Genomic DNA, 72,089 nt, shown 5'->3' with positions numbered 1-72,089 from the left:
CTGTTCTGAGACAGTGCAGCTGCAGAAACGACTTCAGGTGGGGCCTCTGCTTCAAGCCATGATCTCTTGCCTGCTCTTGCTTCAACCAACAGACATCGCAACACATTGTACCATTATTTTTTAATCATAACCGAATGTGTGAGAAATAATGATTCACTAAATTATTTTGTTTGTCAAGATTATGTTTTAGCTCCACTTGTCATTTATGCTCTCACTTATCTTTCTATGTCTGATCGTGGTAGAGGACATGTAAGTCTCGTGTACTGCCTTCTTACAGAATAATAAATTGTGCGCTTAGGACCTACACACTGAGGGTTCTGTACAAACTTAATTATGTATACAGACAGTCAATCCATTCTTGGAGTAGAGGATCTCAACGATTTTTGCTTGTTTTCAACATTGATACTGGCAAGATATTGCTTCAATGGATTCCAAGACCTTCATGAATGTTTTAATATCAAATTTGAAATCAAACAACCAAAGGCAAAAGAATTTTTTTCGGATGATATAACTACAAATTAACAATTTTCCAATTTTTTTCTTTACTTGTATTGTGAAACCTTTCTTCTTGCCGAATTTATTGGTTCTACATCAAGGGAAAGTACCCTGTAAGTTCTCATGAGCGAGTTTGTATCACAGTATCATAATGTTAATACGTGCACACAGGAACTAAAGTATCAATTTTTAATATTAATTATACAGGGTGGTCAATGAATCCTAAATAACTCGAAAGGTACTTTTCCATAAATGTGCACAAAAAAACATGTGAGGTAACCTTTGGGAAATTGATGCTTTCATATTCATAACTCTGATGACACCTTCTCTATCACACATTAAAAACTCCAACATTTGAAGAGCAATAGTTGAAGTGCTGCACCCTGTGTACCAATCAGGTTCTATAGTAAAAATGACACACAAAATAACAATGTCTTGTGAAATTGCATTCTAGGGACCTTCATGTTCATGTGGTTCATTTATAGTAACACAGGCATACCAGGCAGCTACAATGCGACCACTGCTAGGTTAATGACGCTAGCAGTGGAAATCAAAATATCACAGTAATGAAGACTAAATAACATTGTATATTGGCATTATCGTTTCACTTACTTTTCTGTAAGAGTAATTTTGTGGTCATTTGCTGATGTTACCAGATAGTCTGAATGAAGTTAGCAATTTTTAATTATTTAATTTTAAATAACTATGACTTCTGACTTCACTGCTTTACAGAAACTATATTTGTTTTAGGCTATGCCTAGAAGGCATTTTTCTATGCACTTTATCATGGATGCATGTCAAACGATCCAAGAATTCAAGAGAAATCAAAGAATTATTTCCATAATTCAGCATTTGCAGCATAATGCAGCATTTGCTATGGTCATTTCTGGAGCCAAAACTTCACACAGAGCTTTATAGGGATTATATCACTTTAATATTCATGATATTTTTATCATAGGTCAGTTCCAATGACTTCTATGTATGATCATTCACCATCTTATGCACAATTATATTTTTATGACATCGATGCTGCTCTTTGCTATAGACTGAATGGAGAATCATCAGTCACGCTATACTGATAACCATGTAATACTAAAATTCCTGTTTTGGATTATAACACACCAATCCTTTTGTGCATTCTTTCACTGTGATGAAAGATTTTTGCGCAAGAGTGGAGAATGAAAATAGAGACATTTGTATGGTTACTATAGTTACTAAAAAATTATACATCTTGCTTTACAATGAGACAATTCAAACAGATGTGACTGCTGGAAATATTTGAAGGAAATGCAGTGTGTTTTTCTTAAACACCGGTGCTGTCCAAAACACTCGGTTTTAGATTCCTCACTAGATCAATTATCTCCTAATGGAGACACTGAATGGTATGCTAATTTGCTCCATAAAACATCAAGTACATCTGCTACCTAGAAATAAAATGACTGTTGCAATTTACATGCTATTGCCTTTCAATTAGAGATGATTTAAGCCTTTTACATCATTCACAAAAATTATTTCTGCAGAGCATTGTTGAAATGTATGTACCTATTTAAGGTAGGAGGCTATTTTGTAAGAAAAATCAGTCTGTCCTAAGGTCAGATATTTATATCAACTTACATTATTGTTTACTACTAAACGTGAATGATATTGCAAATATTGCAAGAAGAGATATTTTACCTTCTTCATTTAATGTTTCTACAATAAATCTGTAGAATAGAACAGAATATTTTTTATTAGCCTTTCAGTATTTTTCATACAATTGGCTTCGTCAAAGTTTACAGAGGGTTTTAGTTTCAGTACGATATTGAAATAGTTACAGAGAGGGGAGAAAAGGAACTAAAGACCTTTTCTTCAGCATTCTGTGAAACAATGTTTTATACAATAATTAAATACACACATAAGAAAAGAATCACAATAATTAACTAGCTTATATAATATCAAAACATCTTCTCCATAACTTAGGTAAAACATATATTTTTATGATTAGTTTCTAAGAATTCTTCAGTTGTATAGAATTCGTTGTTTTACAGCCAGGTTTGCAATGTATTCTTATATTTATTTAGTGGTACTGTATGAGCTGAGCATGGTAACTTATTGAAAAATTTTATGCTTAAGTACTTATAGTTATTATGGACTACAGCAAGTCTTGTGGAAGGCAAGTCCAGCAGGTGACTTTTTATTGTACTGTGTGCATGCACATCACATCTCATGTTCAGTTTTTTCAGATTTTGTCTGGCATATATTAAACAGTTATATATGTACATGTTTGGCACTGTCATTGCGCCAAGAGATTTAAAATAATTTCTGCGGGACTCTTTGGGTGCTAACCCTTCCATACACCGCATTGCTCTCTTCTGACATCTGAAAATACATTCAGCCCCTGGGGAGTTACCCCAAAGCAATATTCCACATTGCAGTTGGGAATGAAAAAAGCATATCATGAGTGGAGTAGCAATTGCTTGCTCACACTGTGAGCTAGTTTACTACATAGATAATTGGTGTGTCCTCCCCATGAGAGATTTTGGTCTATGATTAGTCCAAGTAATTTCACTGTTTTGTTTTCATTTTTAGTTACTTTGAGATTACATATTATTTCTTCTGTTTTTGTTTGATTTATGCACAGCTGGTTAGCCTGACACCAGTAATTAGCCATTTGCATCATTTCTCTATTTTTGTCCAGTACACTCTAAGTTCTCTCCCGTACATATTAATGTCATATCGTCAGCATATAGTAGGTTCTTACACGATATGTAATTTGACAAGTCATTAACGAAGACAATGAACAGAAAAGTTCCAAGAACAGAGCCTTGGGGTATTCCTCTTTCTATAGGGAGTATTTCTGACCTCTGCTTATTTGCATATACAAGTTGTAACCTATTGCTTACATAAGATTTGAATAGACAGAGTGTATCATCTTCAATGCCATAGTATTATAATTTTTTAATGAGTATGTCATGTGACATCCAGTCAAATGCTTTACTTAGGTCAATAAGTGTTCCAGACATTGATACCCTTTTTTCATACCCTTCATAAACATTGATCACCAAAGCTTCTACTGCTTTTACAGTTGGTATGTGTGACCTGAAGCCAAACTGTTGTTCATTAAAAATTTTATTTGTTTCAAAATACCTGTATATCTGATTATGCACACAATTTTCTACTAACTTGGATATGATTGGTACTATGGAAATGGGTCTGTAGTTATTTGGGAGGTTTCTTTCACCTTTTTTATACACAGGCAATGTAACTGTGAGTTTAAGACAATCAGGGAATATTCCTTCATCAAGTGAGAGAAGTGGCATTTTAATTCCTTTCGCTATACATTTTATGATGAGATTACTGAGTCCATAATAGTCTTCCATTTTGGAATTACTTAATTTGTTTATTGACTTATGAATATCATTTAATGTGATTCGGGTCCAAGTGAACTTCTCACTTCTTGTCTGTTTTGCACAAGTGAGCAATGCCTCTGCATCAGAGGCGGAATTGATGGGTGGGGTGGTGACGCTATTTACAAAATATTCATTGAGATTATTGCAGTCAATAGGCCTACTCCTTTCTTATTGGTATTATTAATTTCTCTTTTAATGACAGTCCAGGCAGCTTTACATTTATTTTTAGAATTTAAAATATATTCATCGTTTGCACAGCACTTGGCATTTTTTATTTCTAATCTGTAAAGGTTTCACATTTTAGTGTAATTTTCCTTGTCCCTAACACTGTTATGAGATTTGTCTTTCATAATCATCAGTAGTATCCTGAGTTTGTTAAGTTGTGGGGTGTACCACTTGTTAGTATTTTGTTGCTTATGAGTAATATTACTCTGTACCAAGGGGCATGTCGTTTCTACTATATGATTGATCTCTGTCAGGAGAATGGAAAAACATTTATTAATCTTTTTCTTGTTATCCATTACACGAGACCAATCCATTTCTTTTAACCAGTTTATCATTTTGTTTACATTGGATTCACCTATAATTCTGTGTGTCACTTCTCTCCCTGTAAAACTTGAAGCTGACTTTTTGATTTGATTTGATTTATTGAGCACCCATTTTATCATGTACAATGACATGGGATATGTCATGTGTTACATACAGAAAAAATATGAACAACAATATATTATGTAAAAAAACATCAGTGAACAAATCTGAATTAAATATATAGCCAAAAACACTTATAGCTTACATGATATAAATTTGTAACAATATAGGACACAAGTAAGTTACATATATTCTGTGTAAAATGGACAGCAACAAGAAACAATGATTATAACACTCTATATTGACAACGTAATTTTTGTGGCTACATAAAAGAGTCTACCCCACATCCCAAGTTTGTACATGAGTGAATTATAAGATAGGTGAAGGCACGCTATCTTTCTGAAGAATTCATGTATTCACTAACACTGTAAAAACTATTACTAATTAACATTCTTTTGAGTTCACTTTTAAAACTGCTCAGCTTCTGAATCCTTTTAATTTTTAAGGGAAGAGCACTATAGAGAATTTTCGGGCGGTATATTGCACTCTTGTTGTACTGGGCTTTCTTATGCACTTCTCTGTGAAAATCATTACTCTGTCTTGTTGTATAGTCAAGGAACTCACTGTTTACAGAAGAAAACTGGGGGTGAGACTTCCAAAAGCATATACTTTCATAGATCTCTATTTGAAGCCATAGCCCTGCGTGATCTGATATTCCTAATTCTATTACATCACATTATATGGAGTCTCTTTGTACATTGCTAATTATGTTATCAAGGCATGTGTTCAGTCTAGTGGGTTTTTCATTGAGACAGCAATAGTTTAATGACTTCAGAGTGTTAATCGTATGAGTTACATTTTTTCTAGAAAGTTTGGAAGGTAGAGACGAGATACTGGCAGAAGTAAAGCTGTGAGTACCGGGCGTGAGTCGTGCTTCGGTAGCTCAGATGGTAGAGCACTTGCCCGCGAAAGGCAAAGGTCCCGAGTTCGAGTCTCGGTTGGGCACACAGTTTTAATCTGCCAGGAAGTTACATTTTTCTCTTTGCCCTTATATCTATGTTAATATCACCTACAATTACAATTCTATGCTGTTTATATTTTGACAACAGCAATATTAAAGTATTTGTGGCGACTATCGACTCTACGAGTGAGATATCTCTGCCATAGCAAGCTCTCTGGCCCATGTGGACTTCTTGTGTGCCGCCATATTGCTTCCCATTCTGTTGTGTGCTGCCGACTGTATAAGATGTTATAAATATTCTCGCATAATAAAGTGGTATTAATGCATGTTGGTGTGTTATTTAATGATCGCCGCCGCTCCGCACATCAGGAATAACCACATTGGTGAACCCAATCTGTTTTAGTTCAATTCGCAAGTGCTATTAACAGTGATTTGTATTGTGCTACGAACAATGTTTCAACAACCGTTCAGTCCCTGTGATGCTACTTCTGAGACGCAGTTTTTCAAAGCGTAAAATGAATCCATTCCGGAAATCACGCCGCAGTTTCAGTGCCAAAGTGAACTCCGCTGTCAACTAGATTTTTACCTACGTGGCCCCGAGATGAACTAAACGGTTCCCGCTTGGCCGCCGCAGCACGTTCCCGCGCCTACGGCTGCCTCACGACTGTCGGACTGCATTCTGCTTATCGACGCCCCAGCACTGCCAGCGCCTGCTGCTCCCGCTCATCTGCTGCACCCACACATGACGCCTGCTCCACAGCCACAGACTACGCAACTCTCCACGGACATCTTACAACCGCTTAGGTATGATGCAGCCGCGTCTCCCGCACCGCGCGCCATCCCGGCTCCTGTTCGTCTTCCGCACGTTTTCCCGACGCTTTCGTCCGTCTCTGCCGCGTCGGTTTCAACCGCACCTGCTACACTCCCGAACCCGTTGTTAACAGCTCCAGCATGCCTCCCGCCCGCGCCCGCGGCGGCGGCAGCACCGGCTGCCCCACCCTCGCCGGTCCACAACGTTTTATCGACTTCCGCGACGGGCTCTTTCGCTTGGCAAACACCGGCCGCGTGCTCACCTGTCCGAACTGCACCTCTTTCCATGGTACTGGAGAGTCTTCCGCACCCAACCGTGCCCCCACCAGCCGGGGCCCCAGCAACTGTACCTGCGTACACTATGCAATCGAACTCACATGTCAAGACTGAACTCTCTTCTTGCACGCCTGCCGCTTGTATATCGTGTGGTTTTGTCCGTAATAACCAGATTAGTACAGCTACTGTGTGCCAGTCTCCTGGTGCCTACAATCCCGATTTGGCACCACTCTACACTGCTACACCGTCTGCACCTCCAAGTAATGTATTCACTGCACCGACCGTTCCTCAGTACCTCGCGCCTAGCAGATTCCCAAGACTGCCAGCCCTACAAACGGAGAACCGTAAGACATGGTTTGCATTAGTTGATAAAATGTTGGACATTCACGGCATGCTAGACGACGGAGCCCGATTTGTGTGCCTTCTAATAGTCACCTGCATGATCACACAGATCTTATTAGTGACCTGCTGCTTTCGCCTCCCATGCAGAGTAAGTACGAATTTGCTAAAGCTTGTATCGTTGAACGCTTATCCCGTCCCCCTGCTGAGTCGATCCAATGCATCATCCATTAGGAACACATTGATGACCGTACCCCATCACAGCTGTGGCGCCATTTACGCGCCCTTGTGGACACAGACTTTCTACCAGACGTCGCACCTTGGACAATTTGGCTGCTTAAACTTCCTTCTGAGCTATAACTGCAGTTATTGTCCCATGTCTCTGAGCCCCTCGAAGCACGCCTGCGCATCGCCGACCGTGCCTATAGCATCATTCAACACCAGTACCTCCAGCGTTCGAGTCCGGCATCCACTGCCCCTACGCATTATGCAGTAACAGAAGCCAAGCCTGGCCGCGGCAGGACACGCGCCACGCTGTCAGCACAAGCAACGGCCCCGCCACCCCGTGGTCGCCCGACTGCACCACCTACTTTTACGTTGCCGCCCCAAAGGTCACTGGTGACGGCCGAGCGAGCACCTGAGTACACTCTGGCTGCCCAGCTGGCCGCCTCACCACCCAGCCATGCTCCTGCACCGCAAGCTGGCTCTCCTTATTGCTGATTCCATGCTAAATTTTTGCGCTTTCCCAAACACTTATGGCAGGCACGTCTAGGCGTCACGCCCCACCGCGCTGCCTCACGGCGCCTACCGGCATCTCGTCCGACGCCTGCTGCACTGTCATCCGCTTCGCGCCTCTTCGTCGAGGACACCAACACCTAACTTCGTTTTCTAGTGGACACTGGAGCTGACATTAGTGTTATCCCCCCCTCCCTCGCCCCTAACATAGATCCCTTATGTCCACCGCCACTGATAGCTGCTAACAATTCCCCGATTCCGGTGCTATGTTCCTCACATCTCCTGCTTAAATTTGCCCCAGATCAGGTTCTCCCCTGGACATTTTACGTTGCGGAAGTTGATGCACCTGTACTGGGCCTCTATTTTCTTCATCACTATGCCCTCTCCCCTAATCTGCAAGCCGGCTGTCTGATTCACGTCTCTGGTTCGAATGTTCCTGGTGCATCACAAAATTCCCCCCCTCAGCCCGAAGTTCCTATTGACTGTTCACACACTGCCCTTTCAGAGTGTATGTCACTTGTTACAAACCTTTCTTCTGCTCTCTCAGCTTTCTTGTGCGAGCGTTCAGATGTCGATGCATTGTGCACTCAGAATGTCGACCTGCGTGTTTGCATTGACAAAGTCCATGCACAACTGTTGCAGACACAAGAGCAGCTTCTACAACTCCGCACACCCACTCTTGCGATCGTGGACAAGCCTCCGCAGCCTGGTCATTGTGACGCAGCTGTGATTCCATTAACGGTCTGGCTAGCCTCTGCCCCTACCCCCCCCCCTGCCCCTACCCCCCTGCCGCTACCCCCCCCCCCCCCGCTTCTCCCACGTTTTTGCGTGCAATTGCCAATGGCACATGCCACAGAATAAACACAACTGAAGGACCATGTGTGCGGCATAAGGCCTAAACACGCAGAAACTTCGCCATGCTAAAGACATTGTTAAAGATCTTTTGGATTCCTAAACACGCAGAAACTTCGCCGTGCTAAAGACATTGTTAAAGATCTTTTGGATTCCAACATTCTCCATCAATCTGATAGTAACTGGTTGTCACCAACCCATCTCATGCTGAAGAAGGACGGTACTTTCCGCCACTGTGGTGACTACCGTGCTCTTAATGCACGCACTACCATCGATAACTACCCTATCCCCCACATTCAAGATTTCACCCAGATCTTGCATGGTTCCCAGATCTTCTACGTTCTCGATTGTAGCAAAGCATATCATCAGATTCCCATGTTCCCTGACGAAATCCCCAAGACAGCCATATTCACTCCATTTGGCCTCTTTGAGCACTGTTCCATGCCGCATGGTCTCAAAAACGCTGCACAGACATGGCAACGCTTCATCGACACACTGTTGTTTGACCTCCCTTTCGCTTATACCTACATAGACGATATTCTGATTTTCTCTCCCTCACCTGAGGAACACACTCTCCATGTTTCCAGAGTTCTTGCACTGCTCGCTGCTAATGGAGTGGAGATCAACCACGAGAAGTCTCAGCTTAGCAGTCCTGAGGTCACCTTCTTAGGTCACACAGTCACGGCCAAGGGTGTCTGCCCTACCTCCTCTCGGGTTGAACTCATACTTAGCCTCCCTTCCCCAGAGGACTTCGCTGAACTTCGCCATTTTCTAGGCATGGTGAACTTCTACAGGCGCCACCTTTCCCATGCTGCGTCTATCCAGATCCCTCTGACTGACGCTCTGGCGGGTAAGGATACTAAAGGCAAACGCATACTCGTTTGAACACTAGAGATGGCTGATTCATTCAAAAATCACAAAACCGCCCTCTTTAAAGCTGTCACACTCGCTCACCCTGCTCCCGATGCACCAATTTCTATTACAGCTGATGTGAGCGACACTGCAATTGGTGCAGTCCATCAGCAACATGTATTGGATACCCCCAACCCCTCCGTTTCTTCTCCAAGAAATTAACCACATCCCAGTCCAAATGGTCCGCTTTCGACCGTGAACTCCTCGCCTTGTACGAGGCGGTCAAATATTTCAGAGCCGATGTCGAGGGTCGCCCGTTCACGATTTATACAGATCACAGACCCTTGGCAGATGCAATCCGTAACCCCTCACACGATCTCCCCCCACGACGCTTCCGCCATATGGATTTCATATCCCAATATTCCACTGATGCACAATATATCCGAGGCGCTGACAATGTAGTCACTGACAATGCAGTTGCTGACTACCTGTCTCGCGTCAACATCATCACTACCCCACTTGACCTTACCGACATGGTCCACCGGCAAACCGAAGACCCCGATATTCGTGCCTTGCAACAAGACACAACCTCTTCCCTCAAACTGGAACAATGTGCATTCCCCGGCACCACAGAACCTGTCTGGTGCGATGTTTCCACTGGTAGCCCCCGCCCTCTCATACCCGCAGCTCTCCGCCACTCTGTTTTTGATGCACTCCACAACCTAACTCACCCAGGCATCAAAGCGTCCACCAGATTGGTCACAGAAAGGTACGTCTGGCCCGGTGTTAAACATGATTGTAGGATGTGGGCTCGCACCTGCATACCATGTCAGAGAGCTAAAGTGGGCCGCCATGCACTTCCTACGCCAGGCACTTGCGACATACCTAAAGGACGCCTGCGACATGCCCATATTGATATTGTAGGTCCCCTCCCTCCCTCCAAGGGCTTTTGATATATCCTGTCTGTTATTAATAGGGTCACTAGATGGGTCGAGGCAGTCCCTTTGGAAGATATTTCGGCTGAGTCTGTGGCTCGGGCCTTCATTGTCACTTGGATTTCCCAATTCGGAAGCCCTACCTCACTGACCACCGACGAAGGTAGGCAGTTTGAATCACAGCTGTTCGCCTCCCTCTGTTCGTACTGTGGCGTCGCAAAGTTTCACACAACCGCTTATCACCTCCAGGCCAATGGACTTGTGGAGCACTGGCACCGCATGCTTAAAGCCGCACTTATGTGCCATGGTGACCAGTGGTCTGAATCTCCCCTGGGTTTTGCTAGGCCTCCACACCGCATACAAAGAGGACTTGCAAGCCTCCCTCGCCGAGATCCTTTACGGGGAGCCTCTGGTTTTACCCATCTGAATTCGTCGAGGACACGCCGCTACCAAGCTCTTCTGAGCTCCCAGCACTCGTCGAGAGCATCCGAGGGCACATCGCACTCATCAAACCTCCCTTGCTATCTGCCCACTGTAGGCCTCGTGTGCTCATGCATTAGGAACTGGCCACATGTGAATTTATCATGTTACATGATGACACAGTACGGACAACCCTGCAGCCTCCCTACACTGGTCCGTTTGAAGTTCTGTCCCGAGGCCCTTCCACATTGTCGATACTTAACAACGGCAAACCAGTAACTGTTTCAGTCCACCGGGTGAAACCTGCGTGGACCCTGCAGGAGCACTCTGCAAGTGACCCCGACGTACATGACGCCTGCCCTCCTTCCCAGGAATCCCATCATGATTTGGACGGACCCACCACCCCTCCCCCCCTTCCTTCCCCCTTGCAGCCAACACATGGGCCAGATGACCCATGGTTCCACCCCGTTGGCACAGGGATTATGTCCTAGCTTCAGTCGAGCTTGCTACACCTACCCCCAAGTGTTTTGCGTGTGATTTCACCATGGACAAGTGCTTTTGTGACCATCAAGTGTCCCACCCCCACCGGGCTGGCACAGGACTTGGCGCAACACCGTGCTCCACACTGCAAGGGGGGGCTCTGTGGCGACTATCGACTCTACGAGCGTGGTATCTCCGCCATAGCCGTCTCTCTGACCCATGTGGACTTCTTGTGCGCCGCCATATTGCTTCCCATTCCGTTGTGTGCTGCCGACTGTATAAGATGTTATAAATATTCTCGCATAATAAAGTGGTATTAATGCATGTTGGTATGTTATTTAATGATCGCCGCCGCTCCGCAGATCAGGAATAACCACATATTAATTTTTTCTATAAATATTATCTCAACAGTGCCTGGGATTCGATAGATTGAGACAATTACAGTTTTCTCTTCGTGCGTTACCTCACCAGCTACTTCTATTGTAGCTTCAAGGCATATTCTACTAAGGTCTATAACTGAGTAATGCAACTCAAGGTTACTTTTGACATACATTAAGACCCCATCATGTGTAATACTTCTTCTGCAGTAGCTTGTAACCAACGAATATCCAAGAGGAACACACAAGTCGATTTCAGTGTCTTTCGTCCAGTGTTCATTGAGGGATAGAACACAGCAATTGATTTATCGAGCCAGTATTGTAATTCATCGATTTTACACCTAAGAGATTGTACATTTACATGAAGGAGGAGGAAACTGTCACTGCTACATAATGGTATTCAACTTTCACAGAACCTTCTGTATTCATTTATTTTTCGCTGCGTGATCTACGGTTGCGCAATTATCTGAATGAATTAGACTACTACAGTTTCCACTTAATGTGGTTTCTAACTTCCCTTCGTCTATAATGTTTACTCTAAAAAAGGGGGGTGTACAGGCATGTTCTGTGGGACTATCTTAAGACAAGGCTGCAGCGTACTCGTATTTCACTTACAACTTTGTTTATCTCCTGACACAAAAATGTTTTCCCATCTTAATTTAGATGTTCAACATGTTCAGTGTGAAAATTTCTTTCAAGTCTGCTAATATACACTACATTGCATGTGGCACATGTGGAACATAGTGGTTTGATTTTTATATTTGTTTTAAAAATCTCTTTGTTAATACATGAATTATAGATCAAGTCATATCTATGAGGTATCGTCGCAACAATAGTGGTTTCTATCTTTCTTAAATCTAAAAATTTTTCAAACCTGTTATACACTTTTTGGCTTCATTATGTGCTACATCGTTTGCACCAGTCACACAAACAACAAAGTCACTGCCCCTTGTTGTATTTTGTGTTCCGAGATTTCTTCAACAATATTTTCTGTCCTTGCACCAGGTTTTACGATGCCAGTTCCACAAAGATCCGTATTCACATCCTGTAGAATATTTGCTGCCTTTCTTCCATGGTTGTCCGCTAGAAAAAGCACATTGTGTTTCTTTGTTCGCTGTTTCTGGTTGTTGGCGATGTTTTTGCAGCTTCTTATAATGTTTTTATCTTCACGTTGGGTGGCTTGTTCACTTTCAATGTTTATGGAGTAGCTGCTGCTTTCTGACAACAAACTGAACTTGTTGGTGCACACAAGCTTAGGTTTATCCCATGTATTTCGTTGTGAGCAAGGCACTTTTTTAGTCACTTTGTTTGGCATTACACGAGAAATAGTTTTTGAATTGTTTACTCACTTTAGGCCACTGTTTTCACTTTGAAGGACATTTGAGTTAGGCCTATTTACGCAGTTTTGGCCGTTACTTTCACTGGCATTTGTGTTCGGCCTATTTACGCAATTTTGACCATTACTTTCACTGGAATGCGTGTGTTTATGCTCTTTTGGCGTTTACTGCTCGCCACCAATGTTTCTAACTCTCACTTTCCTTCACAAGTTTAGTGATATATCGTCTCAGTATATCAGCAACTAGGTAAAGACTTTTTAATCGTTCATTTAACTTTTCGATTTCGCCTTTAGCGTTATTACAAAAACTATTTTTTACAACGTAGCTGTAGCTTTTGGTCTCTTTAATATTACTCACTTCTGCACTTGACGTGCTTTCCCTTAAATATTGTACAGCTTCCCAATCCGTTGTAGTTCCTACCTCTTTCTTCAGCTGAACATGTAAGGCAGACTCGCATGGTTCACATCAAAACTACTTGGATGTAATATCCTCAGTTCAACATTTTGGGAAAACTTTTTTACAATGATTTGCAATCCTAGTTGATTGGAAATTGATCAACATAAAGCTGCTAATTTACATTCAGAAATTATTGTTTAAGTATTCAAGGCTAAAATAAAGGAATTAATTGAGACATTGGCGACAAAACATTTCTGATACAGCTTAGGCAATCATTTACACTACTTAATTTAAAAGAGAGGGGGTTGCTTCTTGCCCATATTTTAATCATTTTAAGTGAAATCTACAAAGTAGTAAACATTTGTGGTATTGATGAAGTCCTGCGTGTAGAAATTCCTGATATTCAAACACACTGTAAACTATGTATGTTGCAAAAGATTTGCTGCATCAACCATATGGTGCACTTAATCAAAATCCTGTGTGCACGAGAGATGGCAAATGCACAAAAAATTTCCTAATTATTTTTATCAAATCACATGACAAATTATTGTGCAAGTATTCAAGGCTAAAATAATTGAATTGAGACATTGGTGATAAAACATATCCAATATCCATTGTACGGAGGGTGTCTTCGTGGTATTAGCATTAATGTTTGAGGACAATCACTTGACAGTCGTTATTTTGTACCTTACAATCCATACTTCCTAAATTTGATTGCCATTTGAATGTTGCGGTTTGCATGACAGTTTAAAGTGTTAAATACATTTATAAATACATATATAAAGGATATGGTAGTGCAGCTATAGAAGTAGGGGATGAAAGAACGCGTGGTAATAAAGAAGTTCAGATTTATTAAGTACCCAAATTTGAGAAAGGCCATTAAGTTGGATCAACGTAAGCAACAGTTTTTTTTAAGAAAGTATCTTCATATTTGCATTAAATGAAAATGATTTTTGTCACATGTTCAACAATATACTGACATGTCTCTGCACTAAGAGGAGAGTATGAAGTGGTGATAAAATGATTACATGCATGTACGCTATGTGTCCAAAGGATGTAGATTTCTCAGTTACACTTTTGTGATCCTAAATCATTTGAAGATGTTAGAACTTGTGATGGAATTGTTTGCAGTACATATGTGACGTCACGCACGTTGGATGTAGTTTGTTGTTATGAAGTATTTCAGTCATAAAGCCTCTGACACATTTTGCAATTGGCTAGCGCTTGTATGTGCAGTATATTTTGTTGTTGTAAATGGCGCATTGCCTTTGCAATGTAAGTTTTATTTATTTACGTTTTTCCTCTTGTTTCTGTTTCATTGCTGCAGTATTATTCTCTAGTAGCAGAAAACAGTAATATTGTTTTAAGGAGTATCAGTTGTTACAGTCAGAGCTATAAAAACTCCATTGTTTTCCCGGTTTTCTCCCTGATGAAAAAATTGTCGGGATTTTGCCGGGTGTCCCAGGGCGTATACACCATCAACAAAAGATTATATATTTAAAAAAAAAAAAGATGCGTTCCTGAAAGTAGCAAGTAGCAGTAGCTGGAACAGAGACATAAACAAAATGTCTATTGTATGCAAGAGCGTGTAGCGAGCTAGATTCTGAATGCGTTCACACGTACTGTGTGAACTAGATCGCCTAATGTATGTTCATGCAAACATGTAAACTTTTCCTGTATTATTCCTGCTTACAACTTAACAGGGATTCCTGAATACCTCTGTTCCTTCACGCTCCTCTTCCCACTCTATAAATAATTTCAAAGAATAGAAATTGCGTCAAATCGCTCAGTATATTGAGATATTACAACGAGTGTAGCCTATGCACTAGGAGCGATTACACTAACCAGAGCGCAATTTTGTGAATGAAATTAGGGTGTGTTGGCACCATTTGGTATGCTGTAATGTTGCAATGACTGTTGCCTGGCATGACTCTAGCAGTCCTAAAATTGACCAGGTCAACATTTAGTCAACGAAATTATGCTCTCTTGGCACATTGTAAGTTGTGTGTGTGGGCAGCGTATCTTGGTGCCGATATAGTGCTTCCTGGAGGCATACAGCGAAAGCTTACATTCGTCTTGTAGGGCAAAAAACTATTTAAGTTTTTAATCCTGTGTAAGTAAACACAATCTTCAGAATGTGCCCAAGTACCGAAGCTGCTTATGCAGTTTTTTGGACCTACAGCTCACTTTACAATAAAGTCATCGAAAATATACCCTACAGCTAAAAACGTAGTTGATTTTGTATTCTTCTCGAACTGCAAGTAACTTTTTATGACGAGAATGTACTAGTTCTTATTACCTTCACCGATTAATTCTATTAGCTTCTGGATGTAGAGGGCTATGCAGATAAATTGATGTAAATCTGGTGTTTATCACCGGTGTTCGCACCATCATGGCCGCTGGTGTTCCTTCATTAATGTGGAACTGAATTTTATGTATAGGTAGCGGAGCTTCATATACTTCTCTCAAGAAGTTCATATCCAACTGCAGCAGTTTACAGACAGCTATATGTTTTTATTTCCATTCTTTTCAGCAGACTGACTTTACCAATAGCACAAAGACCATTGTATATCATATTTCCGGAGGAGGGTACTATTTACTAATGTTCTGGACTGGAATGGATAATCAGAAACAGCTGACAGGTATTCTGATATAAGGTACTTCGCTTAATAAGTCTATTATTAGAGTAAGATCTACAGAATACCACGTATTTTTTGACGTGTTTGGTATGTTTAGAAAATTGGACGAAGTGTTTATACAATCCACAGTCTCAGGAGTAGTAGTAGTAGTAGTAGTAGTAGTAGTAGTAGTAGTGATGTAGAAAGTTTCATTAAAGATGTTTCGCATGACGGAAATGCCTATAACAATCACTGTGTTGCAGGAATTCCGGATTATTGATATTCAGACTACTTTAGTACAACAGTGCGTGTTTGGAATAAAAACTGCCTGGTTACCATTACTGATTTGCTTTTAAGGGAAAGGCAAATGAAAATTGTTACTGCTAATGACAGTGAGTTAAAAAATTAAAGCAAACTGTCAAAATATATTTTTATGGGGAAAATCATGACAACATACGTCGGACTACTTGCAAAAGCTTGTTCAATTAGCGATATTGCCAGTCATCGCGAAATATTGCCGTTTATTGCAACAACACTTATGAAACATCAATGCGGCCATACGTTGCTGTAAAATTTCGCCTGTGTGAACACACTTCGAGATGGCGTGGGCGTTGGCTAGCAACGCAAAAAGCACAGAGCGAGCTACGCCACTGCAGATATGCGAAAGCAGCAGAGCCATCTGTGCGTGCCAAGACGTATTACATTGCGACTATGGGCGTGGAGTGCACGAATGTCACTCAGAGACCTGAGAAAAGGTTTTAGATAAGAAAAATAACTGCCTTTGTGAAAGTACTAGTAGTTGAAATAGAAAAAGAGAGAAACTTGTCTATCTATGGCATCAAGTTTAGCGAGCTAGAGTCTTAAAAAGGTACTAGCTAGTAAGACTGCGCTCACATATTGTATGGAAAAGCTTGTTAGATAAAGTAGACAAGAACAAGCAGGCGGTATCCCCCCCCACTTCTGTCCTGTTCTTCCCCCCACTAAACCTCTCCCTACCTCCCTTCTCCCCCCCTAGTCCTTTTGTATTCCCCTCCTCTGCCTACCCCACTCCCTGTCGCGTCTGCCCCCCACCCCTCTTATGGGTCCTCATCCTCCTGCAGCTCCTTTCCCGGCTCCCCCCTTCGCTTTTACTCTCCTTTCCCCCCCTTTTTCGTTTTCCCATCTTCTGTCCAGTTTCCCCCCACCTGCACTCGACTGTGGTGTCACATTTGCCAACTGTTTAGTGCAGTGTTCCAGTGACTATTCAGTGTTGTTTGTCTTTCTCGTGTTGCGAACAGACACCATGCTGTGAACAGACACCATGCTGTCGCTCGGTGTGAATTTTATTTCGCAATCCAGACTGTCGCCGTGTTTTTTAATTGTCTATTGTTTTCCCTGTCTACTTCGTATGTATTTTTATTAGCGTCATCATCCCTGTGTTGTTGTTTTAAGTTCCACGATTTCTTTTCGCCTTGTTACTCTCTAAGTCTCCGATTTTATCGCCTGTTGTTTTTCTTATTTGTTCTCTTGCTCTTTGTCACAAAATCTGTCGGCTGAAGAGCGGCGTACTAAGCTGCTGCCAGCCCGCCCCCTTCGGGGGGAATTGAAATTCAATAAAAAAAGCAGGCGGTATGCAAAATGTACGCGAGTATCCTCCTCCCTGCCTGCACGTAAGTGCGGGTAATCCAATATAACCCTTACTCCTTCCTCTTCCCTTTCCCACCTCCCCCTCCCCCCAACAAAAACAACTAAAGCATAGTAACAACAAGGGCCATGGAGTGGTCTTTAATGTTAATGAATGCTCAGATGTTTATAGCTTTTTCTGGCGTAGTGATTGTTCCATAAATATACAAGATAACTGCTGCATATCAGTAACGTCCTGCCACGATATTTCGGCGCATTAGTGGGGCAAGACATCACAGTAGCAAATTCTTAAGATCGCTGAAGGAATAAAGATGTCGTACTAATCGGCGAAGAACTTAATAAAATCGTGTTTCAACCAATTTAGTTAATCAAAGAGCGTATTTTCTTCATTCTTTGGGTACGACCATATTTCTTCTACATTTGCTTATGTTACACGCTACTTAGAAACACACCAGTTCAATATAAACGGTGGTTATTGAAAGACCGGACATATGTCACATATATTTTGGCGGGACAAAAAGTGACTCACTATAAATATACGGGACGATCCCCTAAAATATATGGGACGTCTGATCACTACGTCATCCCCCTACAGTCCAGATTTGGCATCCTCGGATTTCCATTTATTTGGTCCCCTCGAGGCGGGGCCTAGCATCAGATACTTCTTTTAAGAGAAAAAAACAACTAACTCATCATTGGGACAAATATATTTGCGGGGATTAACGTTTTCTTAAACAGTCAGGAATTTGATTTTTGAAAGTACCGCTTGGTGTTTTAATACATGTCCTCCAGCACATTTTTTTTTTCTCTCGTGATTTTACTGTTTTCAGTTCTTTGTGGAAAGTCGTTCAGAGCGAATGAACTATACTCGGTCTCGGCAGAAACTGCCTTTTATTGCGCAAATATTATCCGTACACGGTACGAGGTGCTGAGCTAGCGTCATTATTTTGAAAGCTCTGCTGTCTCCAAGATATTGCGCACTAACTGTCAATACCACTCTCAGATGGTCTGTATTATTGCGCAGTACTCAGTACTGAGAACCATTTACAGATAAACAGTCTCCACCTTTGGTGGACAAAACCAGCAACAAGTCAACAATACGTCGGCAACTACTTGCAACACCTCGTTCAATCTGCAATATTGCCCAGTCATCCCGCAATAATGGCTTTTATTGTAGCAACATTGATGGCAGCACTGTTGCGGCTACACATTGCCGTAAAATATGGCCTGTGTAATCGCACCTCGAGGCCTATTGTGCGATGACTAGTAACGCCAAATGCTCAGAGCGTTACGCAACTGCAGATGTGCGAAGCAGCAGAGCCATCTGTGCGCACGTAAACTTATTACGTTGCGACTGTGAGAGAGGGCAACAGAAGCTGAAAGATATAAAAAAAAAGATGGCTTCCTGAAAGTAGTAGTAGCTGGAATAGAGAGAGAAATAAAATGTCTATCGTATGACAAAACGTATAGCGAGCTGAAGTCTGACAAAGGCATCAATTGGTAAGAATGCGCTCACACGTACTGTGTGAACAAGATTGGCATATATAAAGGAACGACAAAATGAAGTTTCCCTCCTCCCTTCCATCTACCCCTCCTACCAACTTTGATCCTCCCGCCCTCCTCCTGTACTTATTCCTCCGTGCACCCTCCCTCCCTCCTCTCCCTTTTCCCTCCCTCCTCCTTTTCTCCCCCCCTCCTCCCCCGGGCCTCCCCTCCCCTGTTCCTCTCCTCATGCCCCCCCCCCGACTCCTCAGCCATTGGCATCCTTTTTCTCCCCTCTCCCCCACCTCCCCCTTCTACCCCTCTTGGCAGGTCCCCGGACTCGCACATGTTACGTGGACATTCGCGCGCCGGAGGTCGCCGCCATCAGTGTTTTGTGTGTTTAGTTTTTAGTGTTCACCCTCCCCTCCATCGTTCACCAGTGCCATCATCATCTTCAGTGGTTGTGCGTCGTCTCATCAGCTAGCAGTGTGGATTATCGACGAGTGTGAACGGCTCCGTGATTGTCTCTATGTGTCTCCTGTTTTATTGCCCACCGCTCTGTGACTTGTGTGTCTTCTCACTGTTTTTGCTGCTTGTGTCTTCTACAGCTGAAGAGCAGCGTAGTGTGCTGCTGGCAGCCTGCCTGTTGTACAGGTTTTAAAATAACAATAAAGTAAAAAAAAAAAAATGAAGTTTCATGCCAACATGTATTAGTTTCCTCATTAATCCCTGCCTGCCACTAGCTGCAGGTAATCCTAAACACCTGTTTCCTTCCCGCTCCATTCCCCTCCTACTCTAGATTAAAGCTAAACGTGGATACAGATCAAATCGTTGAGTGTTCGTAAGTGGCAGTGGCTTCACGTATTGTATGTGGGGAGAAAGAAAAACGTTGTGGCATTATTATGTCCTATATTTTCTGGGATTGCGAGGTTTGAGACTAGAGGTGGACCAAACGGTTATTCTGGAGTAACCGTTATCACAGTTCCAGTTATTCTCTGATAACCGTTATTGTTAATGGTTATTAATAACTGCCAAGTTATTTTTCGCTAGCGAATACCGAATACTCCGAGAGTTAAATAACGACATAGTTGGAATCCATCAGTTTAGTTATCAGTATAACTGCAAGTAGTGTGAAATGGCAGGAATGTCGTATGAATCGTGTCATAACCTTAGCTTATTAACCCCGGGTACGTTTTAGTTGATGTTAGAATGATTATTAGTGTTTCATATTATATGTTTGTAGGTTATCGGTCGCTATTAGAAATATTATCTTCGCAGCTGTATCAGAAATTACACGTAACTTCGCCACAGCACTGTTTAAGTAAAATGTTAACAACGTGCGTTTTTAAGTATGAAGTAATATGTAAACTGAGCACTGTAGGTTAAATTCGATGCTTAATTTCTTGTGCTGCTCACATAATAGAATAAAGTGTACAGCCTTGTAATACAACAAAAAATCTACGTAATGTGACAGATTTGTTTACTCCTGTCCTGTAAAAGACAGTCCTATTGGGGTAAGTGTGAGTACGCTAATCCAAGTTTTATGTGAGATTTGGAAACTGCTCGATTTCTCCAGCTACAGCATGTTTATAACATATGAAGACATGCAGATCGAAAAGGTTGACAGTGTTACATTTCTGGGACTACAACTCGATAATAAATTCAGTTGGGAAGGGCATACCACATTTTTTCACTCTATTATTTCATAAGGGAGCATATTCTGTGGTAACTCATCAAATGTAGCAAAAGTTTTTTCCATGTAAAAGCGTGTAATAAAAATCGTTTGTGGTATAAATTCAAAAACATCATGTAGAAATCTGTTCAAGGAACTTTGTATTCTAACCACTGCTTCCTAGTATATTTATTCCTTAATGAAATTTGTTGGAAGTATTTCCAACCAATAGCTCAATACATAATATCAGTACCGTACTACAAATAGGAACAGCAATCTGCATCTTGGTCCAAAAGGGGTCCAATATTCAGGAACATGCATTTTCAATAAACTGCTAGCAAGTCAGCAACCATTAAAAACTTGGTTTCAGATAAAGCACGGTTTACAGTGTGTTTGAAAGACTTTTTCACACACACACACACACACACACACACACACAGGGCAACAAACACGAAGATACATATAAATAATACAATAACATCAACCACCAAAAATACAATCAAACCAACGGGACAACTGCGGGAAGTTGGGGGTTTTAGGGTGAGGACAAGCTAGTAAAGAAAACACACCATGATCCTAAAACACAAACTGAAGAACAAAAAGAAAAAAGAAATTACAGCATTCTGCTACACCAACAAAAATCTGCAGGAATCTGACACTTCCCTTGAACACTATAACTCAACCATAGGTGAACATACCAGAACACCAATACCCACAAACTAAAAGCACGAAAATTGGAATCGGACATTTCCCTTGACCTACATAGGTAAACCTCAGATGACGATAGCAAAACATCAACACATACAACTATGAAAATGGGAATTCGTCATTTCCGGTGACCTATATAGGTCCACCACAGCTACTGATGCCAAAAAACCAACACCTACAACTGCGAAAAATAAAACCACAATCCCAAAAGTCCACAAATCAATCATCCCTACATAAATTAAATCACATTCAATACTCCATAAACACACAAAACATCACAGCTAGAAAAAAAAATAATAATTACCACCAGCAAATTCCGGCACTGCAAACGTGATCGGCCAGCCGCCCCCCCTCCCCCCCCACACACACACAAAAACCAACTCATAAACACCGTGCCGTAATGACATTAACACACAACAACACTTTTTTACGTCGAAGCAGACGGCTGGGATCAGACGCTTCCAAGGACCCCTCCTCCTACTCTGTAGATGAATATCGTAACAGAGACTGATACGAGGTGTGGCTAGAAAAAAACCGGACTAGTACTGGTGAAACAATAAAACGAATGCAATAAGGCTGAAAGTCGCGTGGCCTGTCACGTGACTCTCGCTCCGCCTACTGCTCGAGTTTCATCTGCCTCCTGCACTCAGTCTGCCCGTGGCGTCTGTTTTAAGTAGTTGACGTTTTGTCTGTGCGTCGGAAAATGTTGAGTGTACAAAAAGAACAGCGTGTTAACATCAAATTTTGTTTCAAACTAGGAAAATCTGCAAGTGAAACGTTTGTAATGTTACAACAAGTGTACGGCGATGATTGTTTATTGCGAACACAAGTATTTGAGTGGTTTAAACAATTTAAAGATGGCCGCGAAGACACCAGTGATGACACTCGCACTGGCAGACCATTGTCAGCAAAAACTGATGCAAACATTGAAAAAATCGGTAAACTTGTTCCTTGTCAACTCCTATTAACTCAGACACTGCTCTGATTGTTAAACGGCGATCTTGTCGAACAAGTTTACCGATTTTTTCAATGTTTGCATCAGTATTTGCTGACAATGGTCTGCCAGTGCGAGTGTCATCACTGGTGTCTTCGCGGCCATCTTTAAATCGTTTAAACCACTCAAACACTTGTGTTCGCGATAAACAATCATCGCCGTACACTTGTTGTAACATTACAAACGTTTCACTTGCAGATTTTCCTAGTTTGAAACAAAATTTGATGTTAACACGCTGTTCTTTCTGTACACTCAACATTTTCCGACGCACAGACAAAACGTCAACTACTTAAAACAGACGCCACGGGCAGACTGAGTGCAGGAGGCGGATGAAACTCGAGCAGTAGGCGGAGCGAGAGTCACGTGACAGGCCACGCGACTTTCAGCCTTATTGCATTCGTTTTATTGTTTCACCAGTACTAGTCCGGTTTTTTTCTAGCCACACCTCGTAGACCAGCTTAGGTAAAAATTCTGCTATATTTCAGTTTTGACAGCACTTGGTTGCTACAGTCAAGATCGGGTATTCTGTGTATGATAAATTTATAAAAAGTGCGTAACTGTGTTTTATTCTGACAGTCTATCAATTCTGTATATATTAGCAGTTACTGTAATATATTCACATATTTTGACAATCTCCTGACAAATGATGAGGATAATAATTATTATATTCAACTGTATTATGTCATTCTTCCTGACATGTTATTTGTCATTCGCGATGGCCAGCGGCTATTTCCGAAGAAGTACGTAAATATTTGTTCGCTCCAGCTATCGTCTCAGAAATATCACCGGGGTCTAAGACTGGAGTCACTGTATCAGCAACACAGACACACAGTTATTCCGTTACCAACTTCCAGGTTACCTGTAATGGTAGCCCGATAACTGCCAAAGAGCGAGAACTGTGAGCCAATAACGATAACTGCCAGAGGAAAATACCGATCTCTGACAGTTATTTTCATAGTCGCTCGAATTCCTTATGGTACCCCTCTTTATAATACCCGTCCAAGCTAAATTGACATATGAGGCGGTGGCTTCAGGGAACGACCGTACTTGTTAATGCCTGTACTGCATCTCCTATCAGCCACCGCTCGCACATTAACTTTATTTAATTGTTTGTGCTAAAAGTAACGAAGACGCACGATATAGTACACAGTTCTTATCAACAGATGGCGCGCAGTCTCACAGTTATTCCCATGGCCTATAGAACGCCTACCAAATGGTCTACCCTCTCCCTAGTTCCTAGCCAGATCTCGATGAGTTGACGGGAAAGCGTAGTACGATCCTCGGTCAACAGATGGCGCGAGGCACTGTTGACATTAGACAGTTATTGAAATAACTGCCTGTATCAGAGGAACAGTTATCGCAGTAACCGTTACTTCTCAGTAACCGGTTATTTATATCAGTTACGTTATTTTTTGCCACCTCTATTTGAGACATTCATATTACAAGTCAGGGAGAATGACCTTGAAATGTAATCTTCAGCAAGGCCTTGACGGTTAAAGAGAAGCTTCTTTAATGATGTTCTCTCCTGTAAAACAGAAATAAGTCTGGAAGAACTGTTAATTTTTACGAAAACTTTGATTATCGTGCCTGTATCTTTGACAGTTTGGCGGCATATACTTTCATTAATGTGCTGTGTTCCAACTGTAACTGTTTTTTCCATTTTCCAAATGAGGGTTGTGTTAACATAAACAAACACACAACAACCAAAACACGTGATCTGTAGACTGGGACACTAACGCAAGCTGCCACCAGAACGCGCTACGACCTCACAACATACAATTACGAGCATTATGTAATTGTGCGTTTTAAAAATGCAGAACGCATCGAATTAACGAAACTTATCATTTCATGTTTCTTAATTTGTAGGAATTTACGGTAAAAATGCAACAAAACGTGACAGTTTATCATTTCGTGATCACGTAGCCGAGAAATGAGCAATCGTGTAGATTTTACTCGGTGTGCAACTTAAGTTAAATGTTATAATCATAGCGTGTAGGCTTTCACGGCCGGCGTCTTCAGTAATTAAAACTTCCGGGCTAAGAGGCCGTGGTCCAATAATAGAAATACTTCTCCCTGACGTTTCGTTCCCACTTCTGGAAAAAGCAACATCATCTGAGGTGAGTCTACGATGATGTTGCCCGCAGCTGGCAACGAAACGTCAGGGAGAAGTATTTCTATTATTGGACCACGGCCTCTTAGTTAAATGTTATAATTTGCGAATTGCTAGGGCTGCATTCAGGCTCATACATTCAGATATTTTTTTTTTGTAAATATTTGATCTCACTGGATTCTTTTCACGCTTAGCAAAAAATAGGACTGCCACCATTTACTATAAACAACTGTATTTGCAGCGACGAGATTACATTTTCCTTCATTGTCAGGCTTCTAACAGTCAGTACATTTGTTGTATGCGCCTTGGCATTTTGCCAAAGTCCTCTTGTTGGCAAATAGTACACTGACTCCTGTATGGCGTTTCCATCAGGAACCAGCATATTTCGATCATGATATAGAACTTCACTACTTCTGGAAAAAGCACAGGTACCAGTTTTATAAATGTGAGAGTAACTCTGCCCGTCACCATTTCACAGCTAACACACTGAATCAAATGTGATGGAGTTTGGAGTGGAGGAAGCTTAAACCGTGAGGAAGACCATAGGCTACTTAAAAAATTAAATGGGTAGGTAGAGGTGATGACACTCGATAGCAGTGAATCAAGGCAGCAAAAAGTTTGTTCGCAATGCATTCTTTTTCGAGGGCTGTTCAAAAAGTAAGGTGACTTTTCAAATTGCGCGGGCAGGTTACATTCGATTATCGATCTTTTTTGTTATGTTCCGAACATATGTTCACAGTTTCAAGCACAGTCTAACATATCAGTCGCGACACTCAATGCTGCAAAAGTTGTTATCGTTTAGACAGCTGCAACGACTCTAGCGCTCCAAGCGGCAAAAAAGGGGAACTTCAGATGTGTCGGAAGCATAGTATGTGTTTTGCATTCCTTTCCTACGTAATTTACGAAACATTTGAATAATTTTTTTGCCTCCCAGAGTTTGTGTAATATTAGAAGACATAGATGTTTATAAGAAGAGTTCTAAAATAAGCAGAAGTAGGGATAAAACTAATGAATCCAGTGGCAAGTTACAACACATTCGCTAAGAAATACTTGTGACGTTGGATAGAACTGTGTTAGACTGTGGTTTCAAGTATACAGCATACTTCTTGCTTTTGACAGATAGAAAGGTTATACGTGTTTCAGTGTGCTCGGCGATTTTCGATTATCATAAAAAAATGGAACACAGAATTTGCAACAAATTTTGTGTGAAAAATGGAATGAATTGCTCTAAAACACTTGGAAAAAATAAATGTTTACAAGTGGTACAAGCTCTTCCAAGATGGCCGAGAAGATGCCAATGAGGAACCTCGCTCTGGACGTCTCAGCACATCAACAACAGGTGATAATGTCGAAGTTGTGAAGATAATTGTTTTGGAAAATCGTCGAATTACCTTAAGAGAAGTTGCTGAGGATGTTGGCATATCGGTCAGATCGTACCATGCAATTTTTTCGTATCTTATGGGCATGAGACGTGTATCAGCGAAGTTTGTTTCAAAACTTCTCTATTTTGATCAGAAGAACCGTCAGATGAGCATCGCTCCAGATCTTTTGAATGACGTCAATGATGATCCTGATTTCCTCAAAAGGGACACAACTAGTGACGAAACGTTGGTTTATGGTTATGACGTCAAAATCAATGCCCAACAATCCCAATGGAAGCATCCCGGAGATCCAAGACCGACGATGCACTCCAAGTTTGATCAAATATCAAAGTTTGGTTCACTTACTTTTTTTTTCAATTAACGTGGCGCAGTGTATCATGAGTATTTGTCTCAAGGTCATACGGTCAATAAGGAGTATCACCTTGATGTTATGCGCCGTTTGCGAGAAGCAATACGCTAAAAACGTCCGGAATTGTGGGAAAACAGTTTATGGCTTTTGAATCACGACAATGCACCTGCTCATTCATCGTTGCTTCTGAGAGAATTTTTGACCAAAAACAACACGCCCATCATCCGTCGACTACCATATTCACCGGATTTGGCCTCCTGGACTTTTTCCTGTTCCCAAAACTAAAGATTCCTATGAAAGGACGAAGATTTACAACGATTCAGGAAATAAAAACAGCGTCACTGGAAGTATTCAAGGCTGTACCAAAACGTGTTTATGATAACTAATTCGAGGATTGGAAGAAGCGTTGGCAGAAGGGTATTGTATCTGAGGTGGATTACTTTGAAGGGGACAACATGAATATTGACGAATGAATAAATATTTTTTCATAAAAATATAAAGTCACCTTACTCTTTGAACACAGACTGTACAATTCGTTGCACAGGCGGTCAGAGTTACTACTTTAATTGCACCTGATGTAACAATTCTGAAAGACATTACAAAAGTGGTGAGTGTGAACCATGGAACGTATGTTCTAGCAGAGTTTTTATATAAATTTTTATATCTCTATATTAGTATGATATCGAAATATGTACTAAATATTGATTAGGCAGCGGGTTACTGCCTGAAAACTCTCTTCTTTATATAGCAGTTTAAAGGCAAACAGCTGAACAAACTTCCATCGCTGGCCGCGGTGGCCAAGCGGTTCTAGGCGCTTAAGTTTGGAACCGAGCGACTGCTACGGTCGCAGGTTCGAATCCTGCTTCGGGCATGGAAGTGTGTGATGTCCTTAGGTTAGTTAGGTTTAAGTAGTTCTAAGTTCTAGGGGACTGATGACCTCAGATGTTAAGTCCCATAGTGCTCAAAGCCATTTGAACCATTTTTGAAACTTCCATCAAACTTATGTCACGACAATTCTGATTGCATTAACCTTCAAATAAATACTTAAATCGATGCATTCATGGTCGAAGTTGTGATGACATACACATACAAAGACGTTGTTCAACTTTTAACACCTGACTTCTTACGACAGGGCAGCAGAGGGGACGGCGCTAATTGCAACATGTGCTTCTCCGATACTCACTTGAAACGAAATCACGGCTACACTCGCCCGAGGGCGGGAATCAGGTGGCCAACATCCTTGGTCTGGGAACAGGAGAGAATAGGAAGGATAAGTGGGAGAGGAACGGACAGCGATTGCATAAGAAACCAGAAGCTGGGACCGTCGAACAGAAAGGAGGGGGGGGGGGGGGGTGTCCCAGCTTCAACCAGGAGACTATCAACAGGGCTGGTAGGGAAGGCACCGGTGGCAAAACGGATACCACAATGGTGGACTTATCCAGGAGGCGCAGTGTGAAAGGAGCAGCTGAACCATGAACTTGACAACCATAGTCCAAGTGAGACAGCACTAAAGCGTGATAAAGGCAGAGAAAGGTGGAGTGGTCCACACCCCAAGAGGTGTGTGCAAGGAAGCGAAGGACATTGAGTTTACGGAAACACCCTACCTTCAGAAGTCTGATATGAGGCAGCCAAGTGAGCTTGTTGTCCAAAAGAAGACCCAGGAAACTAAACTGTGGGGCCACAGGTAATTATTGTGCATTGAGGTAGACCTCCGGATCAGGGTGGACCATAGTATGGCAACAAAGTGGACCACCCACGATTTTAAAGGAGAGAATTTAAACCCGTGTGAGAGGGTCCTTGCAGAGGCATGTCATATAGCTCCCTTGAGCTGCTGCTCTGCAGAGGCCATTGAAGAGGAACTAACCCAAATGCAGGAATCATCCACATACAGAGCAGGGGTGACCAAAGGACTGACAGACACTACAAGTACATCCACAGCAATGAGGAAAAGAAGTACACTCAATACAGAACCCAGTGGGATGCCATTCTTCTGAGTCCGTGGATAACTAAAAACAATACCAGCCCAAACCCTGAACAACCGATGGAACAGGGACTGGCAGATAAAAATTGGGAGTGGGCCCTGAAGACCACACTCATGAAGTGTAAGTAAGATGTGAAGGCGCCAAGCATTGCAAAGGTCGAAAAATACTGCATCCAAATGGCGGCGCTGGGAAAAAGCCTGCCGAACTGTGGATTCCAAGTGAAGTAAATGATTGATCGGAGACCGTCCCTCTCGAAAGCCACACTGGTCAGGGGACAATAGATCCTGAGATTCGAGGACCCAATTGAGCCGACGAGCTACCATCTATTCAAGTAACTTGCAAACAACGTTTGTCAGACTAATTGGCCGATAGCTTTCGACAAAAAGGGGGTTCTTACCAGGCTTAAGGACTGGAACCCACTGAGAAGGACAGTCACCCTGGAGCCAAATACCGTTAAACACTTGGAGAAGATGTTGTCGTTGTGAAGCACTGAGATGTTGAAGCAATTGGCTATGAATGGAGTCTGGGCCAGGGGCCGTATTATCAGAAGAAGAAAGTGTGGAAAGAAGTTCCCACTCAGTAAAAGTTTGTTCTAAGATTCTGACTGACAAGGGGTAAAACTTAAGGCAGAAGCTTCGGCCTGCTGTTTCTGGTGAAGGAAAGCAGCCAGATAGGAGGTTGATGCTGTTGCAAAATGGGTCGCAAGATGTTCCACGAGAATCAACGGGTCCATGCAAAGGCCATCCGGGAGACAGTGAAGTGTAGCCTATACCCATGACATAGGGACAGTAGAACTGAGGGAAGAAACAAAGCATTCCCAACACACCCATTTGCTCCGTTTGGTTTAGTAATGGGCTTTGGCACAAAGGCGTTTAAAGGTAATAAGATTGACAGCAGATGGGTGTCTTTTAAGGTGTTGCAAAGCTCAACGGCGATCACGGATGGCAACTGCAATGGCCGGTCTCCACCACGGGACTTGCCGGCGGCGAAATAGTCTGGATGAGCATGGGATAGCGAGGCTAGCGGCGTGAACAATCGCATCAGACACGTCACAGTGGACGTCATCAATACAACCAGACAAAGAGGGAGAAAGAACGACCTGTGCAGTGTATAGAGGCCAATCGGTGCATTGGAGAGACAACGAGGTAACCTCTCCACATCGGGAAGCCAGAAGTGAGCAAGAGAATGAATGGGAAGTTTGCCGTGTGATGACCAGTGGAATGAAGGGAGCACGGAGGGAGAAGAAAGAGAAAGATCAATGGCAGAGAAGGTACCATGACCGGCACTGCAATGAGTAGGGAAGCTATCATTAAGAAGGGACAAGTCGTGGTCTATGAGAAGACCTCAACTAGGTGGAAATGCCCAGCCATACAAGTGATGGTGAGCATTAAAATCCCCAAGGAGGAGGAAGGGAGGAGGAAGTTGCTGAAGAAGGGCAGTTAAGGCAGCAGGTGTAAGAGTCCTGTCAGGAGAGAGATAAAGATTGCAAACTGTGACCTCAGATTCCAAGTGGACCCTAACAGCAACCGCTTCCAATGTAGTTTGAAGAGGAATCCACGTGCTAGCAATGGCCATATGGACCAACATACGAACATCACCAGAGGCCCGCAGGAGGCCGACCTGATTTCGACAGATGGTACACAAGTTGCAGAGTAAAACGAAATAAGGGATTTCAACTCCGGAAGGTGATGGTAATATCCTTTACAATTCCATTGGATAACCACAGAATGATGATTAAAATTAGGGGGGGGGGGGGTGAACAGGCTAAAGCTGGTCATGCCACCAAGTCACCATCCATCACTAACAAGGAGGGGGGCGACATCCATGAACAACAGGTCAGAGTCAGGCTGCAAAGGTGGGGACGGGACCTCTGGCGACACCAGAGGCTCCTTGTCCTGGGACTTATGTTTCTTGTTCTCCTCTGAGATTGAGCAGGCCTGTGTCGCAAAAAGGAGCCAGCTGCAGCAGGATTTGGAACAGAAAGAAATCGGGCGACCTGGGGGCCCACAGACCGTGGTTCTCGTGGTCGTCATGTGGCAGCAGACCTTTAGCCTGGAAGGTGCCGGGAAGGGGGATCCCGGGAGGGGCACCCTTGACCGGCAGATGCCAAAGAAATGGGACACTTCTCTGGCTGGGGAGGGGGTGTAGCACCCGGAGGGGTGGGTGTGGGAGCCTCAGAGGACGGGAGGGGAGGAGGAGAGGGGTTTGGGACTGGGGTAAAGAAGGGGGAGGAAGGAGTGACAATATAACTAAAGCATAGCTAGACATCATGGACACGGGATGAAGAGTTGCATACTTCTTACAAGCCTCAGTGTAGGTTAGACGATCAAGGGATTTATACTCGTGTATCTTCTTTTCCTTCTTATGAACTGGGCAATCTGGTGAACACGGAGAATGATTTCCATGACAATTAACACATACAGGAGGAGGAACACAGGAACTCCCTCATGGAGTGGACGTCCAGTAACCACGGAGAGGGGCGTGGGAACATGGGGAAGACGTGGCCAAAACGCAAGCACTTAAAACGTCTCATAGTTGGTGGGATGTACGGCTTCATGTCACATCGATAAACCATAATCTCGAACTACTCAGGGAGGGTACCCCTTAAAAGGCCAGGATAAAGGCTTCAGTATCAATGCAATTGCCCTTGGGACCCTTCTGAACACGCCGAATAAAGTGAACACCCTGCTATCCAAGATCGTCCCTAAGTTCCTCATCAGTTTGAAGGATGAGGTCCCTGTGAAAAATTACACCTTGAATCATATTCAAAGACTGGTGGGGGATAATGGACACAGCAATTGTGTCAAGATGGTTACCGGCACAAAGGGCTGCAGACTGGGCAGCTGAAGCAGTTTTGATTGACAACGAACCAAACTGCATCTTGCTCAAGGTCCACTTCACCAAACTTGTCAATGTGTTCCACAAAAAATAAAGGTTTGCTATTGGTGAAAGTATCCGCATCAGTCCTGGTGCAAACCAGATAGCGGGGCAAAGGTTTCACATGTAGCCAACGAGCCTGACCCTCCTCCAAGGGTGTAGCTATGGAAGCGAAGGCTGAAGGGGCAGAAGAAGCAGCACGAGAATCATTTCCATGCAAAGAGATGGCTGTAGAAGAACGGCCAGAGTTCTGGACCCGTATGCATTTCATTTGATACCACCACTCTGATCAGGGGCTCTCCCCATGGGCGCCACCCAGCCACAACAAGGGCTGTCTGGCACAAATGCCATTGCTGGGAGTTCTGATGCTCCAGGATGACAAGCAACCACTCCTAGGCTTACATGAGGTGGTCACAGCTCAGGTATCAGAGGTGTGATCCCTGTGTTTTCAGAGGGCTCAACCAAAAGGGTACATAGCGACCCCACCACATGGGCTGGCTACCGTGCTGGCTATGCAACCTAGCTAGACAACAACATGAAGGAAAAGGTGGAGGAACTAGGAGGGCACACGTTGGAGCCACTAGGTAAGGTGCCTTTCCCCAAATGGCTCACATTATGGAAGAGAAATTTAGTAATGGAGGTCAAACCCAGAGGGAGACCAGAGAATGCCAAAAGGATGAGGTAATTATGCAACAAAACCAAACTGCAAAGCCAGCATAACCAGGAGGACAGCGGGGGCAAAATAAATATGGACACCAAGAGATGGAGAGGAGAGGGCGAAGGGGAAGGGGTAGGAGCAAGGACAGGAAGGAAGGGAAAGGAAAGGAAATGTAACACAGCCCAGGAAAGGAAGGAAGGCCGGGATAGCTCGGGGCCCCTTGCTCGCCAAACATGTAATCACGAAGGACCGTGAGCCCCCGGGGCAGGTAGGGGGAGGGGTGGGGGAGGGGGGGGGGGGATAGTAAAGCAGTGGAAAAAACCGCTGCAATTTCACTAGAGGAAGACATCGTGAGACTGGGAAGGCATGGAACATTCAATGAGACAGTTTACACCTCAGGTTCACCTGCTGCCACCAACTTATTCCCTGAGCAGTCTATATCCATTGTCTGAGGGTCCGGTGAGATCTAGGTCCTCAGCAAACGACAGAATCTCCACCCCATTCTCAGATGCAGAGCTGGTCGGTAACAGTGGTGTGGGTACTACCGCAATTTCCTTGGTCTTAGGGGTCTTGTTTTAGGACTTTTCTCGCTTCTCCTTGGGTTTCTCTGGCTGGGAGGGCTTCACTGATTTGGTCTCTGGGACTGAGGATGATCATGAAGGTCTACAATGAGCTGCTTGTGGGCACTACAGCCACTGGCGGGCGTCGTCTTTCCCATTAGCAGAAACCTGGGAAGGGAGTGACCCAAAGGACCCTTTCCTAGCGAGAGTAGCCGAAGAAGACTTGCGCTTCTCTGGCTGAGAAGTGGGGACTGGTGTCCCCGACGGTTCAGGGGAGTGCTCCTGAGGTAGGTGGTGCGAGAGCAACAAGGGAGGAAGTAGCCCCTCACCACCAAGAGGGCAGGTGTAGCCTTCTGGCTCCGAGAGCCGACTGCAATTTGCGGAGCTGATGGCGCCTCAACTGTACCCGTAGCGGCGGTGTATGAGGAGGTCATAGCCACAGGATGTCGGTGCTCATATTTTCTCTTAGCCTCAGTGTAGGTCAGTCGGTCCAGGGTCTTGTATTCCACGATTTTCCTCTCTTTCCGTAAAATCCTGCAGTCTGGCGAGCAAGCTGAATGATGCTCTCCGCAGTTGACACAGATAGGAGGCGGGGCACATTGATTATTGGGATGTGATAGACGCCCATGATGCTGGAAGTACAGGGGGAAGAAATATGGCTGAACTTCCAGCACCTGAAGCACTGCAACAGGGGAGGGATATATGGGTTGACATAACAGCGGTAGACCCTCACCTTGACCTTTTCAGGTAAGGTGTCACCCTCAAAGACCAAGATGAAGGCACTGGTGGCAACCTGATTATCCCTCGGACCCCGATGGACGCACCACATGAGAACACCTCGCTGCTCTAAATTGGTGTGCAGCTCGTCATCAGACTGCAAAAGCAGGTCCCTGTGGAAGATAATACCTTGAACCATATTAAAGCTCTTATGTGGCATGATGGTAACAGAAACATTTTCAAACTTGTTACAAGTGAGTATTACCCATGACTAGGCAGAGGATACTGTATTTATCAAGACTGATCCAGATCACATTTTAGACAAGCACTCTACCTCCCCAAAAAACTGTGGCTTCATCAAAACAAAGGAGTCCCAATCAGTTCTCGTACATACGAGGTACTGGGGTGAATAAGGTTTGCTGCCATCCTTAGTCTGGCATTCCTCCCATGATGTGGCCAGGGAGGGCAATGATTTAGGGTCATACTTTCTTGCATTGTACTGGAACTTGGAGGGCTTAGAGATTGCTGGTGTTTGATCACCAGCAAATGATGGCGTGGTGCACTTTATCGCTAGTCATCGACACTGATGCCACCCACTCTGACCAGGGGCCCTCCCCACAGGTGCCACCCAGCTGCAGCAAAGGCCACCTGGCAGGATGGCCATTGCCGGGAGTCCCAATGCCCCAGGATGACTGACATCTACTCCTTGGCATACATCGGGAGTTAACAGCACAGGCTTCAGCAGAGCGATCACTATGTTGTCAGGGGAGCTACAACCAAAAGGGTACATGACAGCCCAACCACAATGGTCTGGCTCCTGTGCAGGATATGAGGTGCAAAGAAGTCCACGGTCATCATTGGCGCAAAAAGCGACACTGCATAGTGCATGGTGGAAAACACACCCAGGAAGGCATCCTAGGGCCAAGAGATGGAGAATGAGCTGGACTGATGTGCAATGATGAGAAAGTGGGCTAAAGATCTCAAGGCACAATAGACACGATGCACCATGTAAGGTGCCCTTCCCCAATTGGCTAACTGTTCAGGAGAATTTTGAAAAACAGTGGTCAGTCCCTACAGGGGACCACCACATAAGGCCAAAACATGTGAGACTCCTTTTAGTTGCCAATTGCAACAGGCAGGAATACCTTGGGCCTATTCTAATCCCAAGTCCCACAGAGGGGGATACATATTGGCACAAGTCAGTAGTCTTCATGATTATGACATCATGTTTCCAACTGCTGCCAGCCACAACCTTCAAACAGCTGCTATGTATATTCTCAGTTAACATGTGTCCGATACTAATTACTAGAGGATTTAACATTAGCAATGAATGATGAAGACACACAAACCTTGGATAACTACAGGCATTAGGATTTCCAGCGTAACCATGAAAAGACTGAACCAAGAAATTAAAACTTACTCAGATCCACAGGCTTAAAACCAAATATGGCAGCAGGTGCTGAAGTAACAGTTTCAATCGTAAGGACTGCAGTGCAGATTGCAAAACCTTTAGCACATATTGCAAATTTATCCTTTAGTGAAGGTGTGTTTCCTCAGCGACTGAAGATCTCCAAAGTGAGGCCAATATTGAAAAATGGAGACAGACATAAAATAGAAAACTACCATCCCATATTACTTCTTCCTGCTTCCTCCAAAATATTAGAGAAACTGATAAAATTGAGAGCCACTAGTTACCTAGACAATAATGAACTTTGGAATAATAATCAACATGGTTTTTGTGCAAAATTAAGCACAGAAACTGCAGTCATAGACTACACTCAAGAAGTAATTAAAAATTTGGAGAAAAACAAAAGTGTAGTAGGAATCAATTTAGATCTATCTAAAGCTTTCAATACAGTCTGCCACAAAATCCTCCTTGACAGGCTGTAAGCAGTAGGTATTAGAGGAAGAGTTAAAATGTGGTTTGAGTCATATCTCAAGAACAGATCTCAGATTCTAGAGCTCACCACTGTAAATTCAAATCAAAAAATAAGGTTAGTTTGGGAAGCAAAAGAAGTTCCTTTAGGTGTATCCAAGGGCAGCATCTTAGGGCCACTACTCATTTCAATGATTTACAGTTACAATATGATACAGCCAAAATTGTACTATATGCAGATGACAAGTCTGATAGTGAGAGACTTTAAAAAACTCGTTACAATCAACTACTGACAAAATCCTAAAAAGTATTGAGACTTGGTTCAGTGCAAATAAACTTACACTCAATGCAAAGAAAGCAAATTACATACAGTTTGGTAAAATGATTCAGGATGAAGACATTAATCTAGAACTGGATGACAGACTAATAGAGAGAGTGCAGTTTGCAAAAGTGTTAAGAATGCATATAGATGAAGCTATGAACTGGAAACACCATGTAAAATTTCTTACACACAGACTTAAGTCAGCCTGCTTTGCACTGAGAGTTATTGCAAATGTTTGCACCCTAGAAGGCATCAGAATGGCATACTTCGGAAATTTCATTCTGTTGCCTCATTTGGAATAGTGTTCTGGGCCAGCTCAAAATCTAATTTGAAATACATTCTTATTTTACAAAAACGGGCTGTTCGAATAATTACCCACAGTCTGACACAAGCTCACTGCAGACCACTTTTCAAAACGTTAGGAATACTTACTCTGCCATCAGTCTATATACTTAAATTTGTACTCTTAAACAAAACTAATTAAGTAATCTCCACACAAATGCAGACTGTTACAACTATAAGACAAGGAACAAGAATGATCTCCACATAGAACAAGTAAGAAGAACATGAACTCTGAAGCATGTAAGCCACGTGGGCATTAAGCTCTGTAATGCACTGCCTCAGTACATTAAAGATTTAAAGGACAATACAAATTTTAAATTGGAACTTAAAAAAATTTTTAATTGATAAATGTAACTACTCAATAAATGAATATCTTGAAGTCCAAGAAAATGACTTTACAAACTAACCTCCAAAATTTTCTATCTTCATTTGTTTCAGCTTTTATTATACTTTACCACCTATAATACTAGTTATGTATTGTTACTGAGAAACAAATTACTATGAACCATTTATATGGAAAGAAACTAAGTTTGATGTCATTTATTATAGACAATTTCATTTTGTACATTCTATATTTTAATTTCTGTGTATGACAAATCCAATTGTTGGAAATTTCATTTTCTATATTCTATATTGTTAATTTCTATGTATGACAAGTCCAATATCGTTTGTATGATACGGATGCTAAATAAATAAATAAATATTCCTGGCCCTTTGTGGTCATGTACAATTCCAACTGTCCAACAAGTTAGGAGAAACAAAAGACAATGTGACATTGACACACACAACGAGACATCATCCTGCTACTAGATTGCCGTAGCTGCTGGCTGACATAAACAGAACAATAGATACACTCATCACAACTTTGAAATCTCAGTTTATTATACTGTAGGTCTCTGGTGATGCTGGAAGTCATACTACAGGAAATAGTTCTACCTAAATTTTGATTACAATGAAATTTCTTAATAACTTAGAGGGTCTCTGGTGTGGTGAATACTACATCAAAACCATTGAAACATGTATACCTCTTATTGTTCACTTTGCTAAACAAGTGTACCAGGACTGCAGCATAACTAAAAACAAACGCGCACAAATGCACCCGCACATATCTAAAAAATGATTAAACTTTTGCATCCTTGTCACAAAATTTAGACCTATCATGGCTTTTGGTGACCATGTGGAAAAAGTATATTGCCTGTCAGTAGCTAAGAAATTGTGTAATTACTTACAACAGATGTGGGCATCTCAAAACCAAATATAAACAGAATCTGAGGAGGCGACACGTGTACGTTTTCAGTTTCTCCTCAACTACACAGCTTTTACTACTGTAGTGAATGTTGTGTTTTTTACTTTGGCTATCTATTTTATGTTGTGAGGATAAAGTTCCCCTCACATAACTTTAAAGTTTTCTAGTGTGAATTTTCGTTTTGAGATAATGAAATTAATATACAAGAGAGCAAAACACATAAATGCAGGAAATCAAGGAGGCAAAAGGGAATACAGATATCTGAATAATTTGACTGTCAGCAACTGCAGTATGATGAGCATGAATGATCAGAGCAAAAATCCAAACAGAAGAAGACCATGTGTCTAAGGGAAATATAAATGCTACTATTAAGAAAATTTAACAGATCTCTGCAGAAAACTGAAGCACCTGTATGAATGTTAAGAGAACTATCAGAAGCAAGCAAACAGGGCAAGAGTGATAAGTGTAAGGAACATACAAAAAGGCTGTACAAAGGAAAGAAACAACAAAACAATGTCAAGGACTGGGAAGATGAGGTGACAAGACCCGCTATACTTTGAGAATAATGTGATTGAGGACTGAAAAGCCTAAGTTGAAACAAGGCACATGGACTAGGTGACATCCTGCAGAAATATTGAGATGCTTGGGGAACAGGCCATACCAAAATGAGTTCAGCTGGCATCCAAGATACATGAGACATGCAAAGTATTGGGTTCAAAAACATAATAACACCATTCACCTGATATGCAAGATATTTGATACCCAGAATAGCCTCTTAATTCAAGAAGAAAGTAATAAGTTGTTCAAATAATTTACGGGCCTGCAGAAGGGTATCTCAATAGCCACCAGTATTTCAAGAGGAGCGCACACTATCATTCACCAGGTACAACTGCAGCAAGTAAACATTGTGTAAGGGAATTTAAAACCTCTATCTGTGGACAAATTCTGGAAAGATAGCAAAAGCAACACATTATACACACTAGTGCATCACACAATCATATGTAACAACAAAAGATTGACAATGTAATGCAAATGGATAGACAAAAAAAATCCACGTGCACTTACAAAGGTTTAACTTTTGGAGCCAGTGGCTCCTCCTCCTAGCAGAAGAGGTGAAGGGGAAGGAAGAGAGGTGAAGGAAAAAGGACTGGAGAGGTTTAGGAATAGGGGTACTTGTTCAGGAAAGTCCCCAAGAACCCCATGTCAGAAGAGACTTACATGATGGGATGTGAAGGGAAGACTGATCGTTGGGGACTGCAGTGGATGAGGTTTGAAACCTGAGAGCTTAAATGTAGAAGACAGGGTAATATGCAAGACAGAGATTACTACTGAAACACTGTGTATGAGTTAATAAGGGTAAAAACTGTGATTGTATGTAACAGGGGTAGGATGGGAATGGGAAAAATAGACATGGCAGAAAATGAGAGTTGTACAAAACTAAAATGGAGTGATGAAAGGAGTAGTTACAGTGCATAAATGCTGAAGTGGAAACAATTAACATAAATTAAGACCAGGTAGCTGGCGAGAACCAGAGACATGTTGCATCAGTTCTCACCCGTGGAGTTCTGAGAAAGCAGAGTCTGGGTTATGAATCCAGATGACACCTGTGGTGAAACAGTCACCGAGTTCATGACTGTCTTGTAGAGCATTCTCTGCTACAAGATATTGCATGTTAATGGTATACACCCTCTGCCTATGCCCCTTCATGCTGATTAACAACTGGGTGGTACTTAAGCCGACATAAAAGGCCAAACAGTGTTTACATAGCAGCTGGTATATGATTTGTTTCATTACATAGGTGGCTTTCCCTTTGATGGTACATGTTTTGCCAGTTACAGGGCTGCAATAGGTGGTGGTAGGAGGGTGTATAGAGCAAGTCCTTCTTTGGTGACAGTCACATGGATAGGAGCCGTAGGGTAGGGAGAAGGGTGGGGAAGGAGCATAGCGTCTGACAGGAATGTTGCGGAGATTGGGAGGGCAACAAAAAGCTATTCTATGTGTGGTGGGCAAATTCCCAGACAGAATGGTTCTCATTTCAGGGTATGATTATGGGAAATCATGGGTTCTTGGGGGGGGGGGGGGGGACTTCCTGGGATCCATAAGCCTTCAGCCCCTGGTTTGCTTTTGATACACTGATGACATCATTGGTGCATGGACTCATGGTGAGGCTGACCTGTTAAAATTTCTGGACACTCTAAATTCCTTCTCCCAATTAAATTTCACATAGTCCTACCCTGAGTCCCATGTCACTTTTCTTTATGTTGATCTACTCCTCACTGAAGACAAGTTACACACTTCTGTCCACATTAAACCTACTAACAAACTACAGTACATACATTTTGATGGTTGCCATCCTTCCAGTGTCAAACGTTTGCTCCCATACTGGCTTGGAATTTGAGGCAAATGTATTTGTTTGGATGCAGACTCTTTACAACAATACAACATTGTCACCTCAGCCTTCACTGAACTTAATTACCCTAACAGCCTAGTTCAAAAACAGATTTTCTGGACAATCACATCCAATCCTGGTACTACTGATTCCTCCAAAAATAAACTCTGGAGCACACCACTTGTCACCCAGTATTATCCCGGTCTTTAATATATTATTCAGCTACTTCAAAATTCTTTAACAGTGTAAAAACCTTTTCTTCTGGCCATTTTTGGATATTATTTTTAAAGGTATTAGGAGATGCAATGTGCCTGCACAGGTAAAGTGTTAAAAAGCTTTATTCCCATGTGTTCATGCCTGCCAGTCGTGTTTTTTTAAGTCATGTTTCAGGCATGTCTATCAATGCTTAATGAGTATTATGATTATGAATGGACTCCTCAAGGCTGTAACTGTTAAAATTTTTCTTTACATAGAAAATGCAGCTGCATATGCCGAAGTCATAAAAGCCATGGGGTAGCTGTACACAAATATACAGATAGTGGTAGTATCATGTACACAAGGTAGTACATTAGCAGAGCCATCATTTGTACTCATGTGAAAAGGTTTATACAATGGGAATTAACAGACTTTGAATGTGGAACAGTAGTTGGAGCTTGATGCATGGACACTTCATTTTGGAAATAGTATGGGAATTGAATATTCTGAGACCCACATTGTCAAGAGTTTGCTGAAAATATCAAATTTCAGGCAATACATCTCACCAAGGAAAATGCAGTGGCTGATGGCCTTCACTTAATGACAGACCAGCGGCATTTGTATAGAGTTCTCATTGCAAACAGACAAGCATTTTTGCATGAAATAACCATCAATCTTGGATGCACGATGAACATATCCAGTACAGTAGTGCAGCAGATTTTGGTATTTATTACCTATGGTAGCAGACAACTGATGTAAGTGCCTTTGCTAACAGCACCACTGTGCCTGCAAAGTCTCTGCTGGGCTTGGGAGCCTATCAGTTAAAACCCAGGCAACAGGAGAACTGTGGCCTGGTCAGATGAGTTCTGGTTTGGGATCTTTGTCTGCCAGCAACAACAGCACAGAAATGAACATCAAGGAAAGATTAGCAGTGGGAATGTAATTCATGTATTCCCTCAGAGAGGCATTCAGCTCAAAATCAGTATCAACAAACACTAAGATGAAAATATGTAAAAGTTATATGCCCAGCAGTTGTGTACCGTTCAGAAACCCAGAACATGACTAAATGGATAAAGGAAAAATTACTAATATTTGAAATAAGAGTCCAACAACCAACAATCCTACAGAAGGTGAAGAGCAGAAGAATCTAGTGGGCAGGAAACATAGCCTGTATGCCAGAAGACAGATGAAGAGGGCACTTGTGGGCAAACAAACACCAGACACTCCATGAGACAAGCAAGGCTGTGCTGGATGGGTGACCTGGTGAATAACCTTGTAGGCCTAGGGACTGAAGACACCTGGAGGAACTGAGCACAGAACAAAGGAATGGAGGCAGTTTGTGGGAGCAACACATGGTCTGCAGGGCCTGTGACTGCTGGATATGTATGTATGTATATTAAGAGAGATGGGGGCTATCAGTGTACATAATTATTTAAAATAAGAGATGCAAGATATTTTAGTTATGGATACTCCAGACATATCCCACCCTGATGACAGTGGGAAAAAAGCGTAACAGGAACTCGGCAAGCTTTTCAAAAAGATACACACTTTACTCAACAAATAATTAATACATGACAACTTGTCATATGTGTGTTCTGTATGACTGTTCCACATTATTTCTGAATCCAGATATACAACAATGACATTAAGAGCTATACACTCATTGTCATCATTCAATATTTGTCTGGAGTATAGCCTCATACGGAAGTGAAACACAAATGACTGGCAGGGCAGACAATAGGAGAATAGGCTTTTTAAACGTGGTTTAGAAAAGAATTATGAAGACTTGATAAGTAGGTTGAGTAGCTAATGAAGAAGTACCGGACAAAAGCTTTCTGGCACAACTTGATTAGAAGACATGTCAGATTGCCAAGGACATGCCCTGACGTGTCAAGGAATATTAAGTTTGGTACTGAAAGGAAGTGTAGAGGTTAAACAGTTGTACAAGGAGACCAATTCTTAGCAACACTAAGCAGACTCAAATGGATACAGCAGCAGTAGTAATGCAGAGAAGACGACTTGCAAAGGATAGAGCTGAATAGTATCAGTCTGGACAACAACCACCACAAACAAACATCTTACAGTCTGTTTTATGCCGTTACATGACTGGAATGGATGGCTATTCAAATAAATTAATAAATAAATGTAGATGCATGAAAAAGTGACATATTATTTATTTATTTATTTATTTATTTATTTATTTATTTGTCCATATAAATCTCTTTTTAAGTACATATATTTTACACAGGATATTGGACAGAAAACATTTTTTGGCTATTGGATTTTCAAATATTAAACATAAATTTTATAAATTTTTATGACAAATTGGATCTATACAGTTAATAATTACAAATTTTTGAAATACTGTATATTTATAACTTATTTCTACAATTAAAGATACAAATTACATTTTTTCTTGCATAAGATACTGTGAGACTGAATAGTAGCAGTTTTTCAGAAGGTAGGATGTCACAGACTTTTTAAAGCTTTGTAGTTCAGTAAGAGATTTTATATGTCTTGGTAATCTGTTGTAAAGTTTTGTTCCTGCATGATATACACCTTTTTGGCATAATGTGGTGTTACAATGATTGACGTGTATGTCACTGTCTGACCTGGTACTGTAATCATGGACACTTTTGTTTTGAGGAAAAAGGTTTTCTTTTCTCAGTATGCTTTTTTTGACATGCGTGACTATTTCCAGTATATAAATGCAGGGAAGGGGTAGGATCTTTAGATCTTTAAAGAAAGGTTTGCATGATTTTCTGCTGCTCACTTGTTTCATTATTCTTATAATTGCCTTTTGTTTCCTGAAAACTGTTATGGCCTGATGTACATTTCCCCAGAAAATGATACCGTACTTCAGTATTGAATGTACACGAGCAAAGTATACAGCCCTAACTGTTTCTGCACTGGTACTGTTGCAGAGAATTCTTACCACATAGCTCATTTTTGCTAGTTTTGAATTTAGGGCTGTGATATGAGTGTTCCATTTAAGATTTTCCTGGATATGAATCCCGAGAAATTTAGTTTCATTGACAGAACTAATGTTTTGGTTATCCATACATATTACAAGTTGTGCCGGAGTTTTATTTTGATCAGTGTGGAAATTCATTAGTACAGTTTTTTGGGGATTAACTATTAGCCTGTTTCTGGTAAACCATTCAGACACTCCTTTTGTAATATCTTTTGCAGATGCAGTAAGATTTTCTTCATTATTCCCTTCAATCAATAGACTGGTGTCATCTGCAAACAGTACTGGTTCAGAATCCCTAACGTGTGATGGGAAATCATTAATGTAGACCAAAAAAAGAAAGGGACCTAAAATGGAGCCCTGTGGAACACCATGAGTTAGTCCACATGGTTCTGAAACGTGTACCTGGAGTTCATTTCCTTCTGTGTACTTAATTTCAGTTACCTGAGAACGATATTCCAAATATGATTTGATCCACTGATTTGGCACACCTCTTACACCATACCATTCGAGCTTCCTCAGGAGTATAGAATGATCAATCACATCAAAAGCTTTTGTTAGGTCCAAGAATAAACCTGAGATATTTCTGTGGTTGTCCACTGCATTTACGACATGGTTTATCAGATTGAAAGTGGCAGTTTCAATTGATCTCTGTGGTCTGAAGCCATGTTGACACCCAGAAATAATATTATTCTTGTCGAAGAATGTAATTAGTTTTGAAAGGAACACTTTTTCAATAATTTTCGAAAACCCTGACAATAGAGACACAGGCCTATAGTTACCCATACATTGATGATCACCTTTTTTATATAGGGGTATTACTTTTGACATTTTCAGTTGCTGAGGGAAGACACCACATGATAAGGATGAATTGCATATGTCCAATAAAGGTGAAAGTATTTGTCTTGCTGTTATTTTTATAATATAATCTGGAATATCATCAATACCAGTTGAGTACTTACTCTTCAGTGAATTAATGGTATTTAGGAGCTCTGTTGGGTTCCCAGCAACAGTTGCATAGTAAGAATTGAAACTATTTGCAACTTCCCTAGGGTCAGTGACATTATTGCCATCATGTGATATCACAATATTTTTGTGAGTTGTCTTCTTCCCAGTAAGATCCTGCACAGCTTTCCACATGGACTTAGTTTTATTGGATGACTTCATAATATATTTGTCGTTTTCCTTAATTTTTGCCTCCTTTATGATGTGTTTCAAAACTAGCTTGTATTTTTTGAAATAATTAATAAATTCTGGACTGCTGTTAGTTTTTGACTGCAGAAAAAGTTCCCGCTTCCTTTTACAAGATACTCTGATGCCTGATGTAATCCAGTTTCTGAATCTATCTGTGCTCTTGGAAATAACTTTCCTTTGTGGAAAAGCTATGTCAAAGTTATGCTTGAATATGTTCAAAAAATGTTCCATATTTTCGTTAGTATTAGAGGTATCATATACTTCTCTCCAAGATTGTTCACTGATTAGGTACTGGAAGCATTCAATATTTTTCCCACTATAAATCCTTTTATGGATAACATTTTCTATACTGGTCGAAGTGTGATTTACAGGTATGGTCAGTAATTGTGAAAGGTGGTCACTATAGCCGGTATCAAAGTTTTCTGTTGTACACTTGTCCATGTTTACACATACCTGATCAAGGAGAGTGACACTAGTTTTAGTTACATGTGTTGGAGAGCTAACAGTAAGACAAAGATTGTAGGCTTTTACAATATTTAAAAACGTTTCCCTGTGAGGGCTATGGCTCAGAAAGTCAATATTAAAATCACCACATAGTACCACTGTTTTCCCAGTTGTCTTAAGTTTGCTTAAAGCAAGGTCCAATTTTTTGAAAAAAACACTTATGTTGCTAACAGGAGATCTATACACACATAAAATAATAGTGTTTTCAGACATTAACTCTACAGCTGAGATTTCAGTCTCTTTCACAACCAAGTTTGCAAACAGATGTTATACTCTTATAATCTACATTTTCTTTTACATATATACAAGTTCCCCCATGTTTTGATTCCATTCTACAAAAGCAGTTTGCAAGGTTAAAATGTAATATTTTTAAGTACTGAAAATACTCATTTTGTAACCAATGCTCACAAAAACATAACACTGAAACATCTTTCCATTCACTATTGAGGAGTATATTTATTTCATCAACTTTGTTTGTTAATGACTGTACATTCTGGTGTACAATTTTCAGTCTATATTTGCAATTTAATTCTGCATCACATTTATTTGTGATACAGTCTACTTCCCTAAAAAATGCCTTTCACCATTTTTATAAGACATTGCATCTTTCTTTATGACCCATTTGTCCAAAGTACTTTGGACTGCTTCTATATTAGGCCTATTGTGATTCCAATTTGCTAGATGACAGATTTCTTCAACCAAAAATTGTTTCCCAATGTGATTTAAATGAAGGCCATGGCTGGTGTGCATGGACCTGTCTAACGTGCTTACATTTATTAAGTTCACGTACAGAAACTTTTTGCATACAGTATCTATCTCTTTGTTTACTCTTTCTATTAACTTATTTACACATGACCAAGGAGGAAGGTCGTATCTGTGTGGTTGATTTACAATGGCTACATTTGTGTTGCCTAATTTGGGTAGCACACTTTCAAGAACAGTGATGAGTTCACTACCTTTATCTCTGGCAACATCATTCGCACCTGCAAAAATTACGACACAGTCTTTTGGGTTAAGGTTTTCACACGATTTTACCACTGTTTTTGTCACTTCTGCAATGCCTGCTCCTGGTTTGACAAAGGCTTGGGCACTTGCGTTAGTTTGTGTATCTGCTACCTTTTCTGTTATCTGACGTCCATGATTATCGGCAAAAATCAACACTTTTTGTTCTTTTTTGCACACTTGAGGCCAGTCGACTGATTTTTTAATCATATTTCTTTGTTTAGGATGCGACATGCGCGAAAAATTTACAGTGGACGGCTGTTGTTGTTTGTTATTATTATCTGGACTCATATGTTCCTGATTGACATTGTTTGTGGAATCACGTTTGTCATTATAACTATTTGATGCACTTACTTTATTATTTCCAAGTTTTGTACTGGTTTCCACAGTAGTTCTTCCTTTGATTACATCACTCGTAGCTGATATTTCTTCCAGGTTCAGACCATGCTCTGTTTGTTGAGTTTTACAGCCAAGATGTTGCAGCTGTTTCTCCAATAAGGCTACAGTCCTTTTAAGTTCACTGATTTCACTGTTTTTTGCAGTTAAAACGAGACGAAAATCATCGCAATGTTTACATGTCGATGTCACTGAATTTGCATTTGCTACGGTTTTTTCACTAGATTTTGATCTTGTAATGATTTCGTTTGCGTTTTTTGCTTTAACTTCGCAGCAGTAACATTTTCCAGGTCGAACAACGATACTTTTTTGCACTGAATACATAAAGACTCATTCTTTTTTACGTTTTTCGCGGAACTCGATTTTCGTGAACCTTTTTTCACCGCCATCTTGAGACGTATATTAGGAACACTACTATCATATAGAGGAATTTAGGAAGACACAGACAACTGATTTAACATTTTGTCGAAGACATTTGGTCAGAGCGTGATACTGGACTGCCCCTGAAATCTTGTTTGGGGTGACAGACTGATACACAATGTAACGCAAGGTCTAGGTTAGGTTGAATGGTGATGATTTTGTTGCTAGTTGATGAGGTCAATGAACATGAATTTCTAAGATTCTGGTAAAAGCCAACCTGGCGTGTAGGCTAATGTTTATGTTCACACAGTATATTAATGCTCTCTGTCATGGTTAACTCACTTTTCATTATAAAATCCAGAACTGCAAGGTAAATTCAGAAAATTTGTAACAGGTAATGGACCCATCTCTGATGGGTATTTTGATCCTAAAGAGCGTAAAGTCATCAAAAATGCCTCCTCCCAACCACCCATCTGCTTAAGTGCAACCCATGATCTCCTAGTTATGTATTCTCAAGCACTCTGCAGGAATCAAGTGTGGATAGTAACTTCTGCTTCTACCACCATTTAATGGAGTGCACAAGTTGTCCACTTTCACCATTACATGTTTTGGCAACAAAGATTTTGCAGATGTCCAAAACACATTTTGATCCTGCAACCACTATGAATCAAGACACAAAGGATTAAAGACATTAGCTGTCAATGGGCATTGATTTATATCAATGGCGCAAGTTGAAACCTTTTGCTAGACTGGTATTTGAACTCGGGTCTCCAGTGTACTAGGTCGATGTGCTGACCACTATGTCACCTGGACACAGTGGCCATCACAATCACATGGACTAACCTAGATCACTTCTTGTTAGGCACAAATTCTCAACTTATACCACACACTGATGCAGTGTCCTAGCTCATTAGTTGTTGAGGCCAGCATAGTGGTCAGCGCATCTGCCTAGTACGCTGAATACCCGGAGCTCCAACACCTGGAGCTCGAATTCCAGTCCAGGTCAAATTTTCTTCTTGCCTCATTTATATAAATTAATTCCTATTGGCAATTAATGTATGCAATTACTCTGTGAAAATATTTTGCACTGCATTACATTTTTCATTATTTTCCCAAGATATTGGCAAATAAACCCTTCAACTTATTTTTGTGTTCTTACATAGTAAGATTCAAGTTTAATGTTTATGATCAATCCCTTTAGATGTTTGGTTAATTTATTTGGTTAACATAATGTAGGTTGTAGTTGTGTAAACTGGACTCCTTACAGTACCTGAAGCAGATCAGTTACCTTTACATGTTTAAAGTCTCCCTATATTAGTGCACACACGCTTATTCACTCAGAATTCTGTTGCAGATTCGAAGATGGTAGTGAGGAAGGAAGATCAAAGAAAGTGGTCCTCCTTAAATGGCAAGCTACTGATGCAGTGCACAAAAAGATGTGCTGGAAAATGTTCAGTAAACAGTTTACTGTTCCAAAAATAACACTTATGAACTTGTCCAATATGATAAACAATACACCTGAGGAAGCAGCAAAAACAGTTAGACTTACAATTTTGGGTAAAAATTTGATGAGCTGATTTAGTATTGCCTTGCTATGGAAGTTTCTTTCATTGCTGTATAGTTGCTAGAGAATTAATACTGAACACCCTTTTAGAGATGAAACTGCTGGGAAAAATTGGGTTAGTCTTTGCCTTAAACGGCACAAAAACCAAAGATTCAGAAAGAAAGCCTGTAGGAATGTCTACTACAGGGCTCTTGCTTTCAGCAAAGGAGGTAGAAATTTTATTATCTTCTGATTGGTGCTATATTACAAAATCTGAAACTAGATCATGTTCTCTTATTTGATAGCAATTTCACATTTGGTACTACTATGATTATTTTTTCGAGGCTCCAATTTTGGTAATTATTTTTCAAACTCTCACACATATTTCAAAATATTTTTTTCATAACATTTTAATAATTTTTTTAAGTGTAAAATATAAATGGTGGAATATAGGGAAATACGGAAGCGTCCGATCCAGCCCGTCTGCTTTGACCCATGACGCCACAAATACGGCGGGAACGATCATAAACCACGATTCCAGTATGGCGCATATAAAGTCGGTACGTACACATTATGAGGACGAAAAACAAACATACACACTTTCCACAAAAAGCCTAATAACACTAATGGGACAAGCGCGGGAAATAGGGGGTTTTTGGGTGAGGGCAAACTAAATATAAACAAATTTAGACACCCACCCCCATACGAAACCACACAAAACGACGAAAAAAACCGACGTCACAAAACTCCCCAAATACCACTAAACACAATATCATCTGCAATCGGACACTTCCCTTGACCTATATAGGTCAACAGCAGCTCCCGATCCCATAAATTAGGATCAAACACTTCTCTTGGCATATATAGTTCAAAAACATCTATCGATACCAATATCAACATACACAGACACACATTGGGATCGAACACTTCCCTTGACCTGCGCACTGTTAATTTTATCCGTCATATCCATTAATGAACATAAATAACAGATTAATTTTAGTGAAATTACCACACGATGTACTGCGAACAACACTAAATTAACGTTCACACAAAATCGTTAACTCACTGAAATGAATTCCACTAAAACACAGCCGACACTCGAATAATTCTGGATAATGAGCAAAAGCAAACTGAGCCCATTACTCCACACAAACGAAAACCATGAACATACCACCAGAGAGCACAACAAACCACAACACGACGATATCTACAAACACGCCTCACTCACAAACCAAACTCCGCGCCGTCATGACGTCACACACGACAACACCCTTACGTCATGGGTCAAAGCCGACGCGCGGGATCGGACGCTTCTGTCGACCCAATCTTCTGATTGGCGTTATACTACACTTAAACTGAAACTAGATTGTGTACACTCTTATTTGATAGATATTTCACATTTTATTTGGTACTACTATGATTATTTTTTGGAGGCTCCAATCTGGGCAGTTATTTTCAGAACTCTCACGTTTTTTAAAATAATTTTAATTATTTTTTTTTAAGAGTAAAACATAAATGGTAATATAAAGTAAAAATCCTGTGCCCTCAAAAGTTGATTTTTACTACTTTATTTTTTAAATAAACTGCGGGTCTGGTTTTCAGCACTTTCCCCTCTGTACTGTATAGATAGCACACCCACAAGAAAGTGACACAGGTCGAAAAAACGCCATTTTTTTAGTTTGTCATTGAAAAATACGTGTGGAGTGCCCAACATACACGAAAAATATAATGGAATTTACAACCAACAAACCTTACTTTAAACTTAAAGAAAGCTTAAGTAATTTCAATATAAGTTTTTTATTGTGTAAGTAGACTTTCTCAAATATTGGATTTTTTGAGTTCTGTTACTGGACTTGGCTGCATGCAATATATAGTAGAGTGAGGGGTTCTCCATAACCACTAACTTTACTAGTCATTCATTCAGTTGAGCATTCACAAATATCTTGTTTCCACAAATTCCACCTGAAGAAATGTGGAAATACTTAAGTTAACTTTACAAAAACTGGTTGTAGGAACCACTGAAGGCTGCTTCTATAAAATATGAACCACAGCCAGAACTGATATTACTTAAAAACTTGAAAGCGGCAACTTACCTAAATGCCCACACGCAGTTTTCACCGGCAAATTTAACTCACTGAGTGCACTTTTTTTTAAAATTAAATCCTGCAGGACGACGTCACCTGATAAAATATTGAATAGCATGTAGGGGATTACAACACATAAACAGAAAATACATACCGTGCCTTATGGAAATTGATTACAATAGCGCTAAGCAATAGAACTACAACGCACCCAATATCGCTATTCTCACCTCCAAATATTCCAGTTTGCAACTGAGATTGGTCCAAATTTTCGACACAGTCTCCGAGAAAACGATTCAAAAGATCTGCTACGATGTTTTCTGAAACCATTCTCACATATCAACCACACAGCGCTTCCGAAACTAATTTGCTAAATATGGGTTCGAGCAAGTTTACGGTTCATAACAACTCGCGCATGAATGCCCGGGCGACACTGCCTGCTACAGAACCTGTTATCAGGGCACGTGAAGTCGTCAACACAGGACATGCGACGAAGTTCGTGGTTGGTTGGGACTTCGCGAAACTTCGACATTAGGTTTTGTAAACACCACGATGTCACCCAACCAACCTGCTTTCCTCTGCCGAAACCTACGACAGGCTGCGACGCACACGTCAGCAGGCAAAATGCGGTTCTACACCTGTTAACTCGTAGCTGGGCACTTGCGTACTAACGAGAATTGGGACCCGCTTTTATAGAGTCTTACTGATTACTTGTACCACAACGAAATACGTAATTTTGCATTATGCTTAAAAGCACAGCTGAAATTGCTGCGTGAGGAGAGAAAAAGCAGTCAAATATTTGTGACAACCAAGATTAATACACTCCTGGAAATTGAAATAAGAACACCGTGAATTCATTGTCCCAGGAAGGGGAAACTTTATTGACACATTCCTGGGGTCAGATACATCACATGATCACACTGACAGAACCACAGGCACATAGACACAGACAACAGAGCATGCACAATGTCGGCACTAGTACAGTGTATATCCACCTTTCGCAGCAATGCAGGCTGCTATTCTCCCATGGAGACGATCGTAGAGATGCTGGATGTAGTCCTGTGGAACGGCTTGCCATGCCATTTCCACCTGGCGTCTCAGTTGGACCAGCGTTCGTGCTGGACGTGCAGACCGCGTGAGACGACGCTTCATCCAGTCCCAAACATGCTCAATGGGGGACAGATCCGGAGATCTTGCTGGCCAGGGTAGTTGACTTACACCTTCTAGAGCACGTTGGGTGGCACGGGATACATGCGGACGTGCATTGTCCTGTTGGAACAGCAAGTTCCCTTGCCGGTCTAGGAATGGTACAACGAGGGTTCGATGACGGTTTGGATGTACCGTGCGCTATTCAGTGTCCCCTCGACGATCACCAGTGGTGTACGGCCAGTGTATGAGGTCGCTCCCCACACCATGATGCCAGGTGTTGGCCCTGTGTGCCTCGGTCGTATGCAGTCCTGATTGTGGCGCTCACCTGCACGGCGCCAAACACGCATACGACCATCATTGGCACCAAGGCAGAAGCGACTCTCATCGCTGAAGACGACACGTCTCCATTCGTCCCTCCATTCACGCCTGTCGCGACACCACTGGAGGTGGGCTGCACGATGTTGGGGCGTGAGCGGAAGACGGCCTAACGGTGTGCGGGACCGTAGCCCAGCTTCATGGAGACGGTTGCGAATGGTCCTCGCCGATACCCCAGGAGCAACAGTGTCCCTAATTTGCTGGGAAGTGGCGGTGCGGTCCCCTACGGCACTGCGTAGGATCCTACGGTCTTGGCGTGCATCCGTGCGTCGCTGCGGTCCGGTCCCAGGTCGACGGGCACGTGCACCTTCCGCCGCCCACTGGCGACAACGTCGATGTACTGTGGAGACCTCACGCCCCACGTGTTGAGCAATTCGGCGGTACGTCCACCCGGCCTCCCGCATGCTCACTATACGCCCTCGCTCAAAGTCCGTCAACTGCACATACGGTTCACGTCCACACTGTCGCGGCATGCTACTAGTGTTAAAGACTGCGATGGAGCTCCGTATGCCACGGCAAACTGGCTGACACTGACGGCGCACATAGACACAGTCCGCTGTGCCGTGCGTGTGATCATTGCTTGTACAGCCCTCTCGCAGTGTCCGGAGCAAGTATGGTGGGTCTGACACACCGGTGTCAATGTGTTCTTTTTTCCATTTCCACGAGTGTAATTTAATTGACGCTCGGTTTATTCTAAATCTACATCTGTACTCTAGAAAGTACCGTCAGGTCCATGGCAGACGGTACATCCCATTGTGTACGAGGTATTAGGGTTTCTTCCTATCCCATTCACGCATGGAGAGTGGGAAGAATGGTGTGTGTGTGTGTGTGTGTGTGTGTGTGTGTGTGTGTGTGTGTGTGAGATTCCTATGTGTGCGATACGTAAGGGGCTGTAGTACCTATATCCCCGGGGTAATCATTCAAAGCCGGTTCCTGAAATACTCTTGATAGACTTTCTCAGGATAGTTTACATCTGTCTACAAGAGACTGCCAGTTTAGTTCCTTCAGTACCTCTGTGCACCCTACCACGGATTAAACAACCTTGTGACTGAATTACGTTTACATACTCCTTCAAACAAAACGTTAGAAACTGCAGGAACTATTTGATATATAACTGGCTTTGAAATGAGGAACAAACATGTTCAGCTTTGATTGGAATCCACTGCTGCCAATAAATGTAACAGTAACCCAAATCACTCGTGCGACCAGTTCCAGAATATTGCTCAAGTGTGCAGACAGGACTAACTGGGGAAATTGAACGTATACAGAAAACGGCGGCAAGAATGCTCACAGGTTTGTTTGATCCGAGGAAGAGTGTCACAGACATACAGCAGCAACTGAACTGGGAGACTAAAACAGTTACACTTCGCGCCAAAGTGGTGATTTTTTCTTCTTTTTTGTTCGTTAAACTAAACGATGAAACTATTTTTGTGTACGGCACTAAAATACAGGGCTCACGATTCTAGTAATGTGCAATAGTCTAGTCGACGTCAGTGAGTTCCTCGTTGCTAGCGTTACTAAACGCACATGGAAGGAGTTCAAACTAGAGAAATAGAAATAAAAAATAGAATTATTAACATTCAAAAGATAAAAAAACATGAAATAAATGACCCGCGCTTCGTGCGAATAAACCCAGCGCCTCTGGCGGTGCGCACGGAACTACTGAAGCACGCGCGCAAAATTGACACTCATGTACTAAAACGCACGCACACACGCACACACACACACACACACACTCATATGGTAGGCGGCTCCGGGTTGCTACACAGGCATTTGGCGCCCCATACGTGAATGTAACCGGAAGAAACCCTAACAACTGTTCCAAAGAGACGTTCCCCTTGCCATGCACCTCATGGTGGTTTTCAGAGTATAAATGTAAATGTAGAGAGAGTTAACACTTGTTGCCCCAGTTACAGACACTCCCATTATTTCAGTCAACTGAAGAGTTTGCTCGATGTTTGGCCTTCCATTCTGTCATAGTAGCACACAACAATAGAAGCTGCCCTGTAATATTCATTAGAATTTCAAAATCAGGTGGCGACACCCTGCTGAAGTAAACAAGAGCAGTTTTTCAAGTTCAGTTCACACAACGCGTCATTCTCGCCACATCTTCTACAATGATGACTTGGCTTTTTCGTCTGCTTATTTACTCGAGTGCGGTATTATTAATGCAGCAACACACATCATTAGCTCTTCAGATTCACTTGTCATAGCGCACCGCTATCTCTTGATGCAAATGCACAAAGTGAAATGTTTCCTGCCAGTTCAGCGTTGCAGCCGTTTCGAATACATATGTAACTGCCACTCCATTCGCCACCCAAAATCACGCCATACACAGCTATGGTGCAAGACAAAGATGAGATGTACAAGTTCAAAGTGCCAAAACAAAGTTATTTCAAATCAGTCTTATCCAGACTGGTATCAAACTGTACAATGCATCACCAGATACCGATAAACACATACAGAAAAAATAAATTTTTCTATGTTAACCCAAGTAGGTTCATACAGAAGAACATTTGTGTATTATCTCTCTGTATATAGCGTAACAACATTTATTTAAAGCATTCATCATTAAATGATGTATTAATGTACAAAGGTATAACTATGTATAATATCGTTAATATTAACATAAAAATCCAAATATCTCTTGTGCAGCTGTACATTAAATGAATCAATAAATAAATAAAAATAAAAAAATGTTTGCCATTAGTGTAGACGTGAACGCTCACAACGAAAAATGTTGGCAATATGTTGAAGAATAAGCTACAGCAATTTTGCGAACAGAAACATATTTGTAAACTCATTGTAAACGCGATTTAATACACACTGAAATACTCATTAATATTTTCTCTATTTCGCGGTTTAATACACACTGAAATACTCATCAATGTTTTCCCTAGCACCACAAACAAATTTCTCAGTTTACCTGGCGATCGTATTTATAACGAAATGTCTTTTCAATATGGATTGAATGTTGGCAACAATGATGACTGGAGTAAGAGAAGGTCAAGATTGCTAAGCGTGTAATAAATATATCAGCAGGCGCCTGTGATCGTACTCTTATAATTTCAAGTCCTGTAGGGTATATCATCCTAAGTCAAGGATTACACCCAGCAATACGATAATTTTGCGATTTTTTTACTTTGTGAGCAAGAAATAGTTGCGAAACAACTCTACTCTGCATACATTATTAGGGTACTATCAAGCGATTACGAAGTTCGTACACAACGATGACACACGCTCACAATAAGATATTTAGCTGAGGGAGGGGACTTTTTACGTTACCCCTCCCCCACCCCCCCCCCCCCCTCCCCCGCGCAGGAGCCTTATGATGCGGTAAAGTTTTATGATGCGGTAAGGTTCATTTCAGCGCTCTTTGCCCATTACAGTTTGGCTTAATACTTAAATCTTGAACTAACAATGAATTTCGGCTACATGTTTCCTGCAGTATATGATTTCTCGTCGCTGTCGGTTATAGAGATATCTGTGCTATCAGGTGTTTAACAGTCATTCTCAGCTGTTCGTGCTCTAGTTCGGTTCAAAAATGCCATGACAAACAACATACAACATTAACATTTTGTGAATAATTTTTTAAGCGGACGTTATCTGCAAAATACTAACGCGAATTCTTTACAGACGAATGGAAAAACTGGTAGAAGGCGACCTCAGGGAAGATCAGTTTGGATTCAGTAGAAATGTTGGAACACGTGAGGCAATACTGACCCTACGACTTATCTTAGAAGATAGATTAAGGAAAGACAAACCTACGTTTCTAGCATTTGTAGACTTAGAGAAAGCTTTTGACACTGTTGACTGGAATACTCTCTTTCAAATTCTGAAGGTGGCAGGAGTAAAATACAGGGAGTGAAAGGCTGTTTACAATTTGTACAGAAACCAGATGACAGTTATAAGAGACGAGGGACATGAAAGGGAAGCAGTGGTTGGGAAGGGAGTGAGACATGGTTGTAGCCTATCCCCGATGCTATTCAATCTGTATATTCAGGAAGCAGTAAAGGAAACGAAAGAAAAGTTTGAAGTAGGTATTAAAATCCATGGAGAAGAAATAAAAACTTTGAGGTTCGCCGATGACATTGTAATTCTTTTGTGGCGGTGTTCGTAGCGACAAACAATTCGCTGTAGAAACGGCTTACGAAGTCACCGCCACACTTTTAATAGCGGGCCGACCGGTCCGCTGGAACAGTGAACAAAAAGATGAAAACCCAAACACTCTGATTAAATAAAAGTCGGTACTTATCTTTATTAATGAAGATACAGAAACACAGTAGTGAAGTCTAGTTCGAGTCGGAGCGGCTAAGTCAGCGTCGGCTGACGACAAACAACAACTCTGCTGCGATGAACACACAACTGACTAGCGAGTACACAATTCGGTGGCGAGTTTACAGCTGAGCGGCGAATCCAGAACTCCCTAGCGCTCGCGACTCCAGCGCTTAAGAAGCCAGAAGCCAGCGGTGGCGTGCGCAGACTTGCGGCGATTTCCTGTCTCGCTGGCGCTGCTTATGCGGACGGCGTCCGGACTATGATGCTGCCAACCTTTTGGCAGCGGGCTCGGGTGGCATTACTGGCTAGGATATAACAAATTCTGTCAGAGACAGCGAAGGACTTGGAAGAGCAGCTGAATGGAATGGACAGTGTCTTGAAAGGAGGGTATAAGATGAACATCAACAAAAGCAAAACGAGGATAATGGAATGTAGTCTAATTAAGTCGGGTGATGCTGAGGGAATTAGATTAGGAAATGAGACACTTAAAGTAGTAAAGGAGTTTTGCTATTTGGGGAGCAAAATAACTGATGATGGTCGAAGTAGAGAGGATATAAAATGTAGACTGGCAATGGCAAGGAAAGCGTTTCTGCAGAAGAGAAATTTGTTAACACTGAGTATAGATTTAAGTGTCAGGAAGTCATTTCTGAAAGTATTTGTATGGAGTGTAGCCATGTATGGAAGTGAAACATGGACGATAAATAGTTTAGACAAGAAAAGAATAGAAGCCTTCGAAATGTGGTGCTACAGAAGAATGCTGAAGATCAGATGGGTAGATCACATAACTAATGAGGAGGTATTGAACAGAATTGGGGAGAAGAGGAGTTTGTGGCACAACTTGGCTAGAAGAAGGGACCGGTTGGTAGGACATGTCCTGAGCCATCAATGGATCACAAATTTAGCATTGGAGGGCAGTGTGGAGGGTAAAAATTGAAGAGGGAGACCAAGAGATGAATACACTAAGCAGATTCAGAAGAATGTAGGTTGCAGTAAGTACTGGGAGATGAAGAAGCTTGCACAGGATAGAGTGAGGGTGGTATTGACAGTTAGTGCGCAATATATCGAAGGAGACTGCTAAGCTTTCAAAATAATGACGCTAGCTCAGCACATCGTACTGTGTACGGGTAATATTTGCGAAATAAAAGGCAGTTTCTGCCGAGACCGAGAATAGTTCATTCGCTCCAAACGACTTCCTACAAAGAACTGAAAATAGTAAAATGAAGAGCGAAAAAAGTGTGCTGGAGGATGTGTATTAAAGCACCAAGTGGTACTTGAAAAAATCAAATTCTTGACTTTGTGAAAAAGTAATCCCCACAAATATATTTGTCCCAGTGATGAATTTGTTATTTTTTCCCTTAAAAGAAGTACGTAATGCAAGGCCCCTCCTCGACAGGATCAAATAAATGAAAATCCGAGGATGCCAAATCTGGACTGTAGGGGGATGACATGGTGTAGGGTGACCAGACGTCCCATATTTTAGGGGATCGTCCCGTATATTTATAGTGAGTCACTTTTTGTCCCGCCAAAATATGTTCGTGACGTATTATGTCCCGTCTTTCAATAACCACCGTTTATATTGAACTGGTGTGTTTCTAAGTAATATGTAACATGAGCAAATGTAGAAGTAATGTGGTCGTACCCGAAGAATAAAGAAAATACGCTCTTTGATTAAGTAAATTGAATGATGTACTGTTTTAGAAGTTCTTCAGCTATTAGTACGATCGTAATGTTTCTATGCACTCAGCGATCTCATTCACGAAATATCGCCAGGGTCGGTATTAACACTACCATGAAGTGATGTCCGACTAAAGACATCACATCGTCAAGACGCACTCCGTGTCCCTGTACTGTATTTCCTTTGCTTCGATTATTTATAGTTGGGGAAAGGATTGGGACTGCGAGGGACGATAGACAGTCCCCCCCCCCCTTTCGCTCTCTGTCTCGCTCGCTCTCTCTCTCTCTCTCTCGCTCTCTCTCTCTCTCTCTCTCGCTCTCTCTCTCTCTCTCTCGCTCTCTCTCTCTCTGGCTCGCTCGCTCGCTCGCTCGCTCGCTCTCTCTCTCTCTCTCTCTCTCTCTCTGGCTCGCTCGCTCGCTCGCTCGCTCGCTCGCTCTCTCTCTCTCTCTCTCTCTGGCTCGCTCGCTCGCTCGCTCGCTCTCTCTCTCTCTCTCTCTCTCTCTCTCTGGCTCGCTCGCTCTCTCTGTCTCTCTCTCTCTGTCTCGCTCGCGCTCTCTCTCTCTCTCTCTCTCTCTCTCTCTCTCTGTCTCGCTCGCGCTCTCTCTCTCTCTCTCTCTCTCTCTCTCTCTCTCTCTCTGTCTCTCTCTCTCTCTCTCTCTCTCTCTCTCTCTCTCTCTCTCTCTCTGTCTCGCTCGCGCTCTCTCTCTCTCTCTCTCTCTCTCTCTCTCTCTCTCACTGTCTCGCTCGCTCGCTCTCTCTCTCTCTCTCTCTCTCTCTCTCTCTCTCTCTCTGTCTCGCTCGCTCTCTCTCTCTCTCGCTCTCGCTCTCTCTCTCTATCTCTGTCTCTCTCTGTCTATCACATGGCTCTGCTGCTATGCATATCTGCAGTGGCGGAGTTCGCTCTATGCATTGCTAGCCAACGTCCAACACTCCCATAGGTGTGTTTACTCGTGCCGTATTGTACGTTAACTTGTGTTCGCAATAATGTTGCCATCAGTGTTTTTGCAGTCAATGGCAATATTGCGGGATGACTGGACAGTATTGAACGACTTGTTGCAAATAATGCTACGTATTGCAGGGGTGCTGCCGGTTTTGTCCACATTGTGCATGGTCGGGTCATATCTTCTGCTGTCCTTGTCTGTAATTGCTTACCAATATTGTGTACTGTGCAATAATACAGACCGTCTGAGACTGATGTTGACTGATTGGGAGCAGTATATTGAAGGAGACACTTGTCACTCGCTGTATTGCACATTGTACTGTGTAAGGGCAGTATTCCGCAATAAGAAACAGTTCCTGCCAACACAAGAGTTCATTCTCTCTGAACAACTTTCCGCAAAGAACTGAAAAATAGTAAAATGACGAAATAAAAAGGAGTGCGCTAGAGGATAAGCATTAAAGCACAAAGCGGTACTTTGAGAAATCAAATTCCTTACTCTTTAGGAAACGTTGCGTATCTCGTTGTCCACAATAGTAGAGAAAACATTTTTAGAAACTTACATTAATACTATACTCGCTTACAATCTCAACGTAATACGCCTTTGCGCTCACAGATGGCTCTGCTGCTTCGCATATCTGCAGTGGCGTAGCTCGCTCTAAGCATTTGGTGTTGCTTGTCATCGCACAACAGGTCTCAAGGTGCGTTTACAAGGGCCATATTTTACGGAAATGTGCAGCCGCAATAGCGCTGCCATCAATCAATGTTGCTGTAATAAACGCTATTACTGCGGGATGACTGGGCAATATTTCAGATCGAACAGGCTGCTGCAAGTAGTTGCTGACGTCTTGCTGAGGTGTTGCAGGTTTTGTCCACAGGAGGAGGAGACTGTTTAAGGGGACCACACACCTGCCTATCTAACCCATATGATTTAGGCAAGTATTTGACCAATTTCTGAAAAAAATTATTTGATGCAGGACCTTAATATTTTTACTGTATGTAACATGATGCTAATACGGTCAACTGTACTAAAATCTACTTTATCCATTTTATATTTCTTAAGAAATACTTTTTAAATTTATTAGAAAATATTTTTTTGTGAACTTCCTAATAGGGAATGATAATGAATGTAGTACCAGAGGTGGCTTTTTATGTTACGCAAGGACTGAAAATTTCGTTCATTTATCTATGATGGTTTTTGATATAATGGGGCATATGTACTGAAAATTTTAGTTTGCAGGTAATTGACTTTAAAGGAAAAAACTTTTGAAATTTGTTACTTACGGTTAATTAAAACTGTCTTGCTGTATATGATGGCCCTTCTTTGGCCTCTAGCAGGTCTTCCAGCTTTTTTTTCACCTTCCTGGATGTTTGTCTTGCTTTCTTGGCCATATTTGATGCAGACCTGTCTGCATCGGCTATCCTCATTTTATCGCAATGTTGCAGCCAGTGATCATATTTTCACCAGCATTAATTCCCAGCTTTTTCAGTACCCAACACTTTCGAAAATTACCACATTTGAATGTAATAACAGCATCATGAACTCCTAGTTTCACTCTATGCATTCCTACAAATACAGTTTTAGGAAGGCTGTTCCAAATTATGCTGTTGAAACATTCATTTGGGTTGTGTGTCTGCCCATGCAGACATTTCATTACGTCAGGATGAGCCAAGTCTCTGAAAATAGGTTTAATTGCTGTAATAACAGCAGCAGGAAGATAATGGTGGTACAGTCAGTTTTTCAAATTTATTTGGTGGTTGATGTAAGTTCATCACTGAACAAAATGTTCTCCCTGCAGCCATGCTCTTGCCAATAGATTATACGTGGCACATAAACACACTTGGTAGGAAAATGCTCTTTAAATGCTCGAAAATTTTTTCAGCAAAATCCTTTTCAGAATACTCAAATAAAACCTTAATCTATCGAGATACGATGAAAACCGAAAATCGATTTTTTTTCGAAATGAACCACTGTGTGGTCCCCTTAACTTGTTTGTTCCCGATTTTGAGTACTGTGGAATAATACACACCATCTGTGAATGGTTCTGATGGTTTGTGAGCAGGATATTGGAGACTGCAGAGCGTTAAAAATATTGATGCTTGATTCAAGGCACTATTTGTCTTGCTGCTGAGCCGTTTTCCCCACAGATACTTTGACCATCTTGTTGTTGCTGAATTTTTATCCCCGTAATGCCTCCTTGAGGGGACCAAATAATTGAAAATCCGAGGAAGCTAAATCTGGACAGTAAGGAGAAAGACATAGTGTAGGTTGACCAGACGTTGTCCAGTCAAAATACAGGGTGTCCCACTCAAACCTCCCTGATTCCAAGGACCCAGGAGAGAAAAGCACAGTAGATACAATGAAAAATGCACCACATTGTAGAGCATCTCAAAGAATTTATATTCCCACGTCACAAGTGCCAAGTGCAGCATGGTCATATGAAGTAAAAATGGCGACTCCACAGCAGCACGTGCAAGCAGTAGCGTGGATTGCAGAAACAAAATCGCCGATTATTAGATTATCGTTTAGTGTATGAACGTGATACACCTGATTTGAAAACAAGGAATAGTATAGGAAATTTCTAACAGGAAGTGTTCTGAAACATTCTGGCGGTGCATGTTATGGAGTTTCAGAAGAGAGAGTGGTGTACATCAGACGAACGTTTCTCAGAAGCCCACGTAAGTCAATTCGTCAAGCATGTAGGCAACTTGGTGTACCTCGATCAATGCTGCATCGTGTAGTTCACCAGCGTCTTCGTCTGTGTGCTTGCAAAGTGCAAATTCTGCAACATCTGACTACGAACGACAAACCACGCCAACAACAATTTGCTGCAGCGTATTGGTATGGATGTCAGCTTCCTGGAAAGATGTTTATTCTCAGGTGAGACAACCTTTCATTTATCAAGAAGGGTTAATAGGGATAATGTTCGGATTTGGGGTTCGCAAAATCCGCACGTTGTCATTGAACATGTTCGTGATAGCCCTAAACTAAACGTCTGGCAGGATTGTTGGACCGTTCTTCTTTGCGGAACAAACAGTGAATGGGTCAGTGTATCTGGACATCTTGGAGCATTTGTGTACCCTCAGCTACATGACTTGCAATCCAACATCGTATTTCAAGATGGAGCTCCGCCGCATTGGTCAACTGCTGTTCCCAAGTTCCTGGATAGGAAATTTCCCAGTCGTTGGATCAGATCCATTGCCTAGCCACCACGTTCACCCAACATCACGCCACATGATTTCTTCGTGTGGTGATTTGTGAAGGACTGCGTGCATGCGACGAAAGTGGACGATATTCCTACGTTGCGACATTCACTAATGCGATTGCAAAAATAACAGAGGAAATTTTACAAAGAACTTGGCGAGAAATTGAATGTAGACTCGATATTCTTCGTGCTGCAAATGGTTAACATGTGGAGGTGTATTGATGTTAAATAAATTCTCTGAGATGCTCTACAATGTAGTTCACTTTTCATTGTCATATCTATTGTGGCTTTTCCTTCCTGGGTCTTTGAAATCAGAGTGGTTTTAGTGGAAATCCCGGCGTATGCGGTACATATGTCACGTCCCGTCTTTCAATAACCACCTGTTTGTTTTGAACTGGTTTGTTTCTAACAAGGGAACCTCCCCATCGCACCCCTCTCAGATATAGTTATAAGTTGGCACAGTGGATAGGCCTTGAAAAACTGAACACCGATCAATCGAGAAAACAGGAAGAAGTAGTGCAGAACTATGAAAAAATAAGCAAAATATGCAAACTGAGTAGTCCATGTGCAAGATAGGCAACATCAAGAGAATTTTGAGCTTAGGAGCGCCGTGGTCCCGTGGTTAGCGTGAGCAGCTGTGGAATGAGAGGTCCTTAGTTAAAGTCTTCCCACGAGTGAAAAGTTTAATATTTTATTTTCAGACAATTATTATCTGTCCGCCCATCTGTCCAATGTGATCAGTTTTTTGGGAGTGTTTATCATACCCACAAGAAAACCTAAATCGGGCAAGGTAGAAGAATCTTCTTACCTATTCGCCAAGTGTACAAGATAGGTGTGTTGACAACATATTCCTGTCATGTGACGCGCATGCCATCACTAGTGTGGTATAGAATGCATCAGACGTGCTTTCCTGTGGAGGAATCGGTTGACCTATGACTTTGCAATCAAATGTTTTCGGTTCCCATTGGAGAGGCACGTCCTTTCGTCTACTAATGGCACGGTTTTGCAGTGCAGCCGCAAAACACACACTAAACTTACTACAGTGAACAGAGACGTCAATGAACCAACGGACAGATCATGACTTTGCAAAAATAAAGAAATTAAACCTTCCACTCAAGGGGAAGACTAGAACCAAGGACCTCTCGTTCCGCAGCTGTCCACGCTAACGACGGGACCACGGCGCTCCTGAGCATATATTGTCCTTGATGTTGCCTATCTTGTGCATACACTACTCAGTTTGTATACTTTGCTTATTTTTTTCATAGTTCCAGATAGCTTCTTCCTGTTTTCTCGATTGATCTGTGTTCAATTTTTCAAGGCCTATCTACTGTGCCAACTTGTAACTAAATCTGAGGGGGGTGCGGTGGGGAGGTTCCCTTGTAAGTAGCGTGTAACATAAGCAAATGTAGAAGAAAATACGCTCTTTGATTAACTAAATTGGTTGAAGTACGATTTTATACGTTCTTCACCTATTAGTACGATATCTTTATGCATTCAGCGATCTTACGAATTTGTTACTGTGAAGTCTTGCCCCACTAATGCGCCGAAGTATCGAAGTATCGTGACAGGACGTTACTAATATCCAGCAGTTCTCCCGTATATTTATGGAACAATCAGCACGCTGGGAAAAGCTCTAAACCCACAGCATCCATATCATTAAGACTAAAGACCACTCTGTGGCCCTTGTATTTACTTTGGTTTGGTTGTTAATAGTGAGGGGAGGGATTGGGAGGGAGAAGGAGCAAGGTTATGTTGAAATACCCGCAGATTAACTGCAGGCAGGGAGGAGGAAAATCACGTACATTTTGTATACCCACGAGTTGTTCTTGTCTGCTTTATTTAACAAGCTTGTTCATACAATATGTGAGCGCAGTCTTACTAGCTAGTACGTTTATCAGACTCTAGCTCACTACGCTTGATGCCATACAATAGACAGGTTGTCTCTTTTTCTATTCCAACTACTAGTATTTTCACAAAGGCAGTTATTTTTTTATCTAAAAGCTTTTCTCAGGTCCCTGAATGACATTCGTGCCCTCCACGCCCATAGTCGCAATGTAATATGTCTTGGCACGCATAGATGGCTCTGCTGCTTTCGCATATCTGCAGTCGCGTAGCTCGCTCCGTGCTTTCTGCGTTGCTAGCCAACGCCCACCCCGTCTCGAGGTGTGTTTACATGGACGAAATTTTACAGCAACATGTGGCCGCAATGATGTTTTGTAAGTGTTGCTGCAATAAACGGCAATATTTCGGGGTGACTGGCAATATTGCTAATTGAACAAGTTGTTGCAAGTAGTCCGACGTATGTTATCATGATTGCCCCCATAAAAATATATTTTGACAATTTGCTTTACTTTTTTAACTCACTGTCATTAGCAGTAACAATTTTCATTTGCCTTTCCTCTAAAAGCAAGTCAACAATGGTAATGAGGCAGTTTTTATTCCAAACATGGACCGTTGTACTAAAGTGGTCTGAATATCGATAATCTGGAATTCCTGCAACACAGTGATTCTTATAGGCATTTCCGTCATGCGAAACATCTTTAACAATACTTTCTACGTCACTACTACTACCGAGACTGTGGATTGTATAAACACTTTGTCCAATTTTCGAAACATACCGAACACGTCAAAAAATACGTGATATTCTGTAGATCTTACTCCAATAATAGACTTATTAAGCGAAGTAGCTTATATCATAATACCTGTAAGCTGTTTCTGGTTATCCATTCCAGTCCAGGACATTAGTAAATAACCCCCTCCTCCGGAAATGTGAAATATAATTACAATATTGGTAAATTCAGTCTGCTGAAAAGAATGGATATAAAATATATAGCTGTTTTTAAACTGCTGCAGTTGGATATGAACTTCTCGAGAGACGTATATAAAGCTCCGCTACTTAAAGATAAAATTCAGCTCCACATTAATGAAGGAAAACCAGTGTCCTTGATGCTGCGAACATCGGTGATAAACACGAGATATACACCAATTTATCTGCGCAGCCCTCTACATCCAGAAACTAACAGAATGAGTCAGTGAAGGTAATAAGAACTAGAACATTCTCGTCATAAAAAAATTTGTTGTAATTCGGGAAGAATATAAATTTAACTACGTTTACAGTTATAGGGTATATTTTCGAGGACTTTATTGTAAAGTGAACTGTAGGTCCAAAAAACTGCATAAGCAGCTTCGGTACTTGGGCACATTCTGAAAATTGTGTTTACCTACACAAGATTAAAAACTTAATTAATTAACAATTTTCAATTATGTGTGGAATGAATTAAACAGTTTTTGGCCCTACAAGACGAATGTAAGCTTTCGCTGTATGTCTCCAGGAAGCACTATATCGGCACAAAGATACACTGCCCACATACACAACTTACGATGTGCCAAGAAAGCATAATTTCTTTCATTAAATGTTGACCTGGTCAATTTTAGGACTGCTGAAGCGTCATGAAAGGCAACAGTCATTGCAACGTTACAGAATACTCAATGGTGCCAACACACCGTAATTTCATTCACAAAATTGCGCTCTGGTCAGTGTAATCGCTCCTAGGGCTGAGGCTACGCTTGTTGCAATATCGCAATACACTGAAGGAGTTGACGCAATTTCTGTTCTTTGAATTATTTATAGAGTGGGAAGAGGAGCGTGAAGGAACAGAGGTATTCAGGAATCCCTGTTAAGTTGTAAGCAGGAATAATACAGGAAAAATTTACGTGTTTGCATGAACATACACTAGGCGATCTTGTTCACACAGTACGTGTGAACGCATTATTACTAACTGATATCTTTTTCCAGAATGTAGCTCGCTACACGCTCTGCCATACAACAGACATTTTGTTTATGTCTCTGTTCCAGCTACTGCTGCTTCCTACATTCAGAAACGCATTTTTTTAATATATAATCTTTTTTATGGTGTATACGCCCTGGGACACCCGGCAATATCCTGGGAATTTTCTCATCTGGGAGAAAACTAGGAAAACAATGGGATTTTTATAACTTTGACTGGTAACAACTGATACTCTTTAAAAGAATATTACTGTTTTCAGCTACTGGAGAATAATACTGCAGCAATGAAACAGAAACAAGAGGTAAAACGTAAATAAATAAAACTTACGTTGGAAAGGAAATGCGCCATTTACAACAACAAAATATACTACACATGCAAACGCCAGCCAACAACAAAATGTGTCAAAGGCTTTATAACGAAGACCATGTAATACTTCATAACAACAAACTACATCCGACGTGCGTGATGTTACACCTGTATTGTAAACAAGTGCATTAAAAGTTCTAACATCTTCAAATGATTTAGGAGCACAAAAGTGAATAATTTCAGTATAACTGAGAAATCTACATCCCTTGCATACATAACATACATGCATGTAATCATGTTATCACCACCCCATACCCTCCTCTTACATTTCTTCTGCAGCATTTACCCAAACATAGCGCTAAGACATGTCAGTATATAGTTAAACATGTGACAAAAATCAGTTTCATTTAATGCAAATATGAAGTTGCATTTTTTAAAGAAAAATGTTGCTTACATTGATCCAACTTAATGGCCTTTCTCAAATTTGGGTACTTAATCAATCTGAACTTCTTTATTACCATGTGTTCTTTCATCCCCTACTTCTGTAGCTGCACTACCATATCCTTTATATATGTATTTGTAAATGTATTTAACACTTTAAACTGTCATGCAAACTTCAACATTCAAATGGCAATCAAATTTAGGAAGTATGGATTGTATGGTACAAAATAACGACTGTCAAGTGATTGTCCTCAAACATTAATGCTAATACCACTAAGACACCCTCTGTACAATGGATATTGGATATATCTTGTCACCAATGTCTAAATTAATTCAATTATTTTAGCCTTGAATACTTACACAATAATTTCTGAATGGAAATTAGCAGGTTTATGCTGATAAATTTCCAGTCAACTAGGATTTCAAGTCATTGTAAAAAATGATGATTACCCAAAATGTTCAACAATGGACATGACATCCAAGTAGTTCTGATACAGATTTCTTGGAGAACCATTAAATGAAGGAGGCAAAATATATCTTCTTGCAATATTTGCAGTATCAATCAGGTTTAGTAGTAAACAATAATGTAAGTTGATATGAATTTCTGACCTTAGGACAGACTGATGTTTCTTACAAAATAGCCTCCTACCTTAAATATGTACATACATTACAAAAATGCTCTGCAGAAATAATTTTTGTGAATGATGTAAAAGGCTGCAATCATCTTTAATTGAAAGGCAATAGCATGTATATTGCAACACAGTCATTTTATTTCTAGGTAGCGGATGTATTTGATGTGTTGTGGAACAAATTAGCATGCCATTCAGTGTCTCCATTAGAAGATAATTGATCTAGTGAGGAATCTAAAGCCGAGTGTTTTGGACTGCACCAGTGTTTTTTTTAAACACACTGCATTTCCTTCAAGTAGTTCCAGCAGTCACATCTGTTTGAATTGTCTCATTGTAAAGCTAGATGTCTATTTTTTTAGTAAATACAGTAACCATGCAAATTTCTATATTTTCATTCTCCACTCTTTCACAAAAAGTGATTGGTGTGTTATAATTCAACAGGAATTTTAGTATTACATTGTTATCGGTATAGCATGACTGATGATTCTTCATTCAGTCTATAGCAAAGAGCAGCATCGATGTCATAAAAATATAATTGTGTATAAGATGGTGAATGATAATACATAGAAGTCAATGGAATTGACCTATGATAAAAAAAATCATGAATATTAGAGAGATATAATCCCTATAAAGCTCTGTGTGAAGTTTTGGCTTCAGAAATGATCATAGCAAATCCTGCATCATGCTGCAAATATTGAATTATGGAAATAATTCTTTGATTTCTCTTAACTTCTTGGATCATTTGACATGCATCCGTGATAAAGTGCATAGAAAAATGCCTTCTAGTCATAGCCTAAAACAAATATAGTTTGTGTGTAGCAGTGAAGTCGGAAGTCATAGTTATTTAATTTTAAGTAATTAAAAATTGCAAATTTCATTCAGACTATCTGCTAACAGCAGCAAATGACCACAAAATTACTCTTCCAGAAAAGTAAGTGAAATAATGATGCCAATATACAATGTTGTTTAGTCTTCATTACTGTGATATTCTGATTTCCATCATTAACCTAGCAGTGGTCGCATTGTAGCTGCCTGGTATGCCTGTGTTACTATAACTGAACCACACGAACATGAAGGTCCCTAGAATGCAATTTCACAAGACATTGTTACTTTTGTGTGTCATTTTTACTATAGTATCTGATGGGTACACAGTGGGTGGCACTTCAACTATCGCTGTTCACATATTGGAGATTTTAATGTGTGATAGAGAAGGTGTCATGATTATGAAACCATCTATTTCACAAAGATTACTTCACATTTGGTTCTTTTAGTTTGTTTTTTTTTTTGCACATTTATGGAAAGGTACCTTTAGAGTTATTTAGGATTTATTGACCACTTTGTATAATTAATATTAAAAATTGATACTTCAGTTCCTGTGTGCATGTATAACATTATGATACTGTGATACAAACTCGCTCATGAGAACTTATAGGGTACTTTCCCTTGACGTACAATCAATAAATTCGGCAAGAAGAAAGGTTTCACAATACAAGTAAAGGAAAAAATAAGAAAATTGTTAATTTGTAGTTATATCATACGATAAAAAATTCTTTTGCTTTTGGTTGTTTGATTTCAAACTTGAAATTAAAACATTCATGAAAGTCTTGGAATCCATGGAAGCAATATCTTGCCACTGTCAACCTTGAAAACAAGCAAATATCGTTGAGATCCTCTATTCTGAGAATAGATTGACTGTGTGTATACATAATTAAGTTTTGTACGGAACCCTCAGTGTGTAGGTCCTAAGCGCACAATTTATTATTCCATAAGCAGACTATACTTAAGACTTACATGTCTTCTACCACGATCAGACATAGAAAGATAAGTGAGAGCATAAATGACAAGTGAAGCTAAAACATAATCTTGACAAACAAAATAATTTAGTGAATCATTATTTCTCACACATTTGGTTATGATTAAAAAATAATGGTACAATGTGTTGCGATGCCTGTTGGTTGAAGCAAGAGCATGTAAGAGGTCATGACTTGAAGGGAAGGCCTCACCTGAAGTCATTTCTGCAGCTGCACACTCTCAGAACAGAACTTTAGCTGAACTATCAAAAGGAAAACTTGAGAGATAGTGTGTAGGATGAAACCTAATGTTAAAATTGCAGTCTGTATGGAAGTAGATTTTAGTTTTTTACATCTACCAGAACAGTTGAAAAATTCATAGTGGATCATAAAGTAGTGTTGGGAATTTTAATAGGCTACACCAAAGTTTGTCACTGAGAATTGAGCAAGTATAAACTTATGGTTGCCTGACACATTGATATTGTGGAAGAAGCGGTCAGGTGTATTGATTCTAGAGGACTGTTATACAGGAGACGAACATTTTAGTGATTCTGAGTGAAAATGCGTAGAGAATGAGCATAAATGACCAAATGATCCTTATTGAATTAAAAATATGGCTTTCAGCGAGTCTCGAAAGGCGAACGAAAGCAGCTTGCAGCTGGTAGCCGAGCATGTTACCTGAGAACTGGTTTTTTCCTACAGTGGGTGAAATCATTTTGTTGTTGAATTGCTGCCAAATGTCAGTCAGACGTGTGCCGTTGGTGTAAGTGTTTCGGTGTGTTGAATTTGTACAAATGATTTTTCTATAGGTTTTTTTTCTGTCGCAAATAGAGAGTTCAAGTCTCCCATTAGTATTTTCACGTCTCTTGGTGAATTTTGCTCATAGTTTTTTCGAGTGTGTTACAAAATTTTTCGGTGTTTTTCTTATTTTCGATGTTGGTGGGGGCATGTGCATTGATGAGGGTATATTTTTTATTGGGCCTCTGAATGAGCATAGTCATAAGTCGATTGTTGATGGGTGTGATTTCTTTGAGAGTGTTGATAATCGATCTGTATTCGAGAAACGCCATGCCGAAGATTGGTGCGCATTTTGCTACCTTTTGTTGTGTTTTGCTCTTGAAGATGCGATGGTTCCCGTAATGCAAGGTTTCATTGTCAGTTAGTCGTGGTTCTGGAAGAGGTAGCTGAGAATTTTTTGTCTGTCGGTTTCTTATGTGAGATTATGTAGTTTTCGTGTTTGGATCAATGTATCGATATTTAGTTTGCAAATGCATGTTTTCTGCTTGTAGGGAAATTTACCAGAGATCTGAGATATTCTCTGCCGTGCTAGCCTGGACGCCCCAGAATCCGAAAATCCAGCTGCCGCTTTTCGACCGGCGGGTTGCGTACCACTTGGGGTAAAGTTGACGTTGCTTGCACAGTTCATGTTTGTTTCTGTTTCATTGGTATGGCCTGGGTCATACCAGGACCAGAGGATGCCGAAGCCTTAGGAAGACAATATTTTCAGCCACGCTCATTGAGCTAACAGACAGTGACCAGAGTACTGGTGATTTTCACTGAGACATGTCTGGATTTTGTGTTCAACGGATTGAGTAGCCGTTCAGAATTGTGTTATTATTTTGTTTACCGCAAGTATTTGATTTCCTCGCTACCACCGATATGTAGGACGCTTTCCCCTATCCGCCACACTGGATGATGATGATGATTATTATTATTATTATTGTTATCATCATCATCATCATCATCATCATCATCATCATCATCATCATCACCACCATCATCACCATCAAGTCCGATATGGTGTGTCTTCCCACCACTGAAGTAGATGTGTATTGTTCGATTCAGTATTTCCGTCACATAAATGTGGATTATCAATACGTTACATGGCTGCTAGTAGGCATATTTCTCACTTTTTCTTAGACAGTTGCTAAATGTTACTCCATCAAAGGAATTACGTGCCCAGTATTGTTGCAATACAGACGTTCAAATTATCCGATTTCTGTAATTTCATTTCGGTACAAGATCGTTCTAATCGGATTCAGCCAGTCAGTCCTAATGTGGATATCCAACTACGACTCTCATCACACGATAAACTGGGTAAACCACATTCTTAATCGGACTGTTGAATCTGCATCACTTATCTATGACAGGGCCTGAATTCTTGAACGCTATGGAAAATACTAATACAATGTGCTAATTACACATACGTTATTTGAATATAAATATATGAAGTAACGAGATGACTATTTACTTAGAGGAGCAGAGCCACATAGGTCATAACAGAGCTGTGCAAGATTGGTTTCAGGGCCAAGAGAGGATAAATCTGTTGCCGTATGTTACACGATCACCGAAAATCGACCAGGTAGAAAATATGTGGGCAGAGGTAACAAGGTCATTGCCATGTGGACCTACAAATGCAAGCGACCTTTGGAGTAACATAGAAAACATATGGTGGGAAGTAAACCATGACGCTACACTATAGATGACTTAATGAAGTCAATGCCCCTACGCCTTCGAGAAATCTTATGCAATGATGGTGGGTTGCTTGGTTACTAAAAGTGTACTCATCTACAAAATCCATGCGGGCAATTATCAGATAATCGGTCAAGCTTTGCTTTGTCGCAGCTCTTTAGAATACAAGCCCACTTCCTTTCAATCTCCTCCTTACAATTCTTGCAATGCAAGGTAATTGAAAAATCTCATCCACTCTACGCCAACTGAGGAATTGACTGGTGTGCGCGCGTTTTCGTGTTCACGCCCAATCTGAATAAAAAAATTGGTTCAAATGGCTCTGAGCACTATGGGACTTAACATCTGAGGTCATCAGCCCCCTAGAACTTAGGAACTACTTAAACCTACGGACATCACAAATATCCATGCCCGAGGCAGGATTCGAACCTGCGACCGTAGCAGCCGCGCGGTTCCGGACTGAAGCGCCTAGAACCGCTCGGACACCACGGCCGGCATCTGAATCAATACTATTAACATTAGAGAGACAACCAACAATAAATATTGCATCAAATATGACTCTAAAGTATTTTAATGCGATGGTACGTTAAAAACTGAATTTTTACCCAACTCACGCCCTGCATATTACATTAAGTAAGTAAGATGTATTAACTCCATAATATCGTTAGGAGAGACAGTGCACTCTTGTTGTCGCGGCTCGTAACTGCAGCGACTAGCAGTGCCCAATGCCGCCGCGATTTGTTTCCGTTGGCTGAGCGCGGACACTGCAGCAGACGCTTCGCCATAAACAGAAAGAAATCACCTTGGCTCTGACTGCAATGAGCAGACATCACAACCTCCATGTTCTTATAGTAACAAACGTGAGACTCTACTCACAAGTGCCATGGAGGAATTGCAACGGGTATTATCAGAGTATTTATCAGTGATTTGAATCCCAAAAATATGGGAACATTCTCACAAAGTAATGTGAGATGATACCAAACTTTATCTAAGACGCAAAAATTAACTGCAGAGATTCCATGCACGCAGTAGTAGCACATAAAGAAATATTATGTCTTGGAAGCGTATATTTCATTTTCTGTTCTCATATCAACGCCCTTGTTATAATATGAAGTGAGAAAATGAACACGAAAACCTGAAGTTCCTGAGGAGCATGTAAGTCATTTCCTCATCTCATATTATAGGTTTTGTTTTATTATGAAGTAAAAAATAAACAGTTTAGGTGTCTGAAGCATAATATGACACCAGATTTTTATCGTAGGCGCTATCGGAGAAGCAAAAAGCCGATAAATGTCCATTCTTTTGTCCAACAGTATGTTTCCTTTCATGCATTACTACCGCTCGGAGATTCTTATTTAAAGATTTGTGGGCATCAGGTTCTTCAGCAGAATAAGCCTTATGTTATTGTGCAATTACAGTATGGGAGAAATGCAACAAAGACGAGTTCACCTAGAGCAGTGAGGATATTTGCACATGTCTGTGTTCAGCAGTGACTGCCAACTGCCACAACACTTCACATAATTTCGCTCGAGCGTTGTCTTACGATTCCGTTATTGAATTTGTATCTGCTTGCTTGTAGCTCTGCTACAAAAGAATTAAAAAATTGGCTTTCAGCGAGTCTCGAAAGACGAACAAAGGCAGTGTACACCAA

The sequence above is a fragment of the Schistocerca piceifrons genome, chromosome 10, assembly GCF_021461385.2.
Source record: "Schistocerca piceifrons isolate TAMUIC-IGC-003096 chromosome 10, iqSchPice1.1, whole genome shotgun sequence".
Lineage (NCBI taxonomy): Eukaryota > Metazoa > Arthropoda > Insecta > Orthoptera > Acrididae > Schistocerca > Schistocerca piceifrons.
This window is presented reverse-complemented; position numbering follows the sequence as displayed.